The following is a 71,456-nucleotide window of genomic DNA, read 5'->3' as shown; positions in this document are numbered from 1 at the left end:
GAAGCTAGTGTTCATGAAATGTTGGAGTTTTTCATCATGTCAAGGTTGTGAACATAAAGGTTGTGAGAAATGTTGAACCTGGAATTAGTACACATGCTAATGAGAATTACATGAACACTCAAGAGAGCTGCTATGTGAAAAAGGTTGTGGAGCAATCTGAGCTTCAGAATCAGATAGATGATAGAAAGGCTCAGCTTGAGAGGAGCAGGATTCAAAGAGAGGCAGATTTGAACCACTTTGAAGGAGACACTGAAGTGTCTGAATTTTGTTCTGATGATTCAGTTCATTCAGATGGGAGTGCTGAAGCAGTTCAAATGGAAATAGAGTGTGCCTCTGAAGAGGACAGAGCATTGGAAAGTACTGCTATTGTGAAACATGTGAAGAACCCTGGTCCAACTAGCAGATGTCACAATGAGTTAGAGAAAAAATGCTTTGAAGATTGATTTCCTGAAGCAGATGAGTTTTGTTTTGCTAGTGATGTAGGCATAAGTGATGAGGAAGAAGAAGATGAAGTTGAACTACCATACCTCATGAAGAAGCCAAAGACAAAGAGTAGTAAGAAAAAGATGAAGGAAAGGGTATATTTTGACCCCAAAATTATCAATTCACACTTACTGTTGTGCAAGAGCTTGTGTTTTGACAGTGTTTACCAGTTCAGAGAAGCATTAAGGGATTTTCATATAAGGACTTTGAGGTCTTTTCACTACCACAGGAACTCCCCAACAAGAATTATTGTTTGGTGTTCACAGAGAGAGCATGGATGTGAATTTTACATTTGTGCCTCTAGGATAGCTCATGAAAGAAATTTTTGCATTAAGAAGTGTAATATGGAGCACACGTGTCCAGCATCAGCAGAGAACACAAAGGTTACTACTAAGTGGCTTTCAAAAGCAGTTGAGCCTTTTCTTAGAGCAGATCCTAGAGCACTTGTAGATGCACTTATTAAAAGCAGCAAAGTCAAGTTTTTAGTTGATGTATCAAAGAGTGTGGCATATAGGGCAAGGAGGAAGGCTATGAAGGTTGTGCAAGGTGACCATAAGGAGCAGTACTATAGACTGAGGGACTACCTGCAAGCAGTTATTGATACAAACCCTGATAGCAGGTGTATAGTTACAACATTTGAGGACCCAGAAAACCCTACACCAACTCCTAGATTTAAGTACATGGTCTACTGCTTGCGTGCATCAAAACAAGGATTTCTTAATGGTTGTAGGCCCTTTATAGGTAAATCTACAACTACATTTTGTTCAAAATATCTTGTTGATAAATTTATGGTAGCCAATTTGGATATGGATGCAGGGCTTGATGGTTGCTTCATCAAGCTAACCACTGGACAACAAATTCTTGTAGCCACAGAAAGAGATGGCAACAACGACATCTACCCCATAGCCTTTGGTGTGGTTGATAAGGAAGATTCAGAGAGTTGGACATGGTTCCTAACCCAGCTAAGATGTTGCATTGGAAGTGGAAGCAAATTTGGAACCTACACCATTATTTCTGACAGGCAAAAGGTATGCACCCTATCTTAGCCAGTAGTTCAGATATATATTGTTATTATTGGATTTATTTATTTTTGTTCATGACCATGGTTATTAATTTATAATCAGGGTCTTCTTAAGGCTATAAATGAGGTGTTCCCTGATTCCCCTCAGAGATACTGCCTCAGGCACATATATGCAAATTTTCAGTCAGCTGGTTTTAGAGGAGCAGAACTAAAGAAGCTAGTAGATTAGGCTAGCTACTCATTCACCAAACATGGCCATGAATTAGCAATGGTTGATCTTAAAGCAGAGTGTGAGGATGCCTGGAAGTGGCTTAAAAAATTCCAAAGGAGACTTGGTGTAGGTCTGTAATGGATTACAATTGCAAAACTGATCTTGTTGTGAACAAACTTAGTGAGGTTTTCAACAAAATGATCCTTGATGTTAGGGCCAAACCAACTAGGACTATGTTTGAAGGAATTAGGACTAAGAAGATGATCAAAAGGCAGAAGACTAGGGAAAAGACAGAGACCAGTAGGTGGATGATCACACCCAACTATTCAGAGAAACTGGAGGAGAATAAGAAGTATGCCAAATTTTATGAGGCACATAGGGCTGGTCCTGACATTTGGCAAGTGTCTAGTGGTGAAAATCAGTACTGTGTGAACATAGATACTAACTCATGTGACTGCAGGAGGTGGGACATGACAGGTGTGACATGTAGTCATGCAATAGCAGCAATGAGCAAGCTTCACATGCACCCAGAGGACTATGTGCATGAATTTTTCAAAAATCCACTATATATTGAAGCATACAAAGACATAGTGCACCCTGTCCCTGGTCCTGAATTTTGGCCTAACACCCATACTCGGGATATTGAGATCCCGATGTTCAAAGAAAAACCAGGGAAGAAACAGATAGCTAGGAGAAAGGACCAGTTTGAGGTGCCTGCACCAAAGGACACAAGCAGGATGGGAACAATTACATGCAGCAATTGTGGTCTACAAGGCCATAGATATACTAACTGTGGGAAAGCTCTAAAACCAAGTCTTCAGATGGGACATAACTTACACCAGGTCATTTAAAAATGTTGCATTCTTTGTTTAATTATTTTAGGTCTGGTCTATTTACTAACTGTTTTAATCCTGTCATGCAGGAGAATAGAGAAATTTTTAGGGGTTCCTCTAGTGCTACACATCCACCTCCACAACCACCACATCAACACCAAACTTCACAGATGCTAGCCTCATCTGCTCCACCTCCTAAAGCAATGAGGATCAGAAAAACAGCAGCAGATAAGAGAGGTTCATCATCAACAGTTTCAGCAGGAGCAGCCAGGTCTTCACTGATACGTCCATTTTGCATCATGCTTTTATATCGATATTTATTGCATTATGGGTTGTTATTACACATTATGTCACAATACTTATGCCTATTCTCTCTTATTTTACAAGGTTTACATGAAGAGGGAGAATGCCGGCAGCTGGGATTCTGGGCTGGAAAAGGAGCAAATATTAGAGACCTATTCTGCATAGCTCCAAAAGTCCTGAAACTTCACGGAAGTTATTTCCAAAATATATAAAAAATACTGAGCGCAAGAAGTACTAGAGGGGGGACACCCACCAGCCACGAGGGTGGGGGTGCGCCCTACCCCCTGGGCGCGCCCCCTGCCTCGTGGGCCCCCTGGTGGCCCTCCGATGCCCACCTTCTGCTATATGAGGTCTTTCATCCGAGAAAAAAACAATAAGCAAGCTTACGGGATGAGACTCCACCGCCACGAGGAGTAACCTTGGCGGAACTAATCTAGGGTTTCGGCAGAGCTGTTCTGCCGGGGACACTTCCCTCCGGGAGGGGGAAATCATCACCATCGTCATCACCAACGATCCTCTCATCAGGAGGGGGTCAATCTCCATCAACATCTTCACCAGCACCATCTCATCTCAAACCCTAGTTCATCTCTTGTATCCAATCTTTGTATCCAAACCTCAGATTGGTACGTGTGGGTTGCTAGTAGTGTTGATTACTCCTTGTAGTTGATGCTAGTTAGTTTACTTGGTGGAAGATCATATGTTCAGATCCATTATGCATATTAATACCCCTCTGATTATGAACATAAATATGATTTTTGAGTAGTTATATTTGTTCCTGAGGACACGGGAGAAGTCTTGCTATTAGTAGTCATGTGAATTTGGTATTTGTTCGATATTTTGATGAGATATATGTTGTCATCCCTCTAGTGGTGTCATGTGAACGTCGACTACATGAAACTTCACCATTGTTTGGGCCTAGAGGGAGGCATTGGGAAGTAATAAGTAGATGATGGGTTGCTAGAGTGACAGAAGTTTAAACCCTAGTTTATGCGTTGCTTCGTAAGGGGCTGATTTGGATCCATATGTTTCATGCTATGGTTAGGTTTACCTTAATACTTCTGTTGTAGTTGTGGATGCTTGCAATGGGGGTTAATCATAAGTGGGATGCTTGCCCAAGTAAGGACAGCACCCAAGCACCGGTCCAGCCACATATCAAATTATCAAAGTACCGAACGCGAATCATATGAACGTGATGAAAACTAGCTTGACGATAATTCCCATGTGTCCTCGGGAGCACTTTCCTTCATATAAGAGTTTGTCCAGGCTTGTCCTTTGCTACAAAAAGGATTGGGCCATCTTGCTGCACTTTATTTACACTTGTTACTTGTTACTCGTTACCAATTACCTTATCACAAAACTATCTGTTACCGATAATTACAATGCTTGCAGAGAATACCTTGCTGAAAACCGCTTATCATTTTCTTCTGCTCCTCGTTGGGTTCGACACTCTTACTTATAGAAAGGACTACGATAGATCCCCTATACTTGTGGGTCATCAAGACTCTTTTCTGGCGCCGTTGCCGGGGAGTGAAGCGCCTTTGGTAGGTGGAATTTGGTAAGGAAAAAATTATATAGTGTGTCGAAATTTACTGTCACTTGTTACTATGGAAAGTAATCCTTTGAGGGGCTTGTTCGGGGTATCTTCACCCCGACCGGTAGAGAAAATAGTTTCTCCTCAACCTACTGGACCTACTGAAAATGAAAATGTTTACTTCGAAATTCCTTCGTGTATGATAGAGAAACTACTAGCTAATCCTTTTGCAGGAGATGGAACATTGCATCCCGACTTACACTTAATCTATGTGGATGAAGTTTGTGGATTATTTAAGCTTGCAGGTATGCCCGATGATGTTATCAAGAAGAAGGTCTTCCCTTTATATTTGAAGGGAGATGCATTGACTTGGTATAGGCTATGTGATGATATGGGATCATGGGACTATAAGCGATTGAAATTGGAATTTCACCAGAAGTTTTATCCTATGCATCTTGTTCATCGTGATCGTAATTATATATATAATTTTTGGCCTCACGAAGGAGAAAGCGTCGCTCAAGCTTCAGGAAGTCTTAAGTCAGTGTTATATTCATGCCCCAATCATGAGCTCTCAAGAGAAATGATTATTCAAAAATTTTATGCTCGGCTTTCTGACAACAATCGCTCCATGCTCGATACTTCTTATACTGGTTCCTTTATGATGAAGACTATTGAATTCAAATGGAATTTATTGGAGAGAATTAAACGCAACTCTGAAGATTGGGATCTCGACGAAGGTACAGAGTCAGGTATAACACCTAAGTTTGATTGTGTTAAATCTTTTATGGATACCGATGTTTTCCGTAAATTTAGCACTAAATATGAACTTGACTCTAAGATAGTAGCTTCTTTCTATGAATCCTTTGCTACTCATGTTGATCTCCCTAAGGAGAAGTGGTTTAAATATAATCCTCCCATTGAAACAAAAGTAGTTGCACCTATTAAAGTTGAATAAAAAATTATCACTTGTGATGATCCTGTTGTTCCCACTGCTTATGTTGAGAAACCACCTTTCCCTCTTAGAATAAAGGATCATGCTAAAGCTTCAACTGTGGTTCGTAAAAGTAATATTAGAACTTATACACCTCCTGAGAAAGTTAAAGTTGAACCTAACATTTCTATTGTTAAAGATCTCTTGGCTGATAATATTGATGGGCATGTTATTTACTTTTGTGATGAGACTGCTAGAATTGCTAAACCTGGTGCTAAAGATAAACATAGACCTATGGTAGGCATGCCTGTTATTTCTGTTAAAATAGGAGATCATTGTTATCATGACTTGTGTGATATGGGTTCTAGTGCTAGTGCAATACCTATTTCCTTATACAAAGAAATTATGCCTGATATTGTACCAGCTGAGATAGAAGATATCGATGTTACCATTAAGCTTGCTAATAGAGATACTATTTCACCAATTGGGATTGTTAGAGATGTTGAAGTCTTGTGTGGGAAGGTTAAATATCATGCTGATTTTCTTGTTCTTGGCTCCCCTCAAGATAGTTTTTGCCCCATTATATTTGGTAGACCCTTCTTGAATACTGTTAATGCTAGGATAGACTGCGAAAAGGATCTTGTTACTATTGGTTTGGGTGATATGTCTCATGAGTTTAACTTCTCTAAATTTCGTAGGCAACCCCATGATGAAGAATTGCCTAGTAAATATGAAATTGTTGGTCTTGCTTCTATTGCCGTGCCTCCTACTGATCATTTAGAACAATATTTGCTAGACCATGAAAATGATATGTTTATGAATGAAAGAAGGGAAATAGATGAAGTATTCTTTAAATAAGGACCCATTCTGAAACACAATTTGCATGTTGAAGTCCTAGGGGATCCTCCTCCACCCAAGGGTGATCCCGTGTTTGAGCTTAAACCATTACCTTATACTCTTAAATATGCTTATCTTGATGAAAAGAAGATATATCATGTTATTATTAGTGCTAACCTTTCAGAGCATGAAGAAGAAAAATTATTGAAAACTCTGAAGAAGCACCGTGCTGCTATTGGATATACTCTTAATGATCTTAAGGGCATTAGTCCCACTCTATGTCAACACAAAATAAATTTGGAGAAAGACGCCAAACCATTTATTGATCACCAACGACGGCTGAATCCTAAGATGAAAGAAGTGGTAAGAAAGGAAATATTAAAGCTCCTTGAGGCAGGTATAATTTATCACGTTGCTGATAGTCAGTGGGTAAGTACTGTCCATTGTGTCCCTAAGAAGGGAGGTATTATTGTTGTTCCTAATGATAAAGATGAATTGATTCCGCAAAGAATTACTACAGGTTATAGGATGGTAATTGATTTCCGCAAATTAAATAAGGCTACTAAAAAAAGATCATTACCCCTTACCTTTTATTGATCAAATGCTAGAAATATTATCCAAACATACATATTTTTGTTTTCTAGATGGTTACTCTGGTTTCTCTCAAATACCTGTGTCAGCTGATGATCAAGCAAAGACCACTTTTACTTGCCCATTCGGTACTTTTGCTTATAGACGTATGCCTTTTGGTTTATGTAATGCACCTGCTACCTTTCAAAGATGCATGATGGCTATATTTTCTGACTTTTGTGAAAAGATATGTGAGGTTTTCATGGACGATTTCTCCGTTTATGGATCCTCTTTTGATGATTGCTTGAGCAACCTTGATCGAGTTTTGTAGAGATGTGAAGAAACTAATCTTGTTCTAAATTGGGAGAAATGCCACTTTATGGTTAATGAAGGTATTGTCTTGGGGCTTAAAATTTCTGAAAGAGGCATTGAAGTTGATAAAGCTAAAGTTGATGCTATTGAAAAGATGCCATGTCCCAAGGACATTAAAGGTATAAGAAGCTTCCTCGGTCACGCTGGTTTTTATAGGACGTTCATTAAGGACTTCTCAAAAATTTCTCGGCCTCTGACTAATCTATTACAAAAAGATATTCCTTTTGTCTTTGATGATTATTGTGTAGAAGCATTTGAAATACTTAAGAAAGCATTAATTTCTGCACCTATTGTTCAGCCACCTGATTGGACTTTACCCTTTGAAATTATGTGTGATGCTAGTGATTATGCTGTAGGGGTTGTTCTAGGGCAAAGAGTTGATAAGAAATTAAATGTTATTCAATATGCTAGTAGAACTCTAGATAATGCCCAGAGAAATTATGCTACCACTGAAAAAGAATTTTTAGCAGTTGTTTTTGCTTGTGATAAGTTCAGACCTTATATTGTTGATTCTAAAATAACTATTCACACTGATCATGCTGCTATTAAATACCTTATGGAAAAGAAAGATGCTAAACCTAGACTTATTACATGGGTTCTCTTGCTACAAGAATTTGATTTGCATATTATTGATAGGAAGGGAGCTGAGAACCCCGTTGCAGACAACTTGTCTAGGTTAGAAAATGTTCTTGATGACCCACTACCTATTGATGATAGCTTTCCTGATGAACAATTAAATGTCATAAATTCTTCTCGAACTGCTCCATGGTATGCTGATTATGCTAATTATATTGTTGCTAAATTTATACCACCTAGTTTCACATACCAGCAAAAGAAAAAGTTCTTCTATGATTTAAGACATTACTTTTGGGATGACCCACATCTTTATAAAGAAGGAGTAGATGGTATTATAGATGTTGTGTACCCGAGCATGAAAAGGAACAGATAATATGCAAGTGCCACTCCGAAGCCTATGGAGGGCACCATGCTGGAGATAGAACTTCACACAAGGTATTGCAATCCGGTTTTTATTGGCCAACTCTCTTCAAGGATGCCCGTAAGTTTGTCTTGTCTTGTGATGAATGTCAAAGACTTGTTAATATTAGTAGACGTCAAGAAATGCCTATGAATTATTCACTTGTTATTGAACCATTTGATGTTTGGGGCTTTGATCGTATGGGACATTTTCCTTCCTTTAATGGGTATACACATATTTTAGTTGCTGTTGATTACGTTACTAAGTGGGTAGAGGCTATTCCAACTAGTAGTGCTGATCATAACACCACTATTAAGATGCTTAAAGAAGTTATTTTCCCTAGGTTTGGAGTCCCTAGATATTTAATGATTGATGGTGGTTCACACTTTATTCATGGTGCCTTTCGCAAAATGCTTGCTAAGTATGATGTTAATCATAGAATTGCATCTCCTTATCACCCACAGTCTAGTGGTCAAGTAGAATTGAGTAATAGAGAGCTCAAATTAATTTTGCAAAAGACTGTTAATAGATCTAGAAATAATTGGTCCAAGAAACTTGATGATGCATTATGGGCCTATAGAACTGCATATAAAAATCCTATGGGTATGTCTCCGTATAAAATGCTTTATGGTAAAGCATGTCACTTACCTCTTGAATTAGAACATAAGGCATATTGGGCTATTAAGGAGCTCAACTATGACTTCAAACTTGCTGGTGAGAAGAGGCTTTTTGACATTAGCTCACTTGATGAATGGAGAACCCAGGCTTATGAAAATGCCAAGCTGTTTAAAGAAAAAGTTAAAAGATGGCATCATAAAAGGATACAAAAGCGTGAGTTCAATGTAGGTGATTATGTATTGTTATACAACTCTCATTTAAGATTTTTTGCAGGCAAACTTCTCTCTAAATGGGAAGGTCCTTACGTTATCGAGGAGGTCTATCATTTCGGTGCCATAAAAATCAACAACTTTGAAGGCACAAATCCGAAGGTGGTGAACGGTCAAAGAATTAAACATTATATCTCAGGCAATCCTATAAATGTTGAAACTAATATTATCAAAACCGTAACCCCGGAGGAATACATAAGGGACACTTTCCAGAACGTTTCAGACCCCGAAAAGGAATAGGTATGTGGTACGGTAAGTAAACCGACTCCAAAACAGTTCTAATGGCAATTTTTCTCCGTTTTGGAATATTTAGAAAAATAGGAAAATAAGAAGCAGTCCGGGAAGGACACGAGGCTTCCACGAGGGTGGGAGGCGTGCCCTACCCCCTGGACGCGCCCCCCTGCCTCGTGGGCACCTCGTGTGCTCTCCGGACTCTGTTTTCTTGCACGATACTTCTTTTGGTCGGTAAAAATTCATTATATAATCTCCCGAAGGTTTTGACCACCGTACCACGCAAATATCCTCTATTCTTGTTTCGAGCTGTCTTTTGTCAGGTTTGTCAAGGCCAGGCATCATGTCGTCCCCCTCCTCCAACAATGGTGACAACGATGCTTGGCTAATGAAGATAGAACTGAAGAGGGAAGAACCTATGGAGATCAACAAGGATGAAGGGATCAAGAAGGCCACGGAGGACCAAGTTCCGGCAGCAGAAGACATCCTTCAACTTGATCACAATCTTCTTACCCCAACTGAGATCGAAGCTTTCAAGATGATTGAGTTAGCTCGTATACAAAACAAGTATCTCACACGTGAAAATATTTTGTTAAAGGAGCATATCATCGCACTCAAGGGCATTATCCGCAGGTTGGAGGACCTCCTACGCTCGATGTGAGACTATCCATCATCACCTCCATCTCCTTCACCAGCAAAAGAGATATAATCACATGGGTATGGGCACTCCCCTTGGCAACTGCCAAGCTTGTGGGAGTGCCCTGGTATCGTATCACCATCACTTTTATCTTTACCGTTTTTCTTAGTTCGGTCCTTTTGATAATATCTTGATCTAGTAGAATAAAGTTTTAGTATGATCTAGTTGTGAGTTTTGCTTTATGATCTTCTTATGTAATCGAGTCCGCGAGCTATATATAATAAAGATTAGTGTTGAGTCAAGGGCTTGATTATTTTGCTATGATCTTGAGAGAATTAAATAAAATAAAAGAGAAGAAATAAAAAGAAACAAAGAGATCATATGGATCTTATGGAAAGTAATGAGCTCACATATAAAGAGTATGATGAATAAAAGTTGTTGAGAGTTGACAAACATAGTTTTGGTCATCGTTGCAATGAATAGGAAGTAATAAAGAAAGAGAGGTTCACATATAAATATACTATCTTGGACATCTTTTATGATTGTGAGCACTCATTAAAGTATGACATGCTAAGAGCTGACGTTGGACAAGGAAGACAACGTAATGAGTTATGTTTTCTTACATCTGAGATAAATTATATTGTCATGGATCATCCAACATGTTGAGCTTGCCTTTCCCTCTCATGCTAGCCAATTTCTTTGCACCAAGTAGAGATACTACTTGTACTTCCAAATATCCCTAAACCCAGTTTTGCCATGAGAGTCCACCATATCTACCTATGGATTGAGTAAGATCCTTCAAGTAAGTTGTCATCGGTGCAAGCAATAAAAATTGCTCTCTAAATATGTATGACTTATTAACATGGAGAAAATAATCTTTATACAATCTTGTGATGTGGAAGAAATAAAAGCGACAGACTGCATAATAAAGGTCCATATCACAAGTGGCAATATAAAGTGACGTTCTTTCGCATTAAGATTTTGTGCATCCAACCCTGAAAGCGCATGACAACCTCTACTTCCCTCTGCGAAGGGCCTATCTTTTAATTTTATCATCTACCTTATGCAAGAGTCATGGTGATCTTCACCTTTCCTTTTACATTTTATCCTTTGGCAAGCACAATGTGTTTGAAAGATCCTGATATATATAGCTAATTGTATGTGAGTCTTCATGAACTATTATTGTTGACATTACTCTTGAGGTAAAACGTTGGGAGGCAAAATTATAAGCCCCTATCTTTCTCTGTGTCCGATTAGAACTTCATACCCATAAATATTGCGTGAGTGTTAGCAATTGTGAAAGACTAAAAGATGGTTGAGTATGTGGACTTGCTGAAAAGCTGTAGCGACCCGACCCGAATGGATCAAGTCTCTGTGCTTAAGTGTCATCCCTAGATTGGTATGCTGACACACACAGTACTCGAGGATTTAAAACAGAGGTAAATCACATGTAAAAGTAACGTAAATACTATTACCTCAATCCAAAATAGTGGAAGTAACAAGGTTGTGGATTCCCATCAACACCAACAGCAAAGTTGAGTGTAGAAATCGTAACCCTAACGTATCACTTACTTGTCGTAAGATAATCCTGCAACATGAGACGTTGCAGCCACAAAGGGTCAGTACATTGAATGTACTGGCAAATTCACACCAGAGGATAATGATGAACAATGGCTATCACTACATGCATATTTGGCTGGTGGAAAAGCTCTATGGTTATAGTTTTGCGAAAAGCCAATTTTTCCCTACTACAAAGGAATAAATTTTATTTAACTATCATGGTGGTTGTTGAACATTGAGAATGGTTGACAGCATTCTCAATCCCAATTAAATAACATCATTAAACCCAACAAACTTAATTTAAAGTAACGTGATGAGATCAACAGGATAATCCAAGTACCAGAGACTCAAGATGTCCATAACCGGGGACACGGCTAATCATGATTAGTTTATTACACTCTGCAGAGGTTTGCGCACTTTTCCCCACAAGACTCGATCGCCTCCATTTGGTTTCTCGCACTACATGGTGTTTGAGAAGACGGATGACCGAGACATAGTCTTTTAGAAGCGTTTGCACCTTACGATGGGTAGACCGTTCCACCTACAACCCCTACATCTGCTAGTCTACCACTGTAAGAGTTCACACGACTTAATCAACTATGCTAGAGCCCATAATAGCTTGTGGCTGCACACGGAAGTTTCTAGCATGAATAATCTTATGATCCCTTTGAGCCTGGGTGGCGGACCGTAGGATGATCACACTGTATATCCCCGGGATCTCCTAGGACAACACTGGTATTTCCCCAGGTGTCCGGGCAAGTCCACTGGTATATCCCCAGGGTGCCCCTAGCAATCCACCCAGATGTGTATTAAAGTTGCCACCTTAAGTTGAACCATTAAGTAACAATCTCACATCTGTCATGAAATACTCTCAAAACCAATCCACGTCTACGAGCATAGCATGGCAATGTAAGCATAACATAATAGTAACTCCCAAGGTTTGAATGCAGGGCAATAGGTTCCTACCTCATCAACTACTTCCCAATACCCACATGTTATCAATCCTACTCATGCAATGTTTGAGGGTGAAACTAATGCATAAAAACTGGGTATGAAAGGGGATATGATCAAAGTGTGAACTTGCCTGCAATGTTGATGAAGATGATTCGCACTCAAAACTCTTGATAGTTCTACTCGTCACACTCCGGTCAATCTATCGTAGGCAAGAAATAGTAACCACACATAAGCAATCACTCAAAAGACCAGAAAAATCGAAGAAGACAATTCGGAAAACATCAAAACCAAGCAAATAGCTCTTGCAACATAAAACAATTTCTAACAGTACCAAAATTATGTGAATTTGGCCTTATCAGAAAGTTTAGGTCAAGAGCTTTAATTTGCAAAAAGAATCAACTCAAACGGAGTTACGGATAAAAAGATATGATCAAAAGAAGTTTGAATACAAATCAGTTCTAATTCAAAATTTTAAACTTTTCAAAAACATGTTTAAGTTGTTTTACTCGATAGAGGAGATCGTAGTTGAACCGTCACGTTGTATGTACCATGGCATGATGTATTCTCTTGTAACAGTAGCATGATATATTCTGTTGTAACAGTAGCGCCTAGACTGTAGGGCGTCCTGGTCTCTCGCTACTACCTCATCGTGGCCCTGCATGTAGGGATCACGCCTGTATATGTATGTGAAACTGAACCTGGGAATGCAGTGCGGTGATTCACAATTCTTGTTGGTAATCAGAGCTAGCCATGTCAACCACCTCCTCCCACTCTCCCTCCTCCTCGCCCCCTCAACCTCACGAGGATGATGGCTCGGCCGCTGCGACCCTCTCCGTCGACCTGACCTCTGGCGAGCGCCCCCGCGCCCCAGTCTCCCCTGCTCTCCCTCGTTCTGGCGATCTCCCTTTAGCTACCCACCCACTCAACCCAGCACCTACTGCCCCCATCCCAGCCAGCATCATCGGCGCGATCGACTTCAAGTTGGTCCTCGACGGGACCAATTTTACCCGTTGGCGCAACTACGTCAACCTCCTGCTCGCCTGGTACCATGCCGAAGATCACATCCGTGACGGCGCGGATCGTCGCCTCGCCGACCCTTCCTGGAGGGACGACGACAACACTCTCGTCCTGCTGTTCTTCTACACCATCGACGGCGACCTCCTTGACGTCGTCGCCCCCGCCGGCTCCACTGCGTTCACCATCTGGCGCCGCCTACACGAATACTTCCTCGCCAATGAGGCGGAGCATGCCATGCATCTGGGCCAGGAGTTCCGGAGCTGCGTGCGCGGTGACCTCTCCATCAACGACTACTGTCGTCGTCTGCAAGGTATCGCCGCTTCCCTCGCTGATGTGAAAGAGCCGGTCGGCGATCGGGCTCTTACGTTGCAGATGCTCGACGGCCTTGGCCCCAAGTTCGCCATGCAAGGCGCCATCATTCAGTCCACTGTGCCTCTGCCATCCTTCAACCGGGCACGCTCTCGGCTCGTCCTCGCCGAGCTGACTCTGGACAAGCGCGCCCGCACTGAAGGCGCCCACGTCCTCGCTGTCCAGCACGATGACCGCGGCAGTGGCGACCGTGGTGGCGGTGGCGGCGGTGACCACGGCGGCGGCGGCAACCGTGGCAGCAATGACCACGGCGGTGGCGGTGGCCGCGGGGGTGGCCAGCTCGGCGCTAACCGCAACAGTGGACGCGGTGGGCGTGGGCGCGGCCGCGGCCGTGGTCGCGGCGATGCTCCTGGTGGGCGCGGCGCCAGGGCCCAGCCCTGGCTTGGCTATTTTGCGCCGATGGGGATGCCTTTCCCTCCTCCGCGCGTCCCCTGGATTCCTCCCAACAGCGCCGGAGTTCTCGGCCCCCGCCCCGGCCTACCTCACTAGGCCTACCCCGTGCTGCTTCCGGGTGCGCCCGCCTCCACTCCGCCCGCGCCGTACGGGGCACTGCCCCTAGCATGGGACGCCGGCGCTCTCTATCACGTCGCACCCAGCTACAACACCGCCTTCCCGCCGAACACCGCCGAGTGGATCATGGATACGGGAGCCGCGTCGCACTTCTTCGGGGACCCAGGTACCTTGACCTCATTTCGTCCCCTGTTAGCACCTTATTCTCATATCATCGTCGGTAATGGAGCCCGGCTCCTTGTGCTTGCCATTGGTACTGCTCACCTTCCACCTCGTCCCTTCTACTTAAGTCATATTCTTCTTTCCCCTAACATTGTTAAGAATCTCATCTCCGTCCGAAAATTTACCCGTGATAATTTGTGTTCCGTGGAATTTGACCCCGCTGGTTTTTCCGTGAAGGACCTAGCCACCAAGGAAGTTCTTCTGAGATGCAACAGTGAAGGTGATCTCTATCCGTTCTCCGGCAACCATGGTGCTGCTCCATCGACGGCCTTCACCATCTCTACGCATGATGTGTGGCACCGGCGGCTTGGACACCCAAGTGCTTCTTCATTTTCCCGGCTTTCTTTAGATTTCCTCAACGTTTGCAATAAAGATGCTCGCACGTCTCCTTTATGTACCGCATGTCAGCTTGGCAAACACACTCGCCTCCCTTTCCCCTCATCCACCTCTTATACCACCTCCCCATTTCATTTAGTTCATTGTGATTTATGGACATCTCCGGTTGTGAGTTCTTCCGGTTACAAATATTACCTTTTTGGTTATTGATGATTACACTCATTTTTCCTGGACCTTTCCTCTTCGTGCTAAGTCTGAAACCTGTGATGTTCTTCTACGATTTTTTCAGTTTGTCCTCACCCAATACGGCGTACTTATTCGATGTGTTCAGTGTGACAATGGCGGCGAATTTCTCACCACCACTCTTCGTGACTACTTCTCTTCTCATGGCATCTCCTTCCGCCTCACTTGCCCTCACACTTCTCCGCGGAATGGGAAAGCTGAATGTCACATTCGCACAACAAATGACATCGTCCGCACACTCCTCTTTCAGGCCTCTCTTCCCGCGCCCTTCTGGGCGGAGGCATTACACACCGCCACCATCCTACTCAACATACGACCGTCGCGTGCCATTCATCATTTTACTCCTCATTTTCTTCTCCATGGCGTACACCCTACCTACGACCATCTACGCACGTTTTGGTGCCTCTGCTATCCGAACACCTCTGCTACTGCCGCCCACAAACTATCACCTCGCTCTACTCACTGCGTTTTCCTCGGGTATCCACGTGAACAGAAGGGATACCGCTGCTTTGATTTATCCACACGCAAAATCATTATCTCTCGGCATGTGATATTTGATGAAAATTGCTTTCCTTTCTCTGAGCCTGCAGGATCCTCAGCCGCAGAAAATCTGGCGCCTCCACCCTCGCTGCCCCTCGCTTTCCGTTCCTCGTACCCACCATTCCCGCCAGGCCCCACTCCCCGGTCCTGCGCCCCTCGCGCCCATCCCGCACCGGTCCAACCGCATCGCGCCAACCCCCCGCCCGCTCATCCCGGTCTTTCCCCACGATCCGGTCCTGCGACCCCACCTGCACCCGATCTCTCGGGATCTTCCCCATGCACCCCCATGCATGCACCACACCCCACCCTGCTTCGCGGCTCCCCCACACCTTCTATGCACCCCACCCAGCTTCCCAGCCCCGCACCGCCTCGTGCTCCTTTGTCTCCACCTGACCAGCCTCTCCCAGCCCGCGCCGTACCCGTTACTCCGCCCGCTAACCCTCACCCGATGCAAACCCGCGCCAAAACTGGCTATGCTATGCCCAAGGACGTCCTTGACCTTCACGTCTCCACCACCACTTCACCTCTCCCGTCCTCGTACCGTGTTGCACTCAAGGATCCGCACTGGCATGCCGCTATGCTTGATGAGTTTAATGCGCTAATTCGGAATGACACTTGGTCTTTGGTTCCTTGTCCTGCAGGTGTAAACGTGGTCACCGGCAAGTGGATCTTCCGCCACAAACTCCATCCCGACGGCACTTTGGCGCGGTACAAGGCTCGGTGGGTGGTGCGCAGCTTCACTTAGCAGCCCGGTGTCGACTATGGGGAGACGTTCAGTCCCGTGGTCAAGCCGGCTACCATCCGTGTCGTCCTCAGCATTGCGACGGCAAATGGGTGGCCCATTCGCCAGATGGACGTCAAAAATGCTTTCCTTCACGGCGATTTGGCCGAGACCGTCTACTGTCAGCAACCCGCCGGCTTTGTGGATGCGACCCATCCTACACATGTTTGCCGCCTCAACAAGTCTCTCTATGGGCTCAAGCAGGCGCCCCGCACTTGGTTCCTTCGGTTTACCAAATTCCTCCATACACTTGGGTTTGAGTCTTCCAAATGTGATACCTCCCTCTTTGTTCTCCACCGTGGTACCCACCTCGCCTACCTTCTTCTCTATGTTGACGACATTATCCTCACTGCTAACACCACCGACTTGCTTCAGTCCCTCGTTACTTCTCTCACCGGCGAGTTCGCCATGAGTGACCTTGGCGACATTCACCACTTCCTTGGGATCAATGTGCATCGCTCCCACACCGATCTCTTCCTCTCGCAGGAATAGTACGCGCTCGAGATTCTCGACCGTGCGCATATGCTTAACTGCAAACCCATCTCCACCCCCGTCGACACGGCCAGTAAGGTCTCCAGCACCCACGGCGTCCCCTTTCATGACCCTACACTTTACCGTAGCCTTGCCGGAGCCTTACAGTATCTTACCTTGACACGGCCAGATATCTCCTACGCCGTCCAGCAGCTTTGTCTCGTCATGCATGCTCCACTCGATGTGCACTATCAGCTCCTCAAGAGGGTTCTCCGCTACCTGCGTGGTACGCCTCACTATGGCCTGCAGCTTTACCGCTCCTCCTCCCACGACCTTCTTGCCTATAGTGATGCTGATTGGGCCGGTTGTCCCGACACACGCCGCTCTACTTCAGGATTCTGTATCTTCCTTGGTGCCAACTTGATCTCCTGGTCGTCTAAGCGCCAGCACACCGTGTCCCGGTCCAGCGCCGAGGCCGAGTACCGCGCCGTTGCCAACTGTGTGGCGGAGTCGTGCTGGCTTCGGCAACTCCTTAGCGAGCTCCATCATCCTCCCCGTCATGCCACTCTTGTCTATTGTGACAATGTGAGCGTCGTGTACCTGTCCTCTAATCCTGTTCAGCACCAACGCACTAAGCATGTGGAGATTGACCTGCATTTTGTTCGTGATCGTGTGGCACTTGGCGAGGTGAAGGTACTCCACGTCCCAACTACCTCCCAGTTTGCCGACGTCTTCACCAAGGGGCTGCCTTCTTTGGTGTTTCGTGAGTTTCGATCCAGTCTGAACGTCTTGCCTGGCACCGTACGGACTGCGGGGGGAGTTGAACCATCACTTTGTATGTAGCATGGCATGATGTATTCTGTTGTAACAGTAGCATGATATATTCTGTTGTAACAGTAGCGCCTAGACTGTAGGGCGTCCTGGTCTCTCGCTACTACCTCATCGTGGCCCTGCATGTAGGGATCACGCCTGTATATGTATGTGAAACTGAACCTGGGAATGCAGTGTGGTGGTTCACAATTCTTGTATCGTAACGAAGATGTGAGCGTTGGTTTCGTTGGATTTGGACTAACGAGTAAAAAGTTATAGTGTTTTGAAGATCAGGGGCTATTCTGCAAATAATTTATTCACAAACGGGTCCCTGGCCAAAAACTGAAATAAAAGAAAAGACTAAATAGCGAACGTTCTCTACGGAAGCCTATAAGACGAAAACCGTTCGCTACTGAACCCTAAATAGCGAACGCCCGCTGGATAACCAACTGATCGGTTTTTTTAAGAACCGAAATTAAACCGTAGCCTAAATAAAATTGGACCGGGGCGGTTTTACCTTTCTGGTCAATGCCCGCGAACGACGGCGGCTCGGTGTCGAGGCGGCAAGCAGCGGGCGGCGGCTCGGTGCGGGAAGTGCGGCGGCGATGCGGCGTGGGCGGCGTGGGCGAGCAGCGCGGCAAGGGGTGCGGCGGCGCGGTGCGGCGCGCTGTGCAGCAGCAGCGGGCGGTGGCGCGGCGAGGCGCTGCGGCGGCGGCGGCGAGATGCGGGTGAGGCAAGGCGGCGCGAGCGGCGAGGAGGAGAGGAACGGAGCCCGGGGCCTCGTTATTTAAGGGGAAGGGGAGGAGGTGGCATGGAGGAGGGGCAAGGGAGGCGGCGGCGATGTCCCTGGCGACCACGGCGGCGGCGCTGTCATGCAGGCGCTGGAGTCGGGGACGAAGCCGGCTGGGCTGGGCCGGCCCAGTCGGGGACAAGTTTTTGTTTTTTTTACATATTCTCAGACAAACAAAAATAAAAGGACAAAACAAATAAAAATATTATATAGACATATAATATATCAAAATTTCAAAAAAAGATTTTCTATAACATGAACATTTTTCTAGCATTAAAGAAAATTCACACAAATTCAGATAATTCAAAGAGTGCTACTGGTCTATTAAAATCCAACAAAAATCATTTCAAAAATACCAAAATGGTTTCAAATTTATTTCTCTCCAATTTTCTAATGTAGGGAATCATGTTACCCTATTTTCCATATATTTTATTTTTGGAGGAAAATAATTTGAATAAAACTCAAATAACTCCAAATTGAAAATAAATTCAAAAGACTTTGAATTTGATCCTTTGAAACTCCCAACTCATATTTCGTATAATTTGAAGAAGTCATTTTATCTTCTCTCGTGAAAATCATTGAGTTGCATAAAGTTTCAGAATTGGAAATATTCTCAAATGAAATTCAAATATTTTCAACACCCCTTGTCATTTAATAAATGGAAGAAGTCATGTCATCTTCTCTCCAGGGTTTCGTGATGAAAAAGTATTTGAATTCACGGAGAGCATAAAGGCAAAAATGAAAGTTTGGGAAAGTCCTTTTATTCCCTCTCATTTAACTTTCAAAAAGTTTCGAATTTCACTCACTTTCAGTCAATCAATCAAACAGTCAATCAAATCTATCTATTTATTATAACATTCCAAAATTTAGAATTTTGGGATGTTACAAAAGCTCTTATATTGACTCTTTCCTATGTTATGATAAATTGCAATCGCCTCAATGACTGAGATTAGAGTTTGTTGGTTCTCAATGAAGTTTATGATTCATACTTGAAATTGTGATTGAATTGTTACTTTAGCATAAGAGATCATATGACAATATAATATATATATATATATGTTGTTGTTCTAAGAATGATCATGATGCCCTCATGTCCGTATTTTATTTTTATCGACACCTCTATCTCTAAACGTGTGGACATATTTTTCTATTTCGGCTTTCGCTTGAGGACAAGCGAGGTCTAAGCTTGGGGGAGTTGATACGTCCATTTTGCATCATGCTTTTATATCGATATTTATTGCATTATGGGCTATTATTACACATTATGTCACAATATTTATGCCTATTCTCTCTTATTTTACAAGGTTTACATGAAGAGGGAGAATGCCGGCAACTGGGATTCTGGGCTGGAAAAGGAGCAAACATTAGATACCTATTCTGCACAGCTCCAAAAGTCATGAAACTTCACAGAAGTTATTTCCAGAATATATAAAAAATACTGAGCGCAAGAAGTACCAGAGGGGGGCCACCCACCAGCCACGAGGGTGGGGGGCGCGCCCTACCCCCTGGGCGCGCCCCCCTACCTCGTGGGCCCCCTGGTGGCCCTCCAATGCCCATCTCCTGCTATATGAGGTCTTTCGTCCGAGAAAAAATAATAAGCAAGCTTACGGGACGAGACTCCACCGCCACGAGGCGGAACCTTGGCGGAACCAATCTAGGGCTCCGGCAGAGCTGTTCTGCTGAGGACACTTCCCTCTGGGAGGGGGAAATCATCACCATCGTCATCACCAACGATCCTCTCATCAGGAGGGGTCAATCTCCATCAACATATTCACCAGCACCATCTCATCTCAAACCCTAGTTCATCTCTTGTATCCAATCTTTGTATCCAAACCTCAGATTGGTACTTGTGGGATGCTAGTAGTGTTGATTACTCCTTGTAGTTGATGCTAGTTGGTTTACTTGGTGGAAGATTGTTGGGGAACGTAGTAATTTCAAAAAAATTCCTACGCACATGCAAGATCATGGTGATGCATAGCAACGAGAGGGGAGAGTGTGTCCACGTACCCTCGTAGACCGAAAGCGGAAGCGTTAGCGCAACTCGGTTGATGTAGTCATATGTCTTCACGATCTGACCGATCAAGTACCAAACGCACGGCACCTCCGAGTTCTGCACACACTCAACTCGATGACGTCCCTCAAACTCTGATCCAGCCGAGTGTTGAGGGAGAGTTTCGTCAGCACGATGGCGTGGTGACGATGATGATGTTCTACCGACGCAGGGCTTCGCCTAAGCACTGCTACGATATGATCGAGGTGGATTATGATGGAGGGGGGCACCGCACACGGCTAAGAGATCAAGAGATCAATTGTTGTGTCTATGGGGTGCCCCCCTCCGTATATAAAGGGGGGAGGAGGAGAGGGCCGGCCAAGGGGGTGGTGCGTCCTAGGAAGGGGAAACCTACTCCAAGTAGGTTTACCCCTCCCTTTCCTAGTCCAAGAAGGAGGGGGGAGGAAGGAGTGGGAGAGGGGAAAGGCAAGGGGGGCGCCCCCCCCCCCTTTCCTTGTCCTATTCGGACTCAAGGGGAGGGGCGCGCCTCTTGCCCTGGCCGGCCCCTCTCTCTCTCCACTAAGGCCCAACAAGGCCCATTAGTTCCCGGGGGGTTCCAGTAACCCCCGGTACTTCGATAAATGTCTGAAACCTTCCGGAACCTTTCCGGTGTCCAAACATAGTCGTCCAATATATCGATATTTACGTATCGACCATTTCGAGACTCCTCGCCATGTCCGTGATCATATCCGAGACTCCGAACTACCTTTGGTACATAAACTCATAATATAACTGTCATCTAACTTTAAGCGTGCGGACCCTACGGGTTCGAGAACTATGTACACATGATCGAGACACGTCTCTGGTCAATAACCAATAGCGGAACCTGGATGCTCATGTTGGCTCCTACATATTCTACGAAGATCTTTATCGGTCAAACCGCATAACAACATACGTTTGTTCCCTTTGTCATCGGTATGTTACTTGCCCGAGATTCGATCGTGGGTATCATCATAGCTAGTTCAACCTCGTTACGGGCAAGTCTCTTTACATGTTCCGTAATGCAACATCCCGCAACTAACTCATTAGTCACATTGCTTGCAAGGCTTATAGTGATGTGCATTACCGAGAGGGCCCAGAGGTACCTCTCCTACAATCGTATTGACAAATTCTAATCTCGATCTATGCCAACTCAACAAACACCATCTGAAACACCTGTAGAGCATCTTTATAATCACCTAGTTTTGTTGTGACGTTTGATAGCACACTAAGTGTTCCTCCGGTATTCGGAGTTGCATAATCTCATAGTCATAGGAACATGTATAAGTTATGGAGACAGCAATAGCAATAAACTAAACGATCATAGTGCTAAGGTAACGGATGGGTCAAGTCAATCACATCATTCTCTAATTATGTGATCCCGTTCATCAAATGACAACTCATGTCTATGGCTAGGAAACTTAACCATCTTTGATTAACGAACTAGTCAAGTAGAGGCATACTAGTGACACTCTGTTTGTCTATGTATTCACATAGGTATCATGTTTACGGTTAATACAATTCTAGCATGAATAATAAACATTTATCATGATATAAGGAAATAAATAATAACTTTATTATTGCCTCTAGGGAATATTTCCTTCAGTCTCCCGCTTGCAATAGAGTCAATAATCGAGATTACATAGTAATGATTCTAACACCCATGGAGCCTTGGTGCTGGTCATGTTTTGCTCGTGGAAGAGGCTTAGTCAACGGGTCTGCAACATTCAGATCCGTATGTATCTTGCAAATCTCTATGTCTCCCACCTGGACTTGATCCCGGATGGAGTTGAAGCGTCCCTTGATGTGCTTAGTTCTCTTGTGAAATCTGGATTCCTTTGCCAAAGCAATTGCACCAGTATTGTCACAAAAGATTTTCATTGGACCCGATGCACTAGGTATGACACCTAGATCGGATATGAACTCCTTCATCTAGACTCCTTCATTTGCTACTTCTGAAGCAGCTATGTACTCCGCTTCACATGTAGATCCTACTACGATGCTTTGTTTAGAACTACACCAACTGACAGCCCCACCGTTTAATAAAAACACATATCTGGTTTGCGATTTAGAATCGTCCGGATCAGTGTCAAAGCTTGCATCGACGTAACCATTTACGACGAGTTCTTTGTCACCTCCATATACGAGAAACATATCCTTAGTCCTTCTCAGGTATTTCAGGATGTTCTTGACCGCTGTCCAGTGATCCATTCCTGGATTACGTTGGTACCTCCCTGCTAAATTAATAGCAAGGCACACATCAGGTCAGGTACACAGCATTACATACATGATAGAGCCTATGGCTGAAGCATAGGGAACATCTTTCATTTTCTCTCTATCTTCTGCAGTGGTCGGGCATTGAGTCTTACTCAACTTCACACCTTGTAACACAGGCAAGAACCCTTTCTTTGCTTGATCTATTTTGAACTTCTTCAAAACTTTGTCAAGGTATGTGCTTTGTGAAAGTCCAATTAAGCATCTTGATCTATCTCTATAGATCTTGATGCCCAATATATAAGCAGCTTCTCTGAGGTCTTTCATTCAAAAACTCTTATTCAAATATCCTTTTATGCTATCCAGAAATTCTATATCATTTCCAATCAACAATATGTCATCCACATATAATATCAAAAATTCTACAGAGCTCCCACTCACTTTCTTGTAAATACAGGCTTCTCCAAAAGTCTGTATAAAACCATAAGCTTTGATCACACTATCAAAACGTTTATTCCAACTCCGAGAGGCTTGCACCAGTCCATAAATGGATCGCTGGAGCTTGCATACTTTGTTAGCTCCCTTTGGATCGACAAAACCTTCCGGTTGCATCATATACAACTCTTCTTCCAGAAATCCATTCAGGAATGCAGTTTTGACATCCATTTGCCAAATTTCATAATCATAAAATGCAGCAATTGCTAACATGATTCGGACAGACTTAAGCATCGCTACGGGTGAGAAAGTCTCATCGTAGTCAATCCCTTGAACTTGTCAAAAACCTTTTGCAACAAGTTGAGCTTTATAGATAGTAACATTACCGTCAGCGTCAGTCTTCTTCTTGAAGATCCATTTATTTTCAATGGCTTGCCGATCATCGGGTAAGTCAACCAAATTCCACACTTTGTTCTCATACATGGATCCCATCTCGGATTTCATGGCCTCAAGCCATTTTGCGGAATCTAGGCTTACCATCGCTTCTTCATAGTTCGTAGGTTCGTCATGGTCTAGTAACATAACCTCCAGAACATGATTACCGTACCACTCTGGTGCGGATCTTACTTTGGTTGACCTATGAGGTTCAGTAACAACTTGATCTGAAGTTTCATGATCATCATCATTAACTTCCTCACTAATTGGTGTAGCTGTCACAGGAACCGATTTCTGTGATGAACTACTTTCCAATAAGGGAGCAGGTACAGTTACCTCATCAAGTTCTACTTTCCTCCCACTCACTTCTTTCGAGAGAAACTCCTTCTCTAGAAAGATTCCAAATTTAGCAACAAAAGTCTTGCCTTTGGATCTATGATAGAAGGTGTACCCAACAGTCTCTTTTGGCTATCCTTTGAAGACACATATCTCTGATTTGGGTTCGAGCTTATCAAGTTGAAGCTTTTTCACATAAGCATCGCAGCCCCAAACTTTAAGAAACGACAACTTTGGTTTCTTGCCAAACCATAGTTCATAAGGCGTCATCTCAACGGATTTAGATGGTGCCCTATTTAACATGAATGCGGCTGTCTCTAGAGCATAACCCCAAAACGATAGCGGTAAATCAGTAAGAGACATCATTGATCGCACCATATCCAGTAAAGTACGATTACGATGTTAGGACACACCATTACGCTATGGTGTTTCGGGTGGCGTGAGTTGCGAAACTATTCCGCATTGTTTCAAATGAAGACCAAACTCATAACTCAAATATTCTCCTCCATGATCAGATCGTAGAAACTTTATTTTCTTGTTACGATGATTTTCAACTTCACTCTGAAATTCTTTGAACTTTTCAAATGTTTCAGACTTATGTTTCATTAAGTAGATATACCCATATCTGCTTAAATCATCTGTGAAGGTGAGAAAATAACGATACCCGCCGCAAGCCTAAATATTCATCGGACCACACACATCTGTATGTATGATTTCCAACAAATCTGTTGCTCGCTTCATAGTTTCGGAGAACGGCGTTTTAGTCATCTTGCCCATGAGGCACGGTTCGCAAGTACCAAGTGATTCATAATCAAGTGGTTCCAAAAGTCCATCAGTATGGAGTTTCTTCATGCGCTTTACACCGATATGACCTAAACGGCAGTGCCACAAATAAGTTGCACTATCATTATCAACTCTGCATCTTTTAGCTTCAATATTATGAATATGTTTATCACTACTATCGAGATTTAACAACAATAGACCACTCTTCAAGGGTGCATGACCATAAAAGATATTACTCATATAAATAGAACAACCATTATTCTCTGATTCAAATGAATAACCGTCTCGCATCAAACAAGATCTGGATATAATGTTCATGTTCAATGCTGGCACCAAATAACAATTATTCAGGTCTAAAACTAATCCCGAAGGTAGATGTAGAGGTAGTGTGCCGACCGCGATCACATCGACTTTGGAACCATTTCCCACGCGCATCGTCACCTCGTCCTTAGCCAATCTTCGCTTAATCTGTTGCCCCTATTTCGAGTTGCAAATGTTAACAACAGAACCAGTATCAAATACCCAGGTGCTACTGCGAGCATTAGTAAGGTACACATCAATAACATGTATATCACATATACCTTTGTTCACCTTGCCATCCTTCTTATCCGCCAAATACTTGGGGCAGTTCCGCTTCCAGTGACCAGTCTGCTTGCAGTAGAAGCACTCAGTCTCAGACTTGGGTTTCTTCTCTTGAGTAGCAACTTGTTTGACGTTCTTCTTGAAGTTCCCCTTCTTCTTCCCTTTGCCCTTTTTCTTGAAACTGGTGACCTTATTGACCATCAACACTTGATGCTCCTTCTTGATTTCTACCTCCGCAGTCTTTAGCATCGCGAAGAGCTCGGGAATTGTCTTATTCATCCCTTGCATATTATAGTTCATCACGAAGCTTTTGTAGCTTGGTGGCAGTGATTGAAGAACTTTGTCAATGACACTATCAACAGGGAGATTAACTCCCAGTTGAGTCAAGTGATTATGATACCCAGACATTTTGAGTATATGTTCACTGACAGAACTATTCTCCTCCATCTTGCAGCTATAGAACTTATTGGAGACTTCATATCTCTCAATCTGGGCATTTTCTTGAAATATTAACTTCAATTCCTGGAACATCTCATATGCTCCATGACGTTCGAAACATCGTTGAAGTCCCGGTTCTAAGCCGTAAAGCATGGCACACTGAACTATCGAGTAGTCATCAGCTTTACTCTGCCAAATGTTCTTAACGTTGTCAGCAGCATCTGCAGCAGGCCTGGCACCCAGCGGTGCTTCCAGGACGTAATTCTTCTGTGCAGCAATGAGGATAATCCTCAAGTTACGGACCCAGACTGTGTAATTGCTACCATCATCTTTCAACTTTGCTTTCTCAAGGAACGCATTAAAATTCAACGGAACAACAGCACAAGCCATCTATCTACAATCAACATAGACAAGCAAGAAACTATCAGGTACTAAGTTCATGATAAATTTAAGTTCAATTAATCATATTACTTAAGAACTCTCACTTAGATAGACATCTCTCTAATCTTCTAAGTGGTCACGTGATCCAAATCAACTAAACCAAGTCCGATCATCACGTGAGATGTAGTTTCAATGGTGAACATCACTATGTTGATCATATCTACTATATGATTCACGCTCGACCTTTCGGTCTTAGTGTTCCGAGGCCATATCTGTTATATGCTAAGCTCGTCAAGTTTAACCTGAGTATTCCGCGTGTGCAACTGTTTTGCACCCGTTGTATTTGAACGTAGAGCCTATCACACCCGATCATCACGTGGTGTCTCAGCATGGAGAACTTTCGCAACGGTGCATACTCAGGGAGAACACTTATATCTTGATAATTTAGTGAGAGATCATCTTATAATGCTACCGTCAATCAAAGCAAGATAAGATGCATAAAAGATAAACATCACATGCAATCAATATAAGTGATATGATATGGCCATCATCATCTTGTGCTTGTGATCTCCATCTCCGAAGCACTGTCATGATCACCATCGTCACCGGCCCAACACCTTGATCTCCATCGTAGCATCGTTGTCGTCTCGCCAACTTATGCTTCTACGACTATCGCTACCGCTTAGTGATAAAGTAAAGCATTACAGGGCGATTGCATTGCATACAATAAAGCGACAACCATATGGCTCCTGCCAGTTGCCGATAACTCGGTTACAAAACATGATCATCTCATACAATAAAATATAGCATCATGCCTTGGCCATATCACATCACAACATGCCCTGCAAAAACAAGTTAGACGTCCTCTACTTTGTTGTTGCAAAGTTTTACGTGGCTGCTACGGGCTGAGCAAGAACCATTCTTACCTACGCATCAAACCCACAATGATAGTTTGTCAAGTTAGTGTTGTTTTAACCTTCTCAAGGACCGGGCATAGCCACACTTGGTTCAACTAAAGTTGGGGAAACTGACACCCGCCAGCCACATGTGTGCAAAGCACGTCGGTAGAACCAGTCTCGCGTCATCCAACAATACCGCCGAACCAAAGTATGACATGCTGGTAAGCTGTATGACTTGTATCGCCCACAACTCACTTGTGTTCTACTCGTGCATATGACATCTAAGCATAAAACCAGGCTCGGATGCCACTGTTGGGGAACGTAGTAATTTCAAAAAAATTCCTACGCACACGCAAGATCATGGTGATGCATAGCAATGAGAGGGGAGAGTGTGTCCACGTACCCTCGTAGACCGAAAGCGGAAGCGTTAGCACAACGCGGTTGATGTAGTCGTACGTCTTCATGATCCGATCGATCAAGTACCGAACGCACGGCACCTCCGAGTTCTGCACACGCTCAACTCGATGACGTCCCTCGAACTCTGATCCAGCCGAGTGTTGAGGGAGAGTTTCGTCAGCACAACGTCGTGGTGACGATGATGATGTTCTACCGACGCAGGGCTTTGCCTAAGCACTGCTACGATATGATCGAGGTGGATTATGGTGGAGGGGGGCACCGCACACGGCTAAGAGATCAAGAGATCAATTGTTTTTTCTATGGGGTGCCCCCCTCCTCCGTATATAAAGGGGGGATGAGGAGAGGGCCGGCCAAGGGGGTGGTGCGCCCCAGGAAGGGGAAACCTACTCCAAGTAGGTTTGCCCCTCCCTTTCCTAGTCCAAGAAGGAGGGGGGAGGAAGGAGTGGGAGAGGGGAAAGGCAAGGGGGGCGCCGCCCCCCTTTCCTTGTCCTATTCGGACTCAAGGGGAGGGGGCGCGCCTCTTGCCCTGGCCAGCCCCTCTCTCTCTCCACTAAGGCCCAACAAGGCCCATTAGTTCCCGGGGGGTTTCGGTAACCCCCGGTACTCCGATAAATGTCTGAAACCTTCCGGAACCTTTCCGGTGTCCAAACATAGTCGTCCAATATATCGATCTTTACGTCTCGACCATTTCGAGACTCCTCGTCATGTCCGTGATCATATCCGGGACTCCGAACTACCTGCGGTACATAAACTCATAATATAACCATCATCTAACTTTAAGCGTGCGGACCCTACGGGTTCGAGAACTACGTAGACATGACCGAGACAAGTCTCCGGTCAATAACCAATAGCGGAACCTGGATGCTCATATAGGCTCCTACATATTCTACGAAGATATTTATCGGTCAAACCGCATAGCAACATACGGTGTTCCCTTTGTCATCGGTATGTTACTTGCCCGAGATTTGATCGTCGGTATCTCAATACCTAGTTCAATCTCGTTACCGGCAAGTCTCTTTACTCGTTCCGTAATACATAATCCCGCAACTAACTCATTAGTTGCATTGCTTGCAAGGCTTATAGTGATGTGCATTACCGAGTGGGCCCAGAGATACCTCTCCGACAATCGGAGTGACAAATCCTAATCTCGAAATACGCCAACCCAACAAGTACCTTTGGAGACACCTGTAGAGCACCTTTATAATCACCCAGTTATGTTGTGATGTTTGGTAGCACACAAAGTGTTCCTCCGGTAAACGGGAGTTGCATAATCTCATAGTCATAGGAACGTGTATAAGTCATGAAGAAAGCAATAGCAACAAACTAAATGATCAAGTACTAAGCTAACGGGATGGTTCAAGTCAATCACATCATTCTCCTAATGATGTGATCCCGTTAATCAAATGACAACTCTTTGTCTATGGCTAGGAAACATAACCATCTTTGATTAACGAGCTAGTCAAGTAGAGGCATACTAGTGGCACTCTGTTTGTCTATGTATTCACACAAGTATCATGTTTCCGGTTAATACAATTCTAGCATGAATAATAAACATTTATCATGATATAAGGAAATAAATAATAACTTTATTATTGCCTCTAGGGCATATTTCCTTCAAAGATCATATGTTCGGATCCATTATGCATATTAATACCCCTCTGATTATGAACATGAATATGCTTTGTGAGTAGTTACGTTTTTTCCTTAGGACATGGGAGAAGTCTTGCTATTTGTAGTCATGTGAATTTGGTATTCGCTCGATATTTTGATGAGATGTATGTTGGCATCCCTCTAGCGGTGTCATGTGAACGTCGACTACATGACACTTCACCATTGTTTGGGCCTAGATGGAGGCATTGAGAAGTAATAAGTAGATGATGTGTTGCTAGAGTGACAGAAGCTTAAACCCTAGTTTATGTGTTGCTTCGTAAGGGGCTGACTTGGATCCATATGTTTCATGCTATGGTTAAGTTTACCTTAATACTTCTGTTTTAGTTGCGGATGCTTGCAATGGGGGTTAATCATAAGTGGGATGCTTTTCCAAGTAAGGACAGCACCCAAGCACCGGTCCACCCACATATCAAATTATCAAAGTACCGAACGCGAATCATATGAACGTGATGAAAACTAGCTTGACGATAATTCCCATGTGTCCTCGGGAGCGCTTTCCTTCATATAAGAGTTTGTCCAGGCTTGTCCTTTGCTACAAAAAGGATTGGGCCATCTTGTTGCACTTTATTTACACTTGTTACTTGTTACTCGTTACCAATTACCTTATTACAAAACTATCTGTTACCGATAATTTCAGTGATTGCAGAGAATACCTTGCTGAAAACCGCTTATCATTTCCTTCTGCTCCTCGTTGGGTTCGACACTCTTACTTATCGAAAGGACTACGATAGATCCCCTATACTTGTGGGTCATCATTCACCAGCACCTCCAAGAGGATCAACATCAACAAGAGCTCCAAGAGGATCAGTATCAACAAGAACATTCAATGCACCAAGAACATCCACTGGAGAACCTGGGATATTAGCAGGCAAGAGGAAGAGGAAAGCTCCTAGCAAGTTTGCAGCCTATTTCAATGCTAGTGGAAACCATTGAAACTATGTATGCTACTAAGTTTGTGTTCTGCTACTAAGTTTGATTGTATGCTACTAAGTTTGTGTTCTCCTACTAGCCTGGTTAAATTCAGACATGTGAACTTGTGGAGAATGTTGAATGTATGGTACTTAATTTGTTTAATTTGTTTCAATTTTCCATTTCTACAGTTCATTTTAATTTGTGATACTAGCCTAGTTAAATTCAAACATATGAACCAGAAGTTACAGAAAAATTCATTTTAGACTCCCAAAAAAACTTTGCACAAAAATAGTTTGGCCTGGGACTTGAACCCAGGACCTTAGGGTTGTAACCATGCGTTCAATACCAATGGGCTAGTGCTAGTGATTTGTTTTACTAGCATCGGCCATCCTACTTATATTTAATTAGCCACGCCGCGGCGTGTGTTCAACGTGCGTTGTGGCCGGTAGCGTGGTGAGCGTGCGTTGAGTAACACTAGTCGTTTCGGATTCTCAGCCTTTAATACGTGTCCATCCACCACTCTCTCTGCCCACTCGCCGCTCGCACCGCCCACTCCACTTCCCCCTCTCTCCCGTCGAAATCGCTGCCGGCAACCACCCCCACTGCTGTCGCCATGGGCTGGCAGCGGGCCATCGAAGTTCTAGCCGGCAACAACCAGGAGATGCGCGCGTAGTACAGGGAGATCGTGCATTGGTTCCTCGGTGTGGCGATGATGAGGAACCACGCTCGCGGCCTGGTGAAGGTGATGACAGTTGCTGAAAAGCAGCGTGCCTTCCCTGCCGGCTACACCGTCCCGCCGGCGACCATTCTCCTGTGGGCGATGCACGAGGTGCAGCGCTCCCCCGACCCCAGGCAGCGCGCCCGTTGGTGGATGTACCGCTCGTCCACCACACCGCCGGCCACCGCGGATCACGTCACCGATGCTGTCCTTGCTCTCCCAGCCCCCATCAACAACGCCTACTGGGAGAGGCGCAATCCATGGGTCCTCGGGCCAGACAACGACTCCGACGACGAGTCCTCTGACGATCATGAGGATGAGTCCTCTGACGACGAGGTGGAGGAGGTCGTCGTACTCTCCGACGACAAGCCTGATGTGCAGCTGCTGGCTCCTGTCCTCGACGCGGTGGAGGGGGACAGGAACCTCCCAATCCACGTGGATGCGCTGCCGGAGGTCGCCAATCTCCCAGAGGTCGTCGTCGTGAAGCAAGAAGAAGATGGGGGCAGTGAAGATGTGGTGGAGCCGGCGCCGGGCAAGAAGAAGAGGGCGGCCGTGAAGATGACTACGGTGTGCCGCTCCTAGCGCCTGAAGATGCTGAAGAAGGAGGACTGAGATGTTGCCTTCACTTTTGTCAGTGCAAAAAAAATCAGTTTCGTCAGTCCTAAACTTTCGTAAGTTCAGTAAGTTTAAATGTTCAGTTTGGTCAGCACTATGTTTAGTTTGATACCCTACTTGCTATCTATGTATGCCAGCAGTATGTCAGACTATGAATGCCAGTACTATCTATGTATGCAGACACTATGTTTAGTTCTACTTCCTATCTATGTTCACTTCTACTTGGTATCTACTTGCTATCTATGTTCAGTTATTTGTCAGACTATCTAATTTCGATATGGGCAACACTGACTATGTATGTTATCAGTGTCAGTTAGCCACACATGTCAGTTAGCCACTACTGTCGGTAAAACAGCCTCATCATAGATAAAACATCCTTACTTACTTAACTTAGCATGAGTACTCACTTAGCATAGTAGGTCTTAACATATAAGTCATTACATCATAGATAAAACCACCTAGTTCTTAAACCATAACAGTACCCCCCCCCCCTCCCTCGTACCATCTTGATTCAGGTTCTGAAAGCACATGAAACTTTTCCAAAATATACACCTAACATGCATGACATTCCAAGGCCAGCTATATATATAAGCCTACTAATTACTTAACCCACACACCAAGAACTTCACCCATTCATAATTGCCTTGATCCTCTCCAGCTTATCTTTGCTGGCATGCCCAGCATTGAGCAGATCAGCAATCAGATACTCCAGCTTCTTCTTCTCTTGCTTAAGTAGGTCCCTGTCCCCCTCCACTTCCTTCATGGCCTTCCTCATGTTCTGAATGATATCTGCTTGGCTTTGAAGAATGCACCTTTGCTCCTTGGCAAGCTTCGGCTTTTCCATACTTATCTCAATCTTTGCCTGATCCTCAAGTTGTTTCTTCTTTGCATTTAGATCATTGATTGCCTGACTGGTATAGTCCATGTCATGAGACATCTTGCCATCTTGATAGTCAAAAAGCTTGGATACATCTTCCACCAACTGGTTGTAGTTGTTTGACAGGAAATCAATTTCCTTCTTTAGCTTGGCCACCTCTTTCTCATGGGCTTGTTTGTCCTTCACCCTCCCCAAGTTCTGCTCATGGTACATGTGCCAAATCCTTGTTAGGCACCTTTGTAGAATCTCCGGCCAAGGACCATCCACCCACTCCACAACCCCACAGTTGACACCTACATCCTACAAAAGCAATTATTTTTAATTAAGCACAAAGCACTTAGTAACAAACTTAGTACAGATAACTCAAGTCATAAACTCAATTCATTTAACTGAAACCCTTTGTTTACATCAATGCTCTCTGAATTATGCAAACATAATTCTTTGATACTAAGCACACATCACCTTATTTTGTAGCAGAGATAAATGCATGTAACTCTGTTCTTTTCAGTTCACAGCTATATTCAGTTAACAGCTAACAAATATATTCAGTTCATAGTTCATATTTAACAGGTGTTCTCAGGTTCAGTCATTTATTGAATTCAGTTAACTAAAGATCTACTTTCACATATAGGCTTTCCATATGTATGTCACTTTGAAGTTTCAGTTCAAAACTATAGCACACATCTCTGCACAACTTAATATGCTGGACCACATCTCTGCACACAAAATTCAATTAACATGCTGCACCACACATCTCCACCAGCAAAACACATCACACACCACACATCTCCACCAGCAACACAAGTAAGCGTGCAAGATTTAATACCTGCTGCACAAGACAACCCAGGAATCGCCTCCCAGTCAAAGCACCTTCAAAAGCTACCATCTTCTTCGGCCTCTGATGATGCATCATGCACATCGGCTCAGATCCAGTGTAAGAACCACAGAAAGATGGATCCACCACACTGTCAGGGGTTTCCTGCAAAAGAAACTTGGAATCGAACCAAAAGCAACTTGGAATCTCCAATTTGGATGAACTAACCCTAACCCTAACTCTGTTCCACCATTATGCACTTACAAAGATCTGGGAATCCATTGAAACCATGCAGGTGTCCTCGTCCAAGTTCTCCTCATCATTCCAGGATGGCATCCTCAAGTTCTACCGGCAGCAATGGCCGCGGCAGCGACGGTGATATGCTCAGAGCACCAGGGAGAGGGAGAGGATGAGGAGGAATGAGAGCGAGCGAGGAGGAAGAGGATGAGCGAGTGGCTGAGCTCGCTCTCACTTATTGGACCATTGACAGCCGTCGTTTCCGACCGCGGACGCGCCGTTAATGGCTGTTAACGCGCGGCAGGCGTCGGTTGGCCACTGTGGGACCGCCTGGTTAGTTTGGCGCTTAGCACGGGCGAAGCGGCCAGTTTCGAGACTTGGTAGTTTTTTTGCCACGGATTAGGACAAAAATGGTAGTTTTCCGCATAAAATTGTAAAGTGGTAGTTTTCTGTCACGTTTCTGTCAAATGTGGTAGTTTTTTGTTAAATACTCGTTATTATACACGTTGCGTGTTTTCCTGTGATAGTATCATTTATAGTTTCATACAGCTATATCAATATGGAAAACCGGTTAAAATATGTATTCAAAATCGTACAAAAATTAAAACAACATTTGTACTAGCATGGAAGAAATATAGCCACTTCATCAGTTGATGTACACATCCAGCTTTCTAGTACATTATTGCTATTCTCAATATATCCCGACTCATTATGTAACCCTTGAATGCATGTATGATATTTCTTTTTGAATTTTTCAGACTAGAAGCCTGAACTACAAAGGCTATGGCAATGAGAGCGTCCTCGATGGAGCCAAGGGAGTGATGTCCAATTTCATCTCATCTGATCGCAGGGCATCCATGGTGTCGGTGATAGACGGACGGCTGCTCGGGTCTCGGTGCACACACAAGAGCCCGACAAGTAGTGCACGCTCCATCTGTTGTCGCCCAGCAGTGGACTCGCTGCCTATCAGCCTGCCATCTGCCGCCTCCAGGATCGCATTACCGTGGTACAAACTCCTTACCCATGACGAGAGTGGAGGCTTATCAGGGAGACACGCCGTTGGGTCCCTTCCAGAGATCATCTCTAATAGGACAATGCCGAAACTATAGATGTCTGACTGCATATTCCGCTGGCTCGTGTCGATGAACACAGGGTCTATGTACCCATAAGTGCCTTGCACGATATCTGTGGTCTGTGATCCGGTTTCGTGGTGAACAAATCTTGCCAATCCGAAGTCACCTAATTTCGCACCGTACGAAGTGTCAAGCAGCACATTGCTCGACTTGATATCACCATGTACGATACATTGTTGGTGTTGCTCGCAATCTACATGGAGGTATTGCAGTGCAGAACCTAGATCGAGGATGATCTCGTACCTGTTTGTCAAATCATGTTACCATTACATCAAAAAGAAATTAAGTTGCATCGATGGAGACAGAACTACATACCTCTTGTCCCATGGTAGCCAACTGTTGCCCCCATGTAGGTGTTGATCAAGGCTACCTTGTGGCAGGAACTCATACACAAGAAAGAGACGTGCGTGCTTGTCGTCCCGCCACCAGCATACAAACTCAATTGGGTTCCTCTTGTCGTCGTAGCACCAACCTATCAGTTCGACCAGGTTCCGGTGCCTCAGGCGACTGGCGACCCTGAGTTCGTCCTCGAACGCCTGCCTCCCCTGCCCGGATGCCGCCGTTTTGAATCTCTTTATAGCCACCGGTCTGCTTGGGCTTGTGAGTTGTCCCCTATAAACAAAGGCGGAACCTCCTTGCCCGAGCCTGGTTTCCTCAGCGAAATTGTTGGCCGCACGCGCCAGCCTATGATAATCAATATGTTCAAGCCCCCTGGCGAGAGCTCTGCATCGCTTCTTCCTCGTGCATAGTTGCCATCGATGGACGCCAACAAAGATGCACACAATTGCAATAACTCCAATAACTGGTCCAGTTACCTCTACTAGCAGTTTCCGCAGGTTCGGCGGAACCTTGGAGCTCTTCGGCGAAGGCGGCGGAATCTCAGAGCTCTTCGGCGAAGGCGGTGGAATCTCGGAGTTGTTCCGTGCAAGTGGTAGATCCAAGGTGGAATTAAATGACCAGGACATTATTTGGTGTAACTCAACGGCAGACCCAGTGGCACCCGAGAAGCCGATGGCCACCACGCTGGGCAAGAGCTGCCTCAGGTCAACACTCGTGTTGACATGGTAGGTCACGTCGCCGATTTGGAGAACGGCCGCTAGTATTTTTGTGTCGTTGCCGTAGCTGATCTGGCAAGTCATCGGGAGGCCGGATGTTAGGTTCCTGCCTGGCACGGTCGCGTTGGTGTACGCCCGTGAGACGATGGAATTGACATCGATGCCCATGTGGCTGCCACTGGTGTCGACGTCGTCGTTCTTGAACGTGTCAAACTCAACCGCCACGGCTCGGTCGTCGCCGGTCGCGACGACCGTGCCATCGGTTTTGTTGAAGAGGCCGAGGTTCCCGCCGCCGAAGTTGTTGTTATTGGAAATGCTCGTCGGAGGATAATGCCCGAGGAAGAATGTCATGCCATCGCCATTGCTTGCACTGATTACCTTGATTTGGAAGGTGAAGGATGTGGTGAAGCGGGCGAGCTCGCCGGTGACGGTGTCCCACAGCGGCATGGGCGTCGCGAGGAACGCTCGGCCTACGCTGTTCTGGATGCTTGGATCCACGCCGCTTCTTGTCAGCTGGATCATCTGAGACGGGGAGTCGTAGTATGCGTCGCCCTGGAAACTGAAGTCTTGGGCGTCGTAGTCGGGATCGGAGAAGTTGGAGCTAAAAGAAAGCGCCGTAGCACGAGGCAGATGCAGAGAAGACCATGTCGAGCAGCAGAGGAGGATGAAGATCTGTATTCGGTGGGAGAAGCTCACAGCAGCCATTTGCTTTGGAAGGAAGCTCGTGAACAAGCACACCTATATATTGACTCGTCATCTCGACGAATATTTGGCGATGCAAACCAACAGCCAGCTGCCCGGGGCATCGGACTCGGACCTCAGCGTCATGCCGTGCGCAAATCCTGTGTACATGTCGCAAAGACGACCTCTGGTAGTGTCCGTTAAGCAGAAAGATATAAGCCAAACGACAAGGCCTCACCACCTTTCTGCGCTGTCTCCTAGGTGAGAAAATAAGGTACTACGTGCTGTCTGACCAAGTCTGAAGAAGCATATGTTATTCTGACGATCAAGTATCGTCAGCATGCTAGCTACTTTTGAGATCGTCACCGGCACCAAGGGAGTGATGTCCAATGTCAGCTCCTCCGGTCGTACGGCATCCATGGTGTGGGTGATGGATGGCCGGCTGCTCGGTTCCTGGTGCACGCACAAGAGCCTGACAAGTAGCACACGCTCCATCTGTTGTCGCCCGGTACTAGACTCGCCGCCTATCAGCCTGTCGTCTGCGGCCTCAAGGATCGTGTTGTTGTAGTACAAACTTCTTACCCATGACGACAATGGAGGCGTATCATGGAGGCGCGTTGTTGGGTCCTTTCCAGAGACCATCTCTAGTAGGACAATGCCGAAGTTGTAGATGTCTGACTCCTGTTCCGTTGGCTCGTGTCCACGAACACAGGGTCAATATATCCGTAAGTGCCTTGCACGACATCAGTGATCCCTTACCCAGTTTCGTGGTGAACAAATCTTGCCAATCCGAAGTCACCTAACTTGGCATTGTGTGAAGACCCAAGAAGCACGTTGCTGGACTTGATATCACCGTGTACGATACATTGTTGGCCTTGCTCGCAATCTACATGGAGGTATTGCAACGCAGGTATAGGTCGAGGATGACCTCATACCTGTTTGTCAAAGCATATACATCCATTATGTATCAAGAAAAAACAAAGTTGCGCACAACGATGTAAATGCTCTCAAGATGCAATTATAATGTGGGACGAGACTTGCCTGCTCCCCCGTCGTGTGCCCATCCGTGCTCCCGTCTACGTGGCTTGATTTGATTGGAACAAAATAAGGCCCGGCATCACCCCTTTAAAATCAGGGGGATGAGAAAAAAAGAAAAAAAAAACAACCGTAGAATTAAGTGGAAGCACGGATGGGAGCACGGGGAGGGAGCAGGCAAGCCGGATCCTATAATGTGTACCTCTTGGACCATGCTAACCAACTATTTCCCCTGTGTAGGTGTTGATCAAGGCTACCTTGTGGCAAAAGCTCATACACAAGGAGGAGGCGTGTGTACCTCTCGTCCCGCCATCAACATATAAATTCAATCAGGTTCCTCTGGCCGTCATAGCTCGTAGCACCAGCCTATCAATTCGACAAGGTTCCGGTACCTCAACCGACTGGCAATCCCGAGTTCGTCCTCGAACGCCTTCCTCTCCTCGCCCGATTCTGCCAGCTTGAATCTCTTTATCGCCACCGGTCTACTTGGACTTGCCAGTTGGCCCCGATAAACAGAGGCTGAGCCTCTTTCCCCAAGCTTGTTTTCCTCTGCAAATTTGTTGGACGCACGCGCCAACTTATGATAACCAATATGTCCAAGGCCCTGGGCGAGAGCTCTATAATGCTTCTTTCTCATGCATAGCTGCCATCGACGGACGCCAACAAAGATGCACACAATTGTTATAACGCCAATAACTGGTCCAGTTATTACCTCTACTAGCAGGATCTTTGGTGTAGAAGGGGGCCTCTTCGGTGCAGGCCGCGGGTCCAAGGTTGAGTCAAATGACCAGGACATTATTTGGTGTAGCTCGACAGCCACACCGGTGGCACCCGAGAAGCCAATGGCCACCACACTTGGCAAGAACTGCCTCAGGTCAAGACTAGTGTTGACACGATATGTCATGTCGGCGATCTGGAGAAAAGTCGCTAGCATTTTTGTGTCGTTGCCGTAGCTGATGTGGCAAGTCATTGGGAGGCCAGACGTTAGGTTCCTACGAGGCACGGTCTCGTTGGTGTACGCCCGTGAGACGATGGAGTTGACATCAATGCCCATGTGACTGCTACTCGTGTCGAAGCCATCGTTCAAGTATGTGTCGAACTCAACCGCCACGGCTCCATCATCGCGGCCGCGACCGTGCCGGGGGTTGTGTTGAAGAGGCTGAGGTTCCCGTTGCCCATCTCGCGTTTGACATTGGGAATGCTCACCGGAGGATAATGCCCGAGGAAGAATGTCAAGCCATCGCCAGTGTTTGCATTGTTTACCTTGATTTGGAAGGTGAAGGAGGTTGTGAAGCGGGCGAGCTCGCCAGTGACATCCCACAGCGGCATGGGCGTCGCAAGGAAAGCTCGTCCCATGCTGTTCTTGATGCTTATACCATGGCCATTTCTTGTGAGTTGGATCATGTGAGACTGGTTGTCATAGTATGCGTCACCCTGGAAACTGAAGTCTTGGGCGTCATAGTCTGGATCAGAGAAGTTGGAGCTAAAAGAAAACACGGTAGCACGAGGCGGGTGCTGAGACCATATCGAGTAACAGAGGAGCATGACGATGTGTATTTGGTGGGAAAAGCTCATGGCAGCAGCCATTTGCTGCAGCGTGTTGTTTCGAAGCTCGTCAACAAGCTCACCATATACAACTTCAAATCTCGATGATGAAATGGCCCCTAGCAATGTCAACAGCCCCTGTTCAGCTTACCTCCGCTCCATAGCTCCACTCCTGGCACGGGTGGAGTCACGGTGAAAAAATGCGGAGCGGCTGTTTCGTGGCTCCACAGCTCCTGCTATTTTGTGGAGCAGATGGGATTCCGAACAGGGCCTTAATAAGCCAAATGATAACCTTTCTGCTCAATCTCCTGTATATAGGTGAGAAAAATTATGTGACATCTATCTGACCAGGTCAATTCGCCGGGTAGTCTAATATTCCACTAGCTCCTTTCCACTATTCCGCTGTTTTTGTTTGGGCTTTTGCTGCTCCTTTCGGCTATCCCGCTGTAAACCAGAGAAACGGTTTTTTTTTAATAACTGGAGAAACAGGTTCAAACTTCTACTTCAAAACTCCGAGGCCGAACCACTCACCGCCCACTTCAGTTTCATGGAAAACGACCAAGGCCCACTTTACCGCTATAGGTAAAGTTGCTGCAAGCACGGCCTTGAAACTGAAAGCACTACAAAGGCCCAACCCAACCCAACCCACATGGCAGCATAAATATCATCGATTTTGTGGAAATGCTATTTACATCCTGGCATAGCATTACGAAGGCCACATGGCCATCAGTGACAGCGCTGGAGGTTAAGGCAGAGATATTTTTTTTAATCTTGAAAGTGGTCTCTACCTTACTCGCATAAGTTAGCAGACCGAAGACAGCCTGAGTATTTAGCAAAAGAATATAGCTGAGGCAACGCCCGACGCACAGCCAAGGCCACCTCAGATAGGTCAAGAGAGCAGGGTCTCCGGTCTTCTAGCTCCGCCTCTGCTACCTCCTCTCACCGGTGGCAGCGCATCTGTAACCCAACTTGGTGTCTTGGGGCTTAACCACAGAGCCTCGCCAGTGTCCTTGTGCTTGAAGTCGGGGGCTTTAGGTGACCTCTGAATTTCAGACGAGACAGAACAATCATTAGGACCAGCCAAGGGGGGAAAGATGGATAAATCATGACGAAATGTCCCGAGACTTACCTTGTCTGCTCGGTTGTCCCACCAGCTTTGAGGACTGTCCACCAGACTCTGCCACAATTCCGCTGAAAGCAATAATATGGGAGTCATCAGCAAAGAGATGATCACGGGTTGTAAAGCACAAACTACCGAAAAGAAGAATATGTAGGTTTCGGTAGAAAGTTTGACCAAGACACATCAAGAAACATGGACATTGTAAGCCATATAACCTCCTTGATTCACATGAATTCCAAAACCCATGATTAGAGTGTCATGTCATCTTGAATACTACATGGTCGAAAGATGTTTGATTGTGCATAGGAAAAACTTAGGATTATTTCCAACAGATTGGATTGGATGAAGATTTCCTATGAAATTCAGTGCAAATAAATGCCAAGGAATATCCCTATTACTTGCAATTCTATTAATCAAACAGGCCTTGTAGGAAAAGTTTGTACAGATTAGAATCCTCCAAAAAAACTTTGGAAAACCTATGTGTGGTTAAAGAACCAAGAGATACATGAGGGTATTTACAACTTAAAGATGACAGATCACAAAAACATTATTTATAGAAGAAAAGATAGTAGATCCTCAGGCACAAATGATCCCATTGCAAAAAGAGGAAGGCAAACAGACAAAGATGATATTGAAGCAAGTAGAGATAATGGGATGTAATCCACAAGCCAGACAAAGATGGTATTTAAGCCACTTGTGCAACTACCAGGTACACAAGCTTAGATTACGAGTAGAGATAAGGAAGGTGTATTCCACAAGCCACTTGACTATTGATGGTAAAGTAAAATGAACACACAGGAAATAAAAACAAATTTATACCTACCTTCCTTTTTCTGTTTCTCAGGAGAGGCAGCTTGGCTTGTCTTGAATTTACTCCAACCTGTATTCGTACCTGTTGTTTATACTGAATATTAGTATCAAAAATTAACACGAAAAGGGAGAATATTATGTTTAAAGTTTTACCTTTCCCAATGCTAGAATTAAAAGGCTTATATGTTTTAGCTGCATTGTAGCCACTATTAAAGGTCAAACCATCCAACTTCTCTAGCACATAATGTGGTGCTGAGTCAAGCCAGAGTGCCTCATCTGCTGTCTTGTTCTTAAAATCAGGATACTTTGGATTTTTCTGCCCAATTCGAATAAAAACGGCTGCAAGTGTTAGTGGCTCACAAGCTTTGCTTCTTACTTTCAAGGCAGTAAACACATATGTATAAACAACATGCTCACAGATCCATTCGCCTTCTCAGCTCGGTTATCAGTCCAATTAAGTGGATTGGCAAGAACATCATTCCAGAGCGTTCTGTACTTGTCCTGTTTGGCTTTATAATCTGAGAATAAAACATAACACCATCAAGAAAAAATACAAGGATATTTTCATACATAACTGGGATTGGACTACTGAATAAAAAAAAGGGTTTACTGTAGTTAAGTAAGCACTAAACCTCCCGTGTTGTCCATTGAAAGCAGCATATATGACTGCCCAAAAAGGCACATTTTAATAGTTCATTCTGGTATATCAGCTTTTAATACTTTTGCATAGAAATATCTTACTGCAGTACTTTGACACCAAGGTATAGGCGTATAGATAAAGAGGTTTCCAGTTTAATTGAACTTATTAATTCGGTAGACAGCATGTATTAAGTGAAGTTGTAACTTAATGCAGAAAAATTGTAAGGTTTCATCATCAGGAAAACATCCGAACTATCAGACAGTTACGAAATGATGGACATGCCAATAAAGCTGTCAGAAAGGTGTCCTTGTTAGATAGTGTTTGTCCATTGCTGATAGGCATGGAACTCCATGAAAGATTACTATTTTACTGCAACTAAACTATATCTTAAATTAAAAAAGATAAGCTAAGGACAAAAACATTGGGTGCAACTTTCTTTTCTTTTCTAATGGAATGTAAATTTCTCACAGGCATAGCACAAACAATGTAATATTATCGCCTATAAGACTGGGGCTTGGTTGGATACAGCTGAGCAGCAAACCAGCACCTGAAAATGTGCGTGCTGGATATTTAGAGACAGGTTTGGTTTGTTCAACTTTCTTTTCAGCCTCAGCAATCTCCATAAACCCTTCCTCTTCATCCACCATGAGATCCGTTTCCACAGCTTTACTATCAACAAATGACAGCAAATGTGCTACAACCTGGAATATAAATAGCAAATTCAGTTAGTTAGTTTCAGAAACTAAACTATAATGTGATGCAAGAGAAACAAGCAGCCAATTTTCTTTAGGAAAGAAGAACCAAATTTTGAATCAAAAGTAAGAAAGTTTCACTAGTACAGCAGAATGAGCAGCACTTTTTTTACTTCGTTCGATTAGCAGAAATCTTCAAAAGTCACAAGGAACAGAATATCAGATCAACAAAGGCCTGCTAAGTCATGTCATGAAGTAAACATAAGCATCAGTTCACCAAATGCCGAATCTTACATAGCTCAGATTGCATATTCAGTCGGGTGCGTTTGATAGCATCATGTGATTCATTCTCACAAGTGATTGTAGTACAATTACCCAGGATTTTGTCATTTTATCAGCAATAAATAAGGTATGTAAAAGGTAGGGGGCTGCTGGGCTCCACACACACTCGGTATGCAGGATAATAAGATTACCCTTTCTTTATGCTTAACCTTCTACATATAACAGGGGAAAGCAGAACACAGCAGTAAAGTAAATAGAATAGATGTATACCTGAATATTTGCTTGGCCATCAGTATGTTTGAATGGCGGAACATCTCCAGTTAATTGCCCAGACACATAGACAAGGTCCTTTTCTTGCAAGTGAGAAGCAGCTATTTGTGCCAAGTCGTCTTGAAATATTACAGGGATCCTGCAGGTAAAAAAGTGGCAAACTCCACAATGAGAAAATGGAGCGATGCACTCGAAATACGGATGGATACTCAGGCACATAAGTTCTCTAGGACACGACAACATAAAACCAGACAAAACAAAATTGTCTATCAAAGACTTTAATTACTGGAACTATAAAACGCTACTAATGTAGTGATCCCTAGCAATTTTGGAACATGTAGTGATCCCTACCAATTTTGGATTCAATTTAGTGGTCAGAGTTTACAGTGTCAAATCACAAATCCTTCCACTAGACACTTAATTTGATCCGATAGCAGGGCTAACTTCAACTTGAAACAGAACAGAGATATCTGAAACAGAGCAGGGATATCTCACTTAAGTCATGTGTTCCTTTCGTATCTATATAAGCCTGCCCATACTGGTTCTAACGTCGTTTCTCCGTTCTACCCGTAATTCATTTCATTTCATTTGAGCGCAATTAAACATGGCAGTGCTAATCCACCCTCTTGGAACCCAAACACTAGCAAGCGATCAGCGAGTACAGTACAGAGGAGGAGCGGAAATCGGTGATCGCACGCACCAGAACTTGGGGAAGTCGGTGCGGCGGTCCTGCACGAGCACGGAGACGGCGGAGAAGCGGCCGTCGGGGAGGCGCTGGAGCTGCACGGGCGCGCCGACGGTGCCGACGAGGCGGACGGCGTTGGCGACACTTGGCTGGAAGGGGATGGTGGGCGGGCGGGGCAGCTCGCTGGGGACCTTCTCCCTCTGCCACGCCGCGGGGTCGGCCGGCGGGGGCGCGTCCCCGTCGTCTCCGGCCGCGTCCTCCGCGGGGCTCTCGCTGGGCGGCGGCGGGCGCGGCTTGGCTCGGCTGGGGTAGGCGCGCTTGGAGGTGGAGAAGGCCGCGGCGGCGGAGGAGGAGGCGGTGGCGGTGGAGGGGAGGAGGAGGCGGTGGTTGAGGAGGCGGGCGAGGTGGCGCATGGTGGCGCGTCGGCGGTTAAACCCTAACCCCTAGAATGAGATGGGGAGGGGGTTTGGAGTTGGACCGGAGGCGGAGGAAGCAAGGGGAAGGTCAAACCTCCGAGGTTGGACTGGAGTCTTGCGGAGGGGGCGTCGCTTGTAGAAGTGGGCCGGTGGGTGGAGTGAAGTGGACCGGACCCGTCGGGCCGGCCGGTGTGGTCCAGAGGTTCGTAGGGCCGGCTCATTCTCGCTTGTACAGGGGAAGGAAACTCAATCGGATGGAGGTAGTGATAACCGTCAGATCTTGCAACAAATTCAGTGTTGCGCTCGACTCTCTCCAACGGCAGCCTTGTTCAATCTTTCCTTCTTTTTTCGATCTCTGCAACGCAATTCAAACCGTTTTCTTTTCCATCAGAGGTCGCGTTGCAGAACCCTTTTGAAACAAAGGCCGTGTTGCGGAAACTATTGCAACGGAGGCTCTGTTGGTAAGTTTTTCTTTTCTGCAATAGAGCCACCTACATGTGGTGCGAAGGAGATGGTGTAGGTAGCTGCAGGAGGTTGAGGTGGTGGCGGCGGCCATGCTTTCTTTTCTGCGATAGAGCCACGTGGTGCGAAGGAGATGGTGTCGGCAGCTGCTGGAGGTTGAGGTGGTGGCGGCGGCCATGCCACGGGCAAGGTTGACATTGGCGTCAGATGGCAGCAACCAGCTGTGTATCTCATGTTTCGGTCGCATCACTGGTTTGCCAGAGTTACAACCATTGTGCTAGAAGAGAAGGGGCAGGAGGTAACTGGAAACGACGCCACGAATTGCAATAGGAGGTCATGGGGAGTTGGGGAAGAAGGGCCAGAATAAATTGGAAAAGATATAGCATGTTGTTTGTTGTCTCTGCTGCTGAAGATATGGATGAGAAGGATGGAGCGGTGTGGGGTGTCCACAAGGGACACACGTCAAATGCTAGAGGCGGCAAACGCCCCGCGCTGGATCGACCGGGTGATCAAAATGACTTGGCAATTTGCAAAATTTTGTGTTTACTAAAAATATTTCATATAGAACATGGCTATTTGATGAAGACTGGTTCCATGGCAAATTCATTGTATTCACCATGGCATTTTTATTGTATGGCCTGGTCTTGTTTTGATGTGAGGTGTCTTTTTGGGTTGATGTTGTGTTTTTCAGCCTGGTGGTAGTTTGATGCTATATTTCGCATTAAGCAAGACAGAAGGATCCATCGCGTCAAACGCTACAATAAAGGCCCCGGCCCAAATAGCAGGCACTTCAAAGAAATAGGAAGAGAAAAAGGCTCAGCCCAATAGCGGGAACTTCAAAGAAATAGGAAGAGACAAGTATATAGCATGGCAATTTGATGAAGAATGGTTCCACAAGTATATAGCATGCCAAACGGAGCTTGCGCAAGGAGGCGGAGCGCCAGCGCCACGATGAGCAACTCGAAGACCTCATGCTCAAGCAGGCGATCGCGGCGAACCTTGTCGCTACAAGGACGACGAGTGGTGGCGCATCCGCAAGGAGCACCGATCTCGTCAACTCCGACGAGGAGGACTGAGCTCCTCCACCGCGTCGTCCTCGGCTGCGAGCTCGCCGCCATGAGATCCCCCCCCCCCCCTCTAGTAGTAGTAGTAGAATGTAGTATGTAGATCATGTAGTATGTGATGAACTAGTGTGGTTGCAATTTCTCCCGCGAAAGTTCTTTTTTTAAATAATGCAATTTCATATACGGGGTCTGCTCTGCCGCGTATGATTTCGATCCGCAAAATATATCTTCGTCGAACTATAAATGCCTGGTCAGCATTATACGAGGTCTGTTAGAGATGCGCTTACAAAGTAGGCGTGTGATAGCAGCTGAATGCATGGTGCCACTAAAGTCTGTTGTCGTACAAAGAAACAATGACTAGTAGTAATTGTGCCAGCCTATGGTTTTTTTGTCAGCTCGTTTTTAAAACATATAAATTAAAAACAATAACACGATGCATGAACGAGGCAGCGTAAAAAAGCGTAGGTGAATAGTGAAGTTGATTAATACATAGTTAGACAGTAGTAAATGCAACTTTTAATAGACTGGCAAGGTAGGTTCAAATGGTGCATTCGATTTTTTTAATTCATTGTAAATTGAAATTCACAAAAAGTTTCCTTCACTTCAATGGACACCGGCCTGCTAGTAAAGCTACCTATGTAGAGGAGAGGTGTTTTCGGGGTTGTAACTCTTTGCTCAAGAGGTTGAGCTCATATGCTTGAGAAGATCAGATCCAGTACAAACATTCCAACAACGGGCAAGAAGGTTAGCCGGAATAATTTAATCCAAACTATTTGGCAGTTGTTAATGTTTGGTTCGACTGTTTAGTTTGCTTTCGCTTTTATGCATTGATTTGGTTTTTTTTTTGTTCTGATAGCACAACAATGGCGAGTTGTTATACTCTAGTACTTCCATCCTGATTTATTGGTCTTCTTTGTAATTTGTGTCAAGATTTGACCAAATATTTGACTAACAAAATGTTAATGCATGTTAACAAAAATTATATCGTTTGATTCGTATTTGAATATAGTTTCTGATGATATAATTTTTAGTGACATGCATGAGCATTTTGTTAGTTAAATTTATTGTCAAAATTTGTCACAAAATACAATGAGGACCAATAAACCAGGACGGTGGCAGTAGCAAACATCTCGGGGGTGGATTTAGGAGATTGTCGGTGTCAAAACCGGCGGATCTCGAGTAGGGGGTCCCGAACTGTGCGTCTAAGGCGGATGGTAACAGGAGGCAGCGGACACGATGTTTTACCCAGGTTCGGGCCCTCTCGATGGAGGTAATACCCTACGTCCTAGTTGATTGTTCTTGATGATATGAGTATTACAAGAGTTGATCTACCACGAGATCAGAGAGGCTAAACCCTAGAAGCTAGCCTATGGTATGATTGTATGTTGTCCTACGGACTAAAACCCTCCGGTTTATATAGACATCGGAGGGGGGCTAGGGTTTACACAAGGTCGCTTACAAAGGGGGAGATATCCATATTCGTATTGCCTAGCTTGCCTTCCACGCCAAGTAGAGTCCCATCCGGACACGGGACGAAGTCTTCAATCTTGTATCTTCATAGTCCAACAGTCCGGCCAAAGGATATAGTCCGGCTGTCCGGAGACCCCCTAATCCAGGACTCCTCGGTAGCCCCTGAACCAGACTTCAATGACGATGAGTCCGACGCGCAGTGTTGTCTTCGGCATTGCAAGGCGGGTTCCTCCTCCCAATACACCACGGAAGAGTTTGAATACAAGGATAGTGTCCGACCCTGCAAAATAAGTTCCACATACCACCGTAGGGAGAATAATATTTCCACAAATCTAATATGCTGACGCGTTTTGGCAGCATGACATCACGCCACGGCCCGATAATTATTAGAACTGTTTTTTCTTTAACCAGCCCCGCACATAACGTGAGGCGGTTTCTTGACACGTCTTGTCAAAGCAGAGATCGTGTTCCCCTTATCACGGGATTCTCATCAATACAAACGTGGGTAACCCAACCGTGCCTGTTGGTATGACTCCTAGATCTCAGGTAAGTCTCGAACGGCCACGAGGAGGACGCCTGATATTCATCCCCTTTATAAAGGGACAAGGCTTTTTCTTTTTCCCTCATGTGCTCAATCGAATCCTTCCCCCGCCTCGAGTTCTAACACCCAAAGCTCAGGTCAGGTGCTTCAAACCTTCAATCATGTCCGGATCCAGCCTTCAAGGCCGGTGGGTGCCTTCCTCCGTCACGGAGGAGGACATCAAAAAGTTGAGGGAGGCCAGATATCTGACCGCCGAAATTTCGCATAGGCTGCCCGCCCGAGGGCAGGTCGTCCCTACTCCCGTACCCAATGAGAGCGTTGTATTCGTCTCCCACTTCCTCCGAGGACTAGGCCTCGCTCTGGATCTCTTTGTTAGGGGTCTTATGTTCTATTACGGGATGGATTTTCACGATCTGGGCCCAGATTCCCTTCTTCACATCTCATCATTTATTGTCGTGTGTGAGGCCTTCCTCCGCATTACCCCTCACTTCGGCCTGTGGCTCAAGACCTTCGATGTGAAGCTGAAGATGGTCGAGGGGCAGTACACAGCGTGCGGAGGTGCTTTAATAAGAAAAATTGGTGACGCTCCATGGCCAAAGGGTTCCTTTCTAGAGGTGTCCGGATTGTGGCAGCGGGAGTGGTTCTACATCACAGCTTCCCGAAGTGCCAAATGGGTAGCTGCCCCCGCCTTTCGCTCGGGCCCCCACCACAACTGATGTCATGGATCAGCAGGGGGCTGAGCTGGGGTCCAGCCAAGGACGTGCCCATACTGCAGAGCCGTATCCGAGATCTCTTCGAGGGAGATTTCAGTCTGGTTATGGTAATGCAAGTTATGCTGGTTCGTCGAGTCCAGCCTTGCAAACGCCGACCCCTCCGTATGTGGGAATTCAACCCGGAAGGACCGCGTGCTATTCAACATTTCCTCGGCATGACGCACGAGGAGATGTACAAATCGTTCTTCGGACCCCAAATAGAGTGTCCGTACACCACCAAGGACGTGGCCTAAGCTGCAACCGCCCCGCTGCCCAAGTAAGTAATCCCATGGCCGAACACACTGTCCTTTTATCTATCATGACATCATTCTGAAGAAATCGCTCTTTGACCAGGACTGGATAACAAAGGCGAAGCTGATCCGGTGTTCGGCTCCCCTTCCTGAGGGTTGGACAATCCGGTGCTGGAAAAGATGCTCGAGCCAGCGCCTTGTCTAGTGCCCTCAAAGGAAGACGAAGGGGGGAATAAAGAGGGCGAAAGTGGGCCTCCATCGCTATCTATTCCAATAGAGGGAATGAGCGCCTCTGCGAGGGAGGATAACCAAGGGGAAGAATCTAACATTCTCTCTCCCCGGGGAAGGAAGAGGACTACCTCTGAAGATCCAGAAGCTAAGGTTTCCAAACGGGAGAAGAAGTCTCCGCCAGAGGGTCCTGCCTCGGAGGGTATTCTGGCCGCACAATGTTCGCGCGGGGATCAACCCTCTACCGAGCTGTAAGTAATCAAAAAGTACTTAATAGTGAAGATATCCTATCTTACTTCCAAAGACAATAATTGATGCTTATAAATTGTAGTCCGGATCGCAGCCCTTCTCGACAGAGTTCATCTTCGGGGGATCTTCTTCCGAAGATGATGGAGAGCGGAACGCCTTCCCTGGATTCCCCAACTCAAGAAGCGGGCGACCTTGAAGTGTCATCGCAGAGGGTATCTCCAGATCCACTAGGGCCAGAGAATAACCCTTTGACTGCCCGGCATCCCCAGTATCCGGCTCCTGAGGGGAGCGACAGCAAGGGTTCGTACAGTGTGCGGTCGGACGCGCTGAAGGATCTTCTGGGGCAAGTTGTCATCTCGGAAGCACATCGTACGCTAATGGGTACGGTAATTGAAAGGATTCATCCGCCGAAAGCGGTTTGCACGAAGCTTTTATGAGTCTGTTGAAAGGCTTTGAGGTACGTGAAATAATGTATGCCTTTAACAGTACCGCATACGTTAGGTATGCCCATGCATATAGTAGCCCCTGAGACTCTGGTTGTCGTCGAGAACGGCGGCAAACAGAGGATCATAGTCCCAGGTAATAACCAGACTACCTTTATGTGCAGGTGGTTGAAGCTCCGGTGGCTAGCCGGACTGATGGGTTTGCCGAACTAAAGCGGTAGTTGGATGCGGCAGATGCCGACATCGTGCTTGTCAACAAGCAGCTTGACGAGGCACAGGGTGAGTGATTTTTCTGGTGATCGTCACATAGTAAGAGCAACATGATGCCAGTATTTTTAATATGTTGTAACTGCAGATGGAGCTGCCACCGTGGAGACCCTTCGGGCGGAACTTGCCGAGCCAAGGAGCAAGCGAGGAGTAGCAATGTGGCCGCTTTAAAGGCGGTCAAAGAGTTAAGGGCCGAACAAGCCGCGCATTGCGAGAGCAAGGAAAAAATAGCCAAGATGGCTGTAGAATTAAAAGATGCTACTGACCGTTACCGGCTTCTTGAAGAAGAAGACCGGGCGAAAGCGACGGACCTGGAGAAGGCCCGGGTGGCTACCAAGAAAGCCCGCTCCAAAATTAGAGCGACGAAGGAGGAGCTGAATCAAGCTGCAGATATCGTGTCTGGGAAGCCCTTCTTGTTGTGGACTAAGTTCGGAGATCCGAAGTATGCTCCTCTGGACCGGCTATGGAGTTCTGCGGATGAGTACATGGATTTGGCTGCAAGTGCTGCTGATGCAGCCGAGTACTTCAAGAATCAGAAAGGTCCCGAAGTGGAGAAGCTGTTCTGGTCACAGTTTCACGCTTCAGTCCGTCCGTTGTTGTTGAATGAGCGATTGTCCGGTTGGGCCGAGCTCCATAGGTTGTCCGGACTTGCCATGAGGTCCGTTGTGAATCACCTGTGGCCGGGAGGGCCAAGGCCGAGTAGCTACTTTAGCTTAGTGCAACAATTCCTTGAAGCTATGCCACGCATCGATGCTGTAAAGAGATCAGCATGCATAGAAGGTGCGTGGATGGCCCTAGCCCGTGTCAAAACATACTGGGCGGAGATGGAGGCCACCACTGTTGTGGCACAGGGTCCGACCATAGGCCGAGTAGCTGCCGAGCACTACTTTGAAGAAGTCCTTGAAGGCGCTCGCTCGATAGAGGCTCAGTGCTCGAAGAATATTATTTTCCAGTGACATGTAGTCCCCTTGTACAAACAATGTTTTTTTGAATTAATCAAGGTTGTATTTATACTTTTGTCCGAAAGTACTATGATGCCTCATGTGTAGCCTTTATATATATATATATATATGTATATAACCTGAAAGTTTGCAGTCGTCGGCTTCCGCCCCCACACATATAATGCGGGGGTGTTCGCATAAAATGCATATCCACACTTGATCCAACGTCTTGGTCCGTTAAGGAGGTGATAGCGTAGCGAACAAGGCAATCGGACTATATTGTTTTAACACTTTCACTTAGCCATAGGAGTTTGACAGTGGGGCTACTATATAGCCCCTAGTACTTCTGTGCTCGTCCGAATACGGTGCGCGTACGTACATGACCGGGAAACGGCCCTTCGTTAATGCGGAGGAATCCCGAAGATTCCGATTAGTCATCGAGTGGATCGGGTGGTTGACCAGTCTCTCGCTATATCATGACAGTCAGTTTTCGGCTTTCTCTACTGATGTGCTCATCCGGACGAATCAAAGCACAATCGCAGTAGTTCTCCCAGTGCTACCTTAGCCGATATAACGGAACGTAAGGTACCAAAACGTGGGAGCCGGGCAAACCCAACATTTGACCAAAGACATGATTCGGAGCTGATGCATATAGGGCCAAACTCGCGACGCCAAACACTCCCTAAGGTGTTTGGTCTTTATAACATATACCGGGCTAAACAATGCCCTTTATAAGAAACCCCATGTGTCCAGGTACGTGCAAAATCCTAGTGTGGCCACATGCCAATAACGCCGGCATCCTTCTCGGTTGTGTGGAGTATCCGGAGGATGTGAGCAACAAGAGACAGTAAAAAAGGTTTACGCAGGGCCTTAATCTAAAAAGAAACCTTTTGGCGGGTCCCTGCTGCACGTCTGCGCCTGTATCTCCGTTGTGCCGTGTCCTGGACGGGTGTAGCACGATTGTAACCTGCAAAAAGGAAAGAACTTAGATGAAGGTTGCCGTGCCGAAAAGAAGAATGAGTTATCAGAATTCCAGAGAAGCCTAGTTGAGCCGAGCTGGCCCTGATTACACGCGGGAAGCCCCTGGTATCGCTTTATGAGGGTTTGAAAACCAATCTTATACATGTATGATGGAACGCCGGACTCGTCTAACCGTGTCCGTGGTCTTGACGACCTGCCATTTTTTTGGTTGGTGAGGCCGTCTAGTGTGCGGCTGTTAGAGCCGCCGCGTCCTCTTCCGTACGTGAAGAACAGTTGGTATTTCTGCTAACTGTAATGATGCCTCGTGGACCGGGCATCTTGAGCTTGAGAAAAGCATAATGCGGTATTGCTTAAAACGAGCGAAAGCCGCCCTTCCGAGTAATGATTGAAAATTACTTCGGAATGGAGCAATGTGAAAAGTTAATGTTTCACTTCGGAAGTTATCAGGAGAACCGAATGCCGCCACCAGTAGTAGAGAGCCCGTACAGTGGGCCTCTTGGCCTGGTATTACTCCCTTGAAGGTAGTATTATTGTGGCTTATTTGTGTCGGGTCTATCCCCATTTTGCGGACCGTGTCTTGATATATCAGATTGAGATCACTGCCGCCGTCCATGAGGACCCTTGTGAAATGGTACCCATTTATTATTGGGTCTAACACCAAGGCCGTCAGTCCTTCGCGCCGGATATGTGTATTGTGATCCCTACAATCAAAAGTGATCGGGCAGGCCAACCAGGGGTTGGACCTAGGGGTGACGGGCTCGATGGCGCGTGTGCATCGGAGTGCGTGATTGCTTCTCCTCCTTGTCACCTTGATCACGTTTACTGTTTTAACCTCCGGTGGGAATTTTTTCTGTCCTCCGGCGCTTTGCTGGAGAGGTTCATCCTCGTCTTCGCTTGGTGTCTCCTCCCCTTTGTGTTCGACGTTTAGCTTACCGGCCTGCTTGAAGACCCAACATTCTCTGTGGGTATGATTTGCAGGTTTGTCTGGGGTGTGATGTCTACTACACAACCTTCTTCTTGTAGACGTTGTTGGGCCTCCAAGTGCAGAGGTTTGTAGGACAGTAGCAAATTTCCCTCAAGTGGATGACCTAAAGTTTATCAATCCGTGGAAGGCGTAGGATGAAGATGGTCTCTCTCAAGCAACCCGGCAACCAAATAACAAAGAGTCTCTTGTGTCCCCAACACACCCAATACAATGGTAAATTGTATAGGTGCGCTAGTTCGGCGAAGAGATGGTGATACAAGTGGTATATGGATAGTAGATAAAGGTATTTGTAATCTGAAATAATAAAAACAGTAAGGTAGCAAGTGATAAAAGTGAGAGTAAACGGTATTGCAATGATAGGAAACAAGGCCTAGGGTTCATACTTTCGCTAGTGTAAGTTCCCTCAACAATACTAACATAATTGGATCACATAACTATCCCTCAACATACAACAAAGAGTCACTCCAAAGTCACTAATAGCGGAGAACCAACGAAGAGATTATGGTAGGGTACGAAACCACCTCAAAGTTATTCTTTCCAATCAATCCGTTGGGTTATTCCTATAAGTGTCACAAACAGCCCTAGAGTTCGTACTAGAATAACACCTTAAGAGACAAATCACCAAAACCCTAATGTCACCTAGATACTCCAATGTCACCTCAAGTATCCGTGGGTATGATTATACGATATGCATCACACAATCTCAGATTTATCTATTCAACCAACACAAAGGACCTCAAAGAGTGCCCCAAAGTTCTGCCGGAGAATCATGACGAAAACGTGTGCCAACCCCTATGCATAGGTTCATGGGCGGAACCCGCAAGTTGATCACCAAAACATACATCAAGTGAATCACGTGGTATCCCATTGTCACCACAGATACGCACGGCAAGACATACATCAAGTGTTCTCAAATCTTTAAAGACTCAATCTGATAAGATAACTTCAAAGGGGAAACTCAATTCATTACAAGAGAGTAGAGGGGGGAAGAAACATCATAGGATCCAACTATAATAGCAAAGCTCGCGATACATCAAGATCGTATCACCTCAAGAACACGAGAGAGAGAGAGAGAGAGAGATAGAGAGAGAGAGAGATCAAACACATAGCTACTGGTACATACCCTCAGCCCCGAGGGAGAACTACTCCCTCCTCGTCATGGAGAGCACCGGGATGATGAAGATGGAAACCGGAGAAGGATTGCCCCCTCCGGCAGCGTGCCGGAACGGGTCTAGATTGGTTTTCGGTGGCTACGGAGGCTTCTGGCGGCGGAACTCCCGATCTATCATCTGTTCTGGAAGTTTTAGGATACGTAGGTATATATGGGTGAAAGAGATACATCGGGAGACCGAAGGGGGGGGCACGAGGCAGGGGGCGTGCCCCAGGGGGGTGGGCGCACCCCCCACCCTCGTGGGCACCTCCCTTCTTTCCTGACGTGCACTCCAAGCTTTTCCGGTAGCTTTCCTTTCAAAAATAACTTCTCCAGTTGATTTCGTTCCGTTTCGACTCCGTTTGATATTCTTTTTCTTCGAAACACTGAAATAGGCAAAAAACAGCAAATCTGGGCTGGGCCTCCGGTTAATAGGTTAGTCCCAAAAATAATAAAAAAGTGGATAATAAAGCCCAATATTGCCCAAAACAGTAGATAATATAGCATGGAGCAATCAAAAATTATAGATACGTTGGAGACGTATCAGGGTGCCGTGAATCTGACAGAGCTTGTCAAGAATTTTGTTTAGGCCAGATTGTCCATCTCTGCTGCCTTTGAAAGCCTTTTTCCGCTGACCTAGTCGGGAGCCCCTGAATCCGGCGTTTACCGCCGTATTATCTGGGCTACCTTCTTTATTTCGACGCTTGTTTTTGTTGCGTCGTGGTTTACCATTGCCATCCCTTACTTCGGATGTGCTTGGGTCGCTGGTGCTGCTACGGGCCAACCAACTGTCCTCGCCCGCACAAAAGCGGGTCATGAGGCTTGTTAGGGCTGCTATTGTTCTCGGTTTTTCTTGACTGAGGTGTCTGGCGAGCCATTCGTCTCGGACACTGTGTTTAAAAGTTGCTAAGGCTTCGGCGTCCGGACAGTCGACTATTGGGTTCTTCTTTGTGAGGAACCTGTTCCAAAGCTTTCGGGCGGACTCTCCGGATTGTTGGATTATGTGACTTAAATCGTCTGCATCCGGAGGTCGGACATAAGTTCCTTGAAAATTGGCCCGGAAAGCGTCCTCGAGCTCCTCCCAACTTCCTATTGAGTTTTCGGGGAGGCTTTTCAGCTAGTGCCTAGCTGGCCCTTTAAGCTTGAGGGGCAAGTATTTAATGGCATGGAGATCGTCTCCACGAGCCATATGAATATGGAGGATGAAGTCCTCTATCCAGACTCCAGGGTCTGTGGTTCCGCCGTATGCCTCTATGTTCATTGGTTTGAATCCTTCTGGGAATTTGTGATCCAGCACCTTATCAGTGAAACATAGTGGGTGTGCGGCACCCCTGTATTGGGATGCGCCATAGTGTTCGGACGGTTGTAGTATCCGGTGCTGGTTGTGTACCTTAGCGCGCTTCCTAGATCCATAGATAGATCTGGTCGCGCCGGATTTTTGACGCAAGTTTCCATGTAGAACGTGTGTTGACTGATGCGTGACTTTGTTAGCCGCTCTATCGTGTTCACAGGGTGGTGGATCTGGTCGGTTGGCCGTATCACTTATCGGCTGCATGGGCTCTAAGGCCTCGTCGTCGAATTCCGGTAATAGCTTGCGCTTTGGATAGCTATTTGGGTGGTAGCTTCTACCTTACTTTGTTACTTTGTTCCACTTGCTGTTGAGCATACCTTGTGCGACCTTGAGCCTTTGCTTCTGTTTCTTCAGGCTTCTCGTTGTGGCAGTAAGCCTTCTGCGGAGGTTCTCTTGCTCTAAGTGTGTTGCCGGGATGATGGGTGCATCATCATCCGGACTGTTTTCTTCCCTAGATGGGAATTGATGATGCTTATCTTTGGCATCATCGTGTTCGGACGTCGGATCCGTACTATGTTTGTTGTTTGCATCTTGATCGTTTTCTGCCACCGGGGTGGTGCAGTTGTCGTCTTTTCCGGAGTCGCGTGGACTATTGTTATCGCTATTTTTGCTATGGCAGGACTTAGGGCGGCGCCGCTGACATTGGCGCTTGGGTTGCTTCTTGGAGGGGTCATCCTCCGCTTTCTCGTCACCATTGGCTTCGTTGGGGGTGTCCACCATGTACATGTCATGTGATGAAGTAGCGGTCCAGCCCCTATGGGCGGTTGTTCCGGTTCGTCTCCGGCTTCGTCGTCCATACCGTCGAAGTCCTCGGAGCCGAAGTCGAGCATGTCGGTTAAGTCGTCGACAGTGGCTACTAAGTGGGTGGTGGGTGGGCGGCAAATTTCTTCGTCGTCCGCATCCCATTCTGGCCGGACATAGTTCGGCCAGGGTTCTCCTGACAGGGAGAGAGACCTTAATGAATTTAGCACATCTCCAAAAGGTGAGTGCTGAAAGATATCCGCGGAGGTGAACTCCATGATCGGCGCCCAGTCGGACTCGACGGGCACGGATACGAGCGGCTCGGAGTCCGTGGCCGAGGATGAATCCAGTGGTTCGGCAACACGGCTCTCGTAAGGGGTGAAGTCAGTATCCGGCTCTATCACCGCTGAGAATGCGACCTCCATGGCGGGGTCCATCCCTCCGCTCTCGGATGGTGCGACTTGCTCCAGATTAAAGGCCGGAGTAGCTGCGGGTGCGATCTCTCGAACACTGTCCGACGGTGGAGTTACGTCTTGCTCGTCGTGACTGTGCGGCGCGTCCGGCATGGGCTCGAATCCTTCGAAGATCAAGTCTCCGCGGATATCGGCCGTGTAGTTCAAGTTTCCAAATCTGACCTGATGGCCACGGGCGTAGCTCTCAATCTGCTCCAGATGGCCAAGCGAATTGGCCCGCAGTGCAAAGCCGCCGAATATGAAGATCTATCCGGGGAGGAAAGCCTCACCCTGGACCGCATCGCTAGCAATGATCGGAGGAGCCATCGAGCCTTATGGTGACGACACAGTGGAACTCTCAATGAAAGCACCAATGTCGGTGTCAAAACCGGCGGATCTCGGGTAGGGGGTCCCGAACTATGCGTCTAAGGCGGATGGTAACAGGAGGCAGGAGACACGATGTTTTACCCAGGTTTGGGCCCTCTCGATGGAGGTAATACCCTACGTCCTGCTTGATTATTCTTGATGATATGAGTATTACAAGAGTTGATCTACCACGAGATCAGAGAGGCTAAACCCTATAAGCTAGCCTATGGTATGATTGTATGTTGTCCTACGGACTAAAACCCTCCGGTTTATATAGACACCGGAGGGGGGCTAGGGTTTACACAAGGTCGGTTATAAAGGGGGAGATATCCATATTCGTATTGCCTAGCTTGCCTTCCACGCCAAGTAGAGTCCCATCCGGACATGGGACAAAGTCTTGAATCTTGTATCTTCATAGTCCAACAGTCCGACCAAAGGATATAGTCCGGCTGTCCGGAGACCCCCTAATCCAGGACTCCCTCAGAGATGTCTCCTTGATGGGTGCTCGTGGACATAGTTTAGTTCACGCGAAGATATAATAAATGACTCAAAACAGGTACCAATTGTTGCCTCATACGCCACTGGCCACGTATGCAAACCCAACAATCATTTACACCAAAGTGGCATGGATCCCAATAAAGCAATGGGGCAGCCGAGATTTCGGAGGTGTGCGCCGCCAAGTGATCCTAGTTCGCATCCAGTGCAATGCTCTTTTTTCCCCTGCAAGTATGTTGTGTTTTATATTAATTATATGAAAGGTTGTTTTATGTGTACCGATCATGCAAAGGTACTCAGATGGCTAGAGTATTAAGTGGTTGTTTGGATAGGCCATGAGTTTAGTTGTGTATGCCAATAACTTGCGACCGAACACCCGGGAGGGTGGTCCTGGCAACCGAAACATTCCCAGGGAGGGGGAAAGTCAGCGAACAAAAACATTCGCTGGAACATCCCCTTAGTGTGGCCTTCTATTCGCTCGCCAACACCAACCTACGGGCGCCCCTATGTCTCGTGTTAAACGAGACGATGGGAACCCTTGTATATTTTGTCCCGCAAAAGATAATTCATTGCGACCTTTTCTCCTTTCCTAGGGGGTGGGGTGGGGGAGATGGATCATTAGAAAATATGTTCTTTTATTTTCAAAAAATTCAGAATACAAATTCATTTATACTCACACGAATTCCACATGCATTAGTTGTGAATTGTGTTGCACATGCAAGTTTATTGATAGTTTGTGCTAGAATCTAGGTTTCTTTGGGAAGCGCTTTATTTTTACGGTATAAGCATCTATGCAAGTATCTTTACATTGGGGAAGGCTTAACGCCACACATGATGTACCCTATTGAAGCAAATTGTAGAGTATATGTCAGTGAAGGGGTTTTGGGATCCCAAAATTAAATCTGCTTCTATGTACATTTCACTTTTATGTGTACAAGCTATATAATGTTTTCTATTAATATTCTATAATTTATTTCCAATTTTGCGTCCGGTGCAATTTTACAATGATCTCCTAGCTAGGACAAGCCAAATGAATACACTTGAGCACTTGTTTCATAATTTACTTTGTTGTAACCTCGACTATTTATTATTATTTTAAAACTGGTCCCGAGTAAATTGCTACTCCCTCCGTTCGTAAGTCTTTTTAGAGATTTGAAATGGACTATATACGGATGAATATAGACGTATTTTAGAGTGTAGAGTACTCATTTTGCTTTGTATGTAGTTTATATTAAAATCTTTAAAAGGACTTATATTTAGGAACGGAGAGGGAAGATAATTTTATATAATTTAATTTATCTTTATTTTTAGGGAAACTAAATTAGTAAGATATCAGATTAACAACATGGAAGATGAGTATAGATTAATTTATTTACAATGTTCTTGGGAGGAAGATGAGAAATGTTGATTAACAACATGGACCCTCTCGCAAGGCATCTGATGGAGCACCGGGGCGAGGGTTCGCTCTAAAGAAGAATGTGATGCTGACCGAGCTATTCAACAAGGATGAGAAGGACACCACCATGGGAGGAGAAAATATGATTACCACCACGGGAGAGGATGACCATGACAAACCCATGTGATGTGCATGAGGATCCCAAGGTATCTGTCAATTTGTAGCATATAATTATTTGGATCGTTGCTCTCTATGTATACATCATGGAGTTACATTGCAGGCGAAGTCAATTATTTTTCTAATTGTTGCGAGCTATCTTTTTCATACATGTGAAATATGATATACATTATGCAAAGCCAGGAAAAAAACTATTCATATGAAATCTGATATGCATTGTATTCATAATTGTAATCAGAAAAAATAAATCAAAGGCCCATGGCAACGCACGGATGTTCTACTAGTATATACTATTACATGGTCTTCGCATATTTCCCAAACAATACCGAAATCTAGGTTGTGTTTTCGACAAGGGATGGATTTTATTAACTCAAAGTGAAGCATCAATTGAAGACAAACACAAATGAGCACACACCCGCTCTTTGCATAGTTAAAATGCACACAGCGAACGCCGACAGACACACACAAAAACGCCGGCAAATAGAAAAGCCATATAGACCAAAGCTATGCCTAAGTGAGGAAAAGAAAACCCCCGAAGCGTTCAAATTTGTGATCGACAAACTACATCAGTGACCGTATCAACCATCTCATGACATCAGAAGGACAACGAGATCCTTCAACAACAACGCCTTCAGAAAGAGAGTGATGCTCAAGCGTCGCCATCACCACATCCAACATCAAAGGGCAGACTCTAAGTTTTTCATCCTGAAAAACTAATCCGAGCAATGCCTTCAAGGTAACGACGCAAAAACATCGTCATTATCAGGTATAACCAACTCGGGCTAGACCAAAACTTTTCACCAGAGTTCAAGATAGGGTATTGGAGAAGCACCGTCATCGAAGTCAATCATGTGTTGTGACCACCACTTTTTCGCGATCCTAGCAGTTGCATGCAATGGGTTAGAAAACCAACCGCCGTTGTTGCACAACCATATCCTCTACGTCAAGCCGTCGCTCATAGATTGTATCACACCACCGAAACAACTACCGTATCTAGAGAGATGAACCCTCAAGGAAGACCTTTCGGTGGCACTACAATCCGCAACAAGGTCGCCGTTGCAGGCTGGAGTGGTCAAGCACCGATGACGAAGTACATCACCGACAGCAATCTCACTGGAAAAAGCACTGCCCGTCAGCCAAGGGCCCACCTCCGCCGCGATCCAGACAGGACACATCCCCGGATGGACGCAGATGATGCCAAAATCTAGGTTATGTACGTTATGCAGTTGAAAAGTACCTAGGCTATTTGAATTGAAATCTATAAGTTCAGAAAAACGTTTTCTTTTGAATTACATAACCATACAAGGTCGGATATCCAAATCAATCATGTATATATGGAACTACAAGCACAAACAAGCTTTTCTAGCGAACCAACCTGTGATTGGAAGGTTAGAGGGACTGTGGTATCCCCAACCCACCAGGCTTCAAATACTGGTGCTCGCATTTATTCCTGGATTTATTTCAGAATTTCCGGCGATGCGTATTCAGTAGGAGGAGACGTTCCCGTCGACGACGAGGTGCTTACGGTGACTTTGTAAATTTCAAGATGATATACTGGCTCAGCCTTGTGTCTGTACTGATGTTAAAAAAACAAGCTTTTCATATTTATTACACTCCTCGCAAGATAAAAAAGGGAAGATAGTTGAACAATTTGGGCCCACCTCGCTTCTCGTTCCCCTCCTCTTCTCCAACTCTGCTTCAGCGCTCAAGGCGTCCTCCTCCACCCACGCACCGCCCCTCGTCCAGCGATTACTCCCCTCCTCGCCCAAACCCTAAACCTTAGAGCGCGCTCGACCTTCTCCACACCATCATGACTGTTTTGGATGAGATTTCTCTGCTTCCCCTTATCCATCGTGCTTGGATCGTTCTACTATTCAACTTGGTTCTGGAAGATGGCTTCTGGGGGAGTCATTCCTAAGATTATGAGGTGCAACGGGCGCACTGGATTCTCCAAGGTAAGAATATAATCATGGCCCCTTCTTCTTTCCGGCTATTTGCCAAGCCTCTTTGTTCAAAATTTGTTGTCCAACTCCCGTACTAGATTTATCCTCTGTAGAATTTCTTAGGAACGCACAAAGATACAAAGAATTCTTGTCACGTGGACAACCTGTTCTTTGTTTTCGCAATTGGTGTTTTGAACTACTTCCGAATTGATGAATATAGACATTCAGTAACTAAATATATCCACAATTTCGCAGCAGCCAGAAGAGGAAGGTAGATTCAGCATGCTGATGGATGACATTTTACTCTCCATCTTGGGAGACTCGATCTAAGAACAGCTGCAAGGATGAGCGTTTTGTCTACATGGTGGAGGCGCCTTCCTTGGTTGCTGCCCGAGCTCAATATTGATGTCAAAGATTTCTTACCAATTCTACGCCCCAACCCTATTGAGGCGATGGATATGGACAAAGCAATGGCATCTTCTCTAACCAAGGCAACTAGGAGTTTCTTGTTTAACCGACATGGCGAATCCAGCATCTCAACTCTGCACCTTAAGATCTACTCCCTCTGTCCGGAAATACTTGTCATCAAAATGAATAAAAGGGGATGTATCTAGATGTATTTTAGTTCTAGATACATCCCTTTTTGTTCATTTTGATGACAAGTATTTTCGGACGGAGGGAGTACCTGGTCAACGATTCCTTGTGCGAAGCTGGCCCACTAATAGGTGATGCGGTGGAGAGTGGTTTGCTGAAAGATTTGGACCCTGCCATTCTTTACAAGAGAGATATCTGGGCTTGTAGTGAGGAGGGTATGCTACAGCGAGGCCAACCAATAGATGGTTTTCTCAGTGACTATCCTGTTGTGCTCCATTGCCTCACAAGGCTTTCTCTATACACTGTACGCTTTGAGAAATTAGACATGCACCATGTCTTGTTTGACTGCTGCAAGCAACTGAAGCATCTAGCCCTTTCTCATTGTGATGTTGGCGCTCACTCTCTATTTAAGATTGATGCACCTAATTCAAAACTCCTTGTTCTAGAACTCACCTATTGTTGTTTTGAGATACTTGAGTTGGTCTGCCTTCCAAAATTGGAGAAGCTCGGATGTAACACTTGGGTATCTCGCCATGCTCCTTTGGCCTTTATTTTGGTCCTGTCTCTTGGGGAACTAGAACTCTCATGCGATGCAATACATAGTCGAAGTGAATTTAAATTAAGTGAGCTTCTACAAGGAATGACTTGTATACATACTCTCACATTGGGTTTCAAAGGAGAAAACGTAAATTGTGCTTCATTTCCGCCAAGTATTCACATTCTTTTTCCCTTTTTTGTTCCCTTTTTGTATTCACTATGTTGTGACAACTTTCTGAAATACATTGTACATATGTTTATGCATGATAAAGAATCCACATATATTTATTTGATATTCTCATCAATGTGATTGCGAACTATACATTCTTTTTTTGGAATTTATTTATCCTGTGATCAGCTTTGGATGCAACCTGAAATGAGGCAACTCCTCCCCGCTTTCTGTAAGCTAAGGAAGCTATCCGTGCGTGGTATATTGGTTGAATTCGACCTTTTATGGACGACAGCATTTCTTTTGGCGGCACCATGCATTGAAATATTGCATATTGAGGTGATGTCTTTGTCAATATTGTTCTCCTTAATAGTTGTGATGCCTTTCTTTCGTACTCAACAATTAGAGCTTATTGTAGTTCTTTATATATTTTGGGAGAAAGATGTTTAAAACTTACATATGTAATGAATTGGTCACACAAACACAGGTTTGGGAACATATATGTGATGTTGATGATAAGTCCAGACAGCTGCATACCGAAAGAAGGAGCCCTCAGTGGGAAATGCAATTTGACGGCCCTAAGAACAGGTTTTTGAAAGAACTAGAATTTTCTGGCTTTAGGTCACTAGAACAACAATTTACATTTATAAGATCCATGCTGGAGCGAGCTCCGAATTTGCAGATGGTAATTCTGAAAGGAGATGAGCGATGTGAGTACTGCGATGCTCTTGATACACCTCGTGCTCTGAAATTTCCTAAGAAGGATGAGCAAGAAATGGTAGTTACACGAATTCGAGGTGGCATATTCTCACCACGGATAATTTTCGACGAATAAGGAGCTGTACTAAACTTGTTAAAGAGGGCATATCTCGAGTGAAAGGATATTCAATATTTAAGTAGCAAGAAACATTATGTATGCTCCAGGTGTGCAGATGAATTTTTGTTTACTGAGAAGATGCAACTAAACACGCTCGTGCGAAATGTAATGCAATTGGCACATGGAGCAATCACTAGTTGATCCCCCCTCAAAAATGAAAATAAATTAGCAGTTGATTTTTTTTCAAAACAATTCACTAAGCCATTGAATGAGAGCTGGACACGTACTGTTTTAAGGCAGTCTGCAAAACCTTTATTTCTGTGTCTCAATTTCTTCAGGTTACATAATTTTTAGTTGTGAAGCCTATGCATTCAATACATGTTCTGAAGTGCTAGCACACATCAACTTTTTTTATGTATCTTACTTTTTTTGAGACGTTACAAAGCTTGACTTGAATTGATTAGCAAAAGCCTTGGAGGCTGCCTGAAAGTGGTCGTCAATGATGTAAACAAGTTGCATGGCTTTCAGGCAAACGAGGCCAGCAACAGTTTTGTACAACAATTTCTTCTGATTGTTGTATATTGGTATAGTTCGTTGTGTAAAGTACATTTTTAGTCCCTCTACTTACTGTATAGCATGGTTTTTTCCCTTGAACTTTTTTTGGGTGCAATCTGCCTCCCTCAACTCTTACTACCAGGTAGATTTCGTTCTGACAATGATATTGCTTTGCCAAACCCGGTTTTTTTTTTTTTTGAGACGGAATGACCACTAGTTCATTCCATTATACAACCTGCCCAGCATTATCGCTGGTGACAAGTTCAGATACAAAGTCTGGCGCTTGAGAAAATCATTGCACTGATTCTCCATCACCCATATAAGAACCATGGGCTGCTAATACATGAGCCACATTGTTACATGTCCTTGGACACCACACAATGTTCCACGAGCTAAAATTTAACCTGAGCATCTACTTAAGTTCTTGAAATAAAACCCCGTGACCCACTAGATCATAAGCATTGCTCGTTATAGCCTGTTTTAGAACCAAACAATATGTTTCAATGATAATGCGCCCCATGCCAAGCTTGATGGCTCTTCAAATTGCCTTCATTAGTGCCCAAGTTTCAGATTAAAGTGCATCTGTGACCATGTTCAGATTGCCAGGCTCCAGCTGCTTCTACTCCTACATCCTCATTTCTTATGATGAAGCCCCACCCTCCTTTTGTGGCGCCTTCCTTGAAGGCACCATCAATATTAATTTTGAGAGTCGACGGTTGAGGTGGGCACAATTGCAAAAGATTAGCTTGCACCAAGTATTGAGCTTTCTCCTTTTTATAATGATTTTGGAATTCCTGGCTTTGCACTTCCACTGAATGTGCTATTGCTGCAATATTTCTTCTTTGATATCCAGCATTTGCTTTGTTCTTTTCATGCCACCATAGCCATAACAAGGTGCAGACTTTTATGCAGTTTTCATTCGCCATTCGTAATAAAGCAGACACAATTTCCATAGGGTCTACACATTTCATCAGATCAAGCTTGACCTCTTCCAACATTGTCATCCTCCATAACTATTTGACTTGTGTGCACTTGAAGAAGCAATGGCCTCCATCTTCTTCTGTTTTCAAGCAAACATGGCACATAGTACTGATATCAAATCCTCTTCTTGCCTGTTTTGGTCTAAAGGGAAAACTATGATGAGTGGGACGGCATAGAAAATGTTGAAAATCGTCTCTTCTTATCAAAGTGCCATGCAACCTGATCCTCCATATCCTCTGATAAGTGGATTTTTAAAATATTGGATGTGTCCTCTCTGCAAAAGGTTTGATTGATCAACGTTGTATCCCCAATCTCCTGTGCAAGGATCAATGAGTTCTAACACTTTACAGAGCAGATTTCCCCCTCTTGGCTTGATCGGTTTTCTAGACATATTTGATGGAATCCAGGGATCCTCCCATATATTAATCTTTTCACCGTTTCTCCGACACGCCAAATCATTCCATCCTTTAGTAATTTTACTACTTTCAGTTCAGCACACTCCTCCATGTATATGATATATCCCTGGTTTCAGTTTTGCTTTGAAGATGTTGCCATCCGGGAAGTATTTTGTAGCTAGGACCTGTGTGATAGAACTGTGGATCGTATAGGCTTAAGGATTAGCAGTAGCTCTACCTTCTCGAGCTCCTGGTGCCGACCATGGTGCCGGTGATGGCAGAGAGTAGTGGGGTGGATGCGGCTGAGATGTATGGGCAGTGGCGGCGGCGGAGCTTCCCATCGCTTCAGTGCCTCCCTCTGGATCGGATAGGGTTAGGAGTAGGGAACAGTGGCGGTGACGAACCTCGTACCCTGTGCCCTTGGTCCCCACCTCCTCTTTATAGCACTGTGCGATAGGGGCCCACCAACCTTGCTTGGGCTGGACCCCCCCCCCCCCCGATTAGGGCGTGGGTCAAGGGCCCAATGAGCCGTTGGGCCCATTGGTGGAGAGATCAACCTAACATTCTCCCCCTTGATCTCATCATATACTTTTAACTTTTATACTTTGAAATAACTCTTTTCAAAGTACTCGTTCCATCACAGATTTGCATGTAGAGCATGTCTCATCATCACGGTTCATTTCCGATAGAATCAACACCTACAACACACTCCTCTGTTTTGAAACGGATTCTTTAACCTTGGGCCCTTTTATTGTCCGGAAATGTTAGACTATACCATAAAACCCATGTCGACTGTGTGTTCTCCGAACACACTAGGCGGTAAGCCTTTAATAAGCAGATCTGCAAATACTTGTCTGTTGCTTTCATGCTCCAAGCATTTCAACATAATTCCGGACGTTCTCCTTAACAACGTATAACTTTGTGTCAATGTGTTTGGCATCAACACTTGACTCGTTGTCATAGGAGCGAAAGACTTAAAATAGTTATCGCTGTTGTCAACCATTATCAACTCCGGGTACAGGTCTCCTTAACCATTTTGCCTGACCCTCAGCCTCATATCAAGCTATAAAATATCTTTGCATCACATTGATGATAATTGTTTCATTCTTTGGAGCTTTTCCACACAAAAACCTCCAAGTATGAAAGTTAGCGACAATTGTGGATTTCGCTATACATTTCACAAGTCGTGTATTTGTACTAACAATCTTTTGAGAGCACTTATTTCTTTCAGCATGAGGCCGATATCTTTGACTCCATTCTAGTGATCTATATATGGACTAGACATTGCCAAAACAACCCGGATACGTGGACTGTCTCAGGGTAATGTATTGAGCTTCCAACAGCTAAAGCATTCGGCACCATATCCATTTTCAATCTTTTCTCATCAACTTTTGGAACACCATAGTTTCCAGTTCTATTACCCTTGATGATAAGAACAGGCGTAGGTTTTCTCGCATGCATACTTTAGAGACCTTTCTAAGCATGTCCATGTGACATTACTAATACCCCTTTTATTCTTTTCTTGGTGAAACTCGATAATTATAATGAGAGACACTCTACTGAGAACATTCTTTTGAACTTTGAGAACAAAAACTTCTTTTCTTCTCCTGCAGTAGATTGACATGACCACTAGCAAGTAGGACGTCATCCACATGTACAGGATTATGAAATGAATTTCCCATTCTATAACTTTATACAAACACAATTGTCCTCGCATTTCTTTAACCCAAAACAACATTTGATTGCTTTAGTCCATAAAAGACTTCTTCAGGTAGTATCCCCTGTGTTCTTTACTTTCATCTGATGTAACTCAGATCATAATATCTTTCATCTGATGTAACTCAGATCATGATGTGCTACCAACACTCATTGTAATCTATTCAGTGCAAAACGCGCAAAAACGTTTCAATTTAAGTCGTGTGTTACACCTTTACGTATTTCCTTTGGAGTCAGATTGAGCTTGTAGACTCTTTACAGCCTACTGTTTTGGCTCCATTGGAAATTACTCATCAGTCCCAAACATCGTCGGGATTCACTAATTTCATTTCATCTCACATAGTCTATTATCATTTAGATAAGCAGACACTTCTCAAAACTCGAATGAGCACTTTAAATGAGGTGGGATCAACCTCCATTTGAATTTCACTAACATAGACTTTATAGTAATCAGAAGTATCTGATTTTCTCATTCCTTGAGACCATCAGTGTCTCAGGTACTGGCACTTCTTTCATATGGGGCTGTTGTTGCTCTGTCATTGCCAAGAGGCAAATATAGTCTTTCATTTCCAAGAGGCAACAAGTTTTACAGGGACCTGTGTCACAAGATCCATGTGTACTCATTCATCCTTTATAGAGCTAACATCGGGTGTTGTATAGGTCATACAACATGCTCTCCCAGATTACTCCATCTTTACTAAAAATGGCGTATCTTTAAATTTTATAATTTGGGTTTATTCTGTTAAAACTTTCTTCTTTATGGCACTTTAAGCACCGTCTTAGTATTCCTTACTCTGCTTTCGGAACTGTAAAAGATCCAGAAATACAACTATTTTTTTTCTTTAGGGGTATTAATATGACCGTCATACTCCCCCAGACGATCACATTCTTCATCACATTATCTAGTATAGGGGAGTTTCATCATTCTTAATTTATCTCATATATCTTTCTCCCCCTCGAAATGTGGCAAGAACTTTTCTGCCACAATTTCGAAAAACCATCCATAACTCTTGTGAATGAGGAAACTTCGATTATCTACTTCATTTATCTGGAGTACTTTTTCCTCATTCCATTTCAGAAACTCAACAGAGTTCTTTATCATTAGTACTTTTGCAAGTCACACTTGCATATCATTCTTATCTTTAGGTTCATCTGTAACTTTTATTCTCTTTGGATTTATTGAGTGCTTAATGACCGTTACACATAAGATGTACGATTGATACTAGGAAAGCATAATAGCTACTCCATACTTTTCTCCCAGAGTGGGACACATTAAAAGCACATGAGTCATCATGTCTTTCTCCTGTCATACAGGATAAGTTTGAGAAAATTTCTGCCGCCATACGGGTTACGCAGGGATTTTCCCAGACTTATCCTGCCATGCGGGTTTTATCATAATCATCTTTTCCCGCCATGCGGGTAATTCCCTGTAAGGGACATAAATGCCAGAATTGGCTCTTTTGACTGCATATTCAATCATCAAATTTATAAATAAATCCGAATGCTTTTTGACACACATGCTTGATCCGACGTTGGTCAAATTAAACACGCATGTTGCTTGTTTTATCTCAAATCATAGAGAGTACATGAAAGACATTCGTCAACCAAGACTCTCAATGATCTATCTCTTTTCTTTTGAAACCATTCTTTAGAGAGAACATACTATCTCACGTTATGACCTTTCTTGGTCATCTTTCGGGTCACAAGTACCCAACCATTCGCTTTCATGAATGAAAGCATGGAAAACTTTTAGTCTGAGAAAACTTAGCCAATAATCAACAATAATGAGCATAAAAATAACCCTACGTTGGTCTGGTTAAAAAAATATGCACATTACACTTTTGCAAAACTTCCTTTTTATACTCTAAATCATCGTTGTGGTAGAATTAGAATAAAACACATTCTTCTACATTAATTCCATATCACCATTGGGCGGAAATGGAAATAATGCATATAACTCATAAAGAATGTGATGATAGTATTTCTATTAAACAACTTTGCTCAGAAATAATCATCATTATCAACTTATTGCAGCGGAAAACTTTTAATATACATTTCTCAATCTTTATCAAATGCTCTGAAAATTGGTCACTTTGATACAAAAATTATCAGAGATTTGAACTTTTAACTACAAGACTCATTGAATTATAATATTGTCATCATCAACGTTGGTCAGAAAATAATAATAGCATAATTAAACTTTAATCAAATATCTTTCTACTGTCATAGCCGAAGTTATCTGAATCTGATTTCACCCACAAGTGAAAAAACTTCTCTCAAAAAACTGTTCATCCAATTAAATTTTCCCGTAGGTTCCAATTTAATTGGAGGATAATACTTTTTCTTTCTTTGTGAAAGAGTACTATTAATTATTTACGCAGCGGAAAAACATGAATAAAAATTCATGAACTTTTTATTCTTTACAGAAACTTTTCTTTTACTAAAGAAAAATTCATGAACTTTATTACTTTCTTTATAAAATTCATGAACATTTCTTTTCTGAAAATTTTCTATTTTCATTTTCAAAGACTTTTTCTGTTTACTTTTCAAAACATTTTCTTTTACTTTTCTATTTTCTAAACATTTTTTTTGAATTACTTTGAATAGAAAAGCTGTACTGTAATTAGCCCAAAACTGGACAAAAAACAGGAAAAGAAAAAAGAAAAAATGCCAGCTGCGCGCGCTGGGCAACCGCGGCTGCGCCTGCTCTCCTTTCGGCCCAAAAGTCCCACGCGGGCGCCAGCCACTCTGGCCTGGTCCGCATTCCACTGGCCCAAATAAGATTTTGGCCCAAAAGCCCAGGGCAGAGCTAGGGGTTTCTTTCTGGCCATTGATCTTGATCGGACGATCCAGAGCGATTTTCGCTTGAACAAACTATGAGGAGAGGAAGCCCCGACCGCAACCCTAGCCCATTCTGTTTCCCTCGCCCCTCTCGATCTCTCTCTCTCTCTCTCGTGACGGCGGAACCACGGGGTTGCGCCCCGGCCGCCGGCGGCAGCGGAGGAAGCCATCGTGCCGCGCGCGCCTCCTTTCCCTTCCCGCTTCTCTTTCGCATAGAGGACTAGGCGCGAGCCCCTCCTCTGATTTGTTGCTCTGTCCCGCACGCCGGGGCATCGCGCTGCTCCGGTCACCGGCAACGGCGACGAGCGCCACCGCGCCTCCCTTCCTTTCCTGTGGCAGAGAGAGAGGGTCGGGCTTGCGCCCTCCTCTACTGCACTTGCGCCTCGACGGCGCCTCCATCTCTGTTGGAGTAGCGGTTGGGCACGGCTGCGCCGGCCGCCGGCGTGGACAGCAAACCACCGTGGCGCGTGATCCCCTTCCGATTTCCCTTTCTTTTCTGTTATTTCTCCCTCCACCACCATATAAGGCTTCGAGCAGTGGAGATTCAGGGAAGAACGGCGCCCCTCTGGCCCCCTTGCCGGCGTGTGCATGCACCCGTAGATGGGCGCACCGCCGTCAAGCGGTTCAGCGGCGGCGCCATGTTTCGGCGACCGTGTGGTCTCTTTGCCCCCAAAAGGGGGTGGTGTTCTTCTTTTCGATGCCTCGGCTTGCCGATGCGCATCGAGATCGAGAGGAACGGCGCGGCCAAGACGGCGGCACTCTTTGCCGGCGGGCCCAAGGCCCTGCTCCGGTGATCTTCTTTGCCCTGTCTAGGGTTCTTCGGGAGGGGGAAAGATTTTCTTGTGTTCTTTTCTACTGAAAATCCTAAACCAAACCTTGTCTGATAGCATTGATAGAACTGTGGATTGTATAGGCTTAAGGATTAGCAGTAGCTCTACCTTCTCGAGCTCCTGGTGTCGACCATGGTGTCGGTGATGGCAGAGAGTAGTGGGGTGGATGCGGCTGAGATGTATGGGCAGTGACGGTGGCGGAGCTTTCCATCGCTTTAGTGCCTCCCTCTGGATCGGATAGGGTTAGGAGTAGGGAACGGTGACGGTGACGAACCTCGTACCCTGTGCCCCTGGTTCCCACCTCCTCTTTATAGCACTGTGCGATAGGGGCCCACCAGCCTTGCTTGGGCTGGACGCCCCTGATCAGGGCGTGGGTCAAGGGCCCAATAAGCCGTTGGGCCCATTGGTGAAGAGATCAACCTAACACTGTGCACACAAAGAGTTGGGATTTTGAACTAGTAAAATAAAATCAGCTTCCAGTATTGTAGTGGACGCAAACGCAGTTCCAAGAAGCCGGGAGAGCGCCGCCGCCCGTTGACGGCGACGGTGACGACTGCACCTATGTAGAGCGGCAGCGCGACCGGAGGAAGTCGGCTCAGCCGCCGTGCATCGGCCGGCAAGCAGCTAGCACATGTTACATGTCCATACGACGGACACGGTGCCTGAAAGCATTGCTGGTTTTGCCAAGTCGGCATCACTGACGAGCCTTTTGCGAGGAACTTTCAGCGCGATTTACACGTGGTCGCGAACCGTGGGCCAGGCCCCGTCACTAGACCCGCCGTATCGATCTAGAGACGACGTGGCCGGCCTCTCCGCCGGCCGCCGGTCCCGTGCTTGCTCGCTCGACGACCGGGTCCCAAGAAACTTACTTGAAAGCAAGTCGTCGCAGACAGTGAAGGCCTGCTTGCTTGGTTTCATGCTCGATCCAAACGACGAAACTGTCGATGAGATATGTGTTTGTTTGCCCGGCACACAGTTATCAACATTCCGTGCTGATCCGTTCCGGTGGCGGTGGCAGAACCCGTATGCCGTTCCGCAAGTTGGCTGCAGATAAGGCTTCGCAGCTAGTACGCCAGAATGATTCTTTGGATTGGAGCACGTACTGGTACGTGGTACGAGCTTCCAAAAAGTTGGACGGAGACGACGACTTCTTTGGTCTGAACAGATTACGGCAAATCCGGCGGTGATGGGCTTGTAGTTGTAGTACAGTAGTTAATAATAGTTGCGGCCGTGAAAAACAGGCTTAGAGGAAGGTAGTAGCTAGTAGGTACCATGTCAGATTACCATTCAATTTCAGGCTATCTGACTAGGCTACGCAGCAGGCCATGTTCCCTCCCTGTGTCTGTGTATGTACATGTACTACCGCTGCTGCATAATTTGCGGCCGCTCTTTATTAAGCAGTCCTTTGCTGTCTTTTGTCCATGATATTGATCGGTACATGCATCCATCCATGCCACAGTCCAGTCCACGCACATTTGTTAGGGCTATATAAGAGCATATACGGCCGGACCTTTCAACCCGACTCATACGTCTGGGTGGGCTGTCCGGTCACTGATCGTTGTCTTTTGGATCCAGACGGACACCTCAAACGGGCCTCAAACGTCCGGACTGACCGGCACCCTTTATATATCTAGTTCAAATATGATGCGGATATGAAGAGGCCGCATAGTGCATTGCCCGGCTATTCAAGTCGACCGGCGGCGCCGAAACCCTGCCGTCCATCCATATTTTCC

General features: G+C 45.3%; 4 protein-coding genes and 3 pseudogenes across 4 annotated transcripts; 3 read left to right on the top strand and 4 right to left on the bottom strand.

The window, feature by feature from the left end:
- Positions 1–827: 827 nt before the first annotated feature.
- On the top strand, positions 828–1,733 carry LOC147981767 (uncharacterized). Its single transcript, XM_087516096.1, has 3 exons — positions 828–1,206; positions 1,300–1,511; positions 1,608–1,733. Exons 1-3 carry the CDS (start codon positions 828–830, stop codon positions 1,731–1,733), a joined length of 717 nt encoding a protein of 238 aa, XP_087372222.1.
- An 11,325-nt stretch (positions 1,734–13,058) lies between these two features.
- On the top strand, positions 13,059–14,212 carry LOC147981766 (uncharacterized; annotated as a pseudogene).
- A 17,704-nt stretch (positions 14,213–31,916) lies between these two features.
- Positions 31,917–33,318, bottom strand: LOC147981765 (uncharacterized). The gene is made up of 3 exons (XM_087516095.1): positions 33,247–33,318; positions 32,995–33,147; positions 31,917–32,468 (listed from the first exon to the last, which is right to left on the bottom strand). Exons 1-3 carry the CDS (start codon positions 33,316–33,318, stop codon positions 31,917–31,919), a joined length of 777 nt encoding a protein of 258 aa, XP_087372221.1.
- A 667-nt stretch (positions 33,319–33,985) lies between these two features.
- On the bottom strand, positions 33,986–36,112 carry LOC125547240 (L-type lectin-domain containing receptor kinase IX.1-like). The gene is made up of 2 exons (XM_048711196.2): positions 34,668–36,112; positions 33,986–34,595 (listed from the first exon to the last, which is right to left on the bottom strand). The coding sequence occupies exons 1-2, from the start codon at positions 36,110–36,112 to the stop codon at positions 34,001–34,003; spliced, it is 2,040 nt and encodes a 679-aa protein (XP_048567153.2). The 3' UTR covers positions 33,986–34,000.
- Positions 36,113–36,322: 210 nt separating this feature from the next.
- Positions 36,323–39,191, bottom strand: LOC125547239 (L-type lectin-domain containing receptor kinase IX.1-like; annotated as a pseudogene).
- A 222-nt stretch (positions 39,192–39,413) lies between these two features.
- Positions 39,414–43,676, bottom strand: LOC125546049 (protein OSB2, chloroplastic-like). The gene is made up of 8 exons (XM_048710170.2): positions 43,183–43,676; positions 42,483–42,621; positions 41,786–41,939; positions 41,016–41,116; positions 40,752–40,914; positions 40,612–40,680; positions 39,798–39,859; positions 39,414–39,710 (listed from the first exon to the last, which is right to left on the bottom strand). The coding sequence occupies exons 1-8, from the start codon at positions 43,578–43,580 to the stop codon at positions 39,558–39,560; spliced, it is 1,239 nt and encodes a 412-aa protein (XP_048566127.2). The 5' UTR covers positions 43,581–43,676; the 3' UTR covers positions 39,414–39,557.
- A 16,561-nt stretch (positions 43,677–60,237) lies between these two features.
- Positions 60,238–62,423, top strand: LOC125549302 (uncharacterized; annotated as a pseudogene).
- Positions 62,424–71,456: the final 9,033 nt, after the last annotated feature.

This window comes from Triticum urartu, chromosome 3A, assembly GCF_056163025.1.
Source record: "Triticum urartu cultivar PI428250 chromosome 3A, HENAU_Tu73, whole genome shotgun sequence".
NCBI classification, from domain to species: Eukaryota; Viridiplantae; Streptophyta; class Magnoliopsida; order Poales; family Poaceae; genus Triticum; species Triticum urartu.
This window is presented reverse-complemented; position numbering and strand designations above follow the sequence as displayed.

Bases quoted from the DNA above. Each gene is read 5' to 3' on its own strand.
- LOC147981767 (XM_087516096.1), top strand. From the start codon at position 828: ATGGAGCACACGTGTCCAGCATCAGCAGAGAACACAAAGGTTACTACT. The intron at 1,207-1,299 runs GTTGTAGGCCCT...ATATGGATGCAG, and splicing joins AAAACAAGGATTTCTTAATG to GGCTTGATGGTTGCTTCATC. The intron at 1,512-1,607 runs GTATGCACCCTA...ATTTATAATCAG, and splicing joins TTATTTCTGACAGGCAAAAG to GGTCTTCTTAAGGCTATAAA.
- LOC125546049 (XM_048710170.2), bottom strand. From the start codon at position 43,580: ATGCGCCACCTCGCCCGCCTCCTCAACCACCGCCTCCTCCTCCCCTCC. The intron at 40,681-40,751 runs GTAAAACTTTAA...TATAAACAACAG, and splicing joins TAATTCTAGCATTGGGAAAG to GTACGAATACAGGTTGGAGT. The intron at 39,711-39,797 runs GTAAGTCTCGGG...TCTGAAATTCAG, and splicing joins GGGACAACCGAGCAGACAAG to AGGTCACCTAAAGCCCCCGA.
- LOC147981765 (XM_087516095.1), bottom strand. From the start codon at position 33,318: ATGCCATCCTGGAATGATGAGGAGAACTTGGACGAGGACACCTGCATG. The intron at 33,148-33,246 runs GTAAGTGCATAA...TTTCTTTTGCAG, and splicing joins CAATGGATTCCCAGATCTTT to GAAACCCCTGACAGTGTGGT. The intron at 32,469-32,994 runs GTATTAAATCTT...TTGCTTTTGTAG, and splicing joins TGGGTTGTCTTGTGCAGCAG to GATGTAGGTGTCAACTGTGG.
- LOC125547240 (XM_048711196.2), bottom strand. From the start codon at position 36,112: ATGGCTGCTGTGAGCTTCTCCCACCGAATACAGATCTTCATCCTCCTC. The intron at 34,596-34,667 runs GTATGTAGTTCT...TTTGACAAACAG, and splicing joins TGGCTACCATGGGACAAGAG to GTACGAGATCATCCTCGATC.